The sequence below is a fragment of the Amblyraja radiata genome, chromosome 19 (genome assembly GCF_010909765.2).
Source record: "Amblyraja radiata isolate CabotCenter1 chromosome 19, sAmbRad1.1.pri, whole genome shotgun sequence".
NCBI lineage: Eukaryota > Metazoa > Chordata > Chondrichthyes > Rajiformes > Rajidae > Amblyraja > Amblyraja radiata.
This window is the reverse complement of record NC_045974.1, coordinates 47,572,221-47,644,309: the sequence shown is the minus strand read 5'-3', so window position 1 is coordinate 47,644,309 and position 72,089 is coordinate 47,572,221. Positions and strand designations below refer to the sequence as shown.

The window sequence follows — 72,089 nt, the reverse complement described above, 5'->3', positions numbered from 1 at the left end:
TAATGTTAAAATTGTACAAGGCATTGGTGAGACCAAATCTGGAGTATGGTGTACAATTTTGGTCGCCCAATTATAGGAAGGATGTCAACAAAATAGAGAGAGTACAGAGGAGATTTACTAGAATGTTGCCTGGGTTTCAACAACTAAGTTACAGAGATAGGTTGAATAAGTTAGGTCTTTATTCTCTGGAGCGCAGAAGGTTAAGGGGGGACTTGATAGAGGTCTTTAAAATGATGAGAGGGATAGACAAAGTTGATGTGATCAAGCTTTTCCCTTTGAGAATAGGGAAGATTCAAACAAGAGGACATGACTTCAGAATTAAGGGACAGAAGTTTAGGGGTAACATGAGGGGGAACTTCTTTACTCAGAGAGTGGTAGCGGTGTGGAATGAGCTTCCAGTGGAAGTGGTGGCGGCAGGTTCGTTGGTATCATTTAAGAATAAATTGGATAGGCATATGGATGAGAAGGGAATGGAGGGTTATGGTATGAGTGCAGGCAGGTGGGACTAAGGGAAAAAAATTGTTCGGCACGGACTTGTAGGGCCGAGATGGTCTGTTTCCGTGCGCTAATTGTTATATGGTTATATGGTTATATGGTTATATGGTTTATATGGTTATAGACCTGTTAGTTTGACGTCAGTGGTAGGCAAATTAATGGAAAGGATACTTAGAGATAATATATATAAGCATCTGGATAAACAGGGTCTGATTAGGAACAGTCAACATGGATTTGTGCCTGGAAGGTCATGTTTGACTAATCTTCTTGAATTTTTTGAAGAGGTTACTCGGGAAATTGATGAGGGTAAAGCAGTGGATGTTGTATATATGGACTTCAGTAAGGCGTTTGACAAGGTTCCTCATGGAAGGTTGGTAAAGAAGGTTCAATGGTTGGGTATTAATGGTGGAGTAGCAAGATGGATTCAACAGTGGCTGAATGGGAGAAGCCAGAGAGTAATGGTGGATGGTTGTTTGTCAGGTTTGAGGCCAGTGACTAGTGGGGTGCCACAGGGATCTGTGTTGGGTCCACTGTTGTTTTTCATGTACATCAATGATCTGGATGATGGTGTGGTAAATTGGATTAGTATGTATGTAGATGATACTAAGATAGGTGGGGTTGTGGATAATGAAGTAGATTTTCAAAGTCTACAGAGAGATTTTTGCCAGTTGGAAGAGTGGGCTGAAAGATGGCAGATGGAGTTTAATGCTGATAAGTGTGAGGTGCTACATCTTGGCAGGACAAATCAAAATAGGACGTACAAGGTAAATGGTAGGGAATTGAAGAATGCAGGTGAACAGAGGGATCTGGGAATAACTGTGCACAGTTCCCTGAAAGTGGAATCTCATGTAGATAGGGTGGTAAAGAAAGCTTTTGGTGTGCTGGCCTTTATAAATCAGAGCATTGAGTATAGAAGTTGGGATGTAATGTTAAAATTGTACAAGACATTAGTGAGGCCCATTCTGGAGTATGGTGTACAATTTTGGTCGCCTAATTATAGGAAGGATGTCAACAAAATAGAGAGAGTACAGAGGAGATTTACTAGAATGTTGCCTGGGTTTCAGCAACTAAGTTACAGAGAAAGGTTGAACAAGTTAGGGCTTTATTTTTTGGAGCGCAGAAGGTTAAGGGGGGACTTGATAGAGGTTTTTAAAATGATGAGAGGGATAGACAGAGTTGACGTAGATAAGCTTTTCCCACTGAGAGTAGGGAAGATTCAAACAAGGGGACATGACTTGAAAATTAAGGGGTAACATGAGGGGGAACTTCTTTACTCAGAACTCGGCTGTGTGGAATGAGCTTCCAGTGAAGGTGGTGGAGGCAGGTTCGGTTTTATCATTTAAAAATAAATTGGATAGTTATATAGACGGAAAAGGAATGGAGGGTTATGGTCTGAGCGCAGGTATATGGGACTAGGGGAGAATACGTGTTCGGCACGGACTAGAAGGGTCGAGATGGCCTGTTTCCGTGCTGTAATTGTTATATGTTATATGGTTATATGGTTATCGCACTGGCCAACGAACTAAACACCTTCTTTGCCCGCTTTGAAAATGGCAGCACCACCAGGAGGAGTGGAATAACCCCAGCCATGGCGGAGGGACAGGCCTTATCACTGAGCACTCAGGAGGTACAGTGCGCTCTGCGTAGGATCAATCCACGCAAGGCTGCAGGCCCGGATGGAGCCCAGGGAAGGGTACTAAAGGACTGTGCTGTACAGCTGGCGGAGGTATTCACGAGAATCTTTAACCTGTCTCTATCTCTGGCAACGGTCCCCAAGTGCCTGAAAACAGCTACCATAGTGCCGTGCCGAAAAAGTCTAAAGTCACCAACCTGAATGACTACCGCCCGGTTGCCCTAAATCCAATTCCCATGAAGTGATTCGAAAGGCTGGTCGACTACCACATTAAATCCAGCATCTCTGCCTCACTGGACTCTCATCAATTTGTATACAGGGCAACTAGATCAACAGAAGATGGCATCTCTCTGGCTCTTCACACTGTCCTGACTCACCTGGATAGACAGGGCACGTACGTGAGGATGCTCTTCATAGACTATAGCTCTGCATTCAATACGGTCATCCCCACCAAGCCCACCACCAAATTCCACCAGCTAGGCGTCAGCTCGCCGATATGTGATTGGATCCTGAATTTACTGACGGAGCGACCGCAGGCAGTGAGACTGGGCCCGCACTTGTCCTCCACTATCACCCTGAACACGGCACACCAGAGGGCTGTGTACTAAGCCCCGTGCTCTACTCCCTCTTCACACACAACTGTGTTCTTGCATTCAACACCAACGCCATCGTCAGGTTTGCAGACGACACAACGGTGATCCGGCTGATCATCAACGGTGATGAAACAAAATACAGAGCGGAGGTGCGGAACCTGGCGGACTGGTGTGCACGTAACAACTTGTCCCTAAACATCTCCAAGACCAAGGAGCTGATTATCGACTTCAGGAGGTTACATAATGGAGAATACACCCCAATCTCCATCAACGGGGACAGTGTGGAGAGGGTGTCCAGCTTTAGGTTTCTGGACACACTTATTTCTGAGGACCTCACGTTGTCCACCAACACCGCTGCGCTGGTCAAGAAGGCACAGCAACGACTGTTCTTCCTGAGAACATTGAAAACGACTGTTCTGCCCCAACAGCTGCTGACAACCTTCTACCGCTGCACCACAGAGAGCATCCTAACATTTGGCATCTCTGTGTGGTATCTCAGCTGCACGGAGGTGGTGAAGAGAGCTCTTCAGCGCGTCGTCCACAGAGTGCAGAAGATTATTGGGACACCGCTACCAGCCTTGGAGGGCATCTACTAGACACGGTGCCTCAGGAGGGCCATCAGCATCCACAAAGACTCCTCACACCCTTGTAATGGACAGTCGAACTCCGACCTTCCGGCAGACATTACAAGGCCTTCTACACCCGCACCTCCAGACTCAGGAACAGCTTCATCCCCAGATCTATCGCTGCTCTGAACCGGCCCTGCTGAGTGCCCCCCCCCCCCCCCCCCCCCATGAACTGTCTCCCTCGGATGGTCACATCGCACATCGACCCGGCACAGACACATTTGCACTTCAGACTGTTTTGACTGTTTCACTGTTTTATTGTTCTTGTTATAAATCATGGTTCTCGGGTTATCTAAATCTAAATCTAAAAGTTATTAGTTGTTTAATTTATGACATCGGATGGAAGCTGCATACCAAATCTCATTGCACATATGTGCAATGACAATAAAATATATTATTATTATTATTATTATTATTATTATTATTATTATTATTATTATTATTATTATTATTATTATTATTATTATTATTATTATTATTATTATTATTATTATTATAATTATTATTATTATTATTATTATTTATCCGCATTAAACTTCATCTGCCATGCATCTGTCCACTCACCCAATCTGTCCCAAGTCATACTGCATTATTCTTGAGTGTAGATCACAGTTTTATTCTTATTTCGCAGTCTCATAATGGCTTCTTTGACTTTCATTGGCACAACATTTGTCCTCATGTTGATAAACAGTAATAAAAGTCTCCAAAGGTGATAGAAAGACTGGAGGAAAGACTAGGTGCTGAGAGCTCTCGTATACCTGCATTAAGGAGACATTTAAACACCCCTGAACAATTACAAACACCTGTGAAGCCATGTGTCCCAAACATTATGGTCCCCTGAAATGGAGGGGGGACTATGTATAAACACAGCTGTAATTTCCACATGGTGAAAGCAAAATGTATTAAAAAAAAACCTTTAATAAAATCTGACAATGTGCACCTGAACCTCATGTGATGTTTTCTGTTACAAATCTCAAATTGGGGAGAACAGAGGTCAATAAATAAATGATGGGTCTTTGTCCTAAACATTATGGCAGGCACTGGTATTTAAATGCATGCGTAAACTGAGCTGTAACAATAATGACAAAGGTGTCTTCTCTGTTGCTACCTTTTGACATTTTTTAAATCTGTTGGTTGTTAAGGAAGAAAACGTTAAAATGAGGGTGCTCTTTGAAACTCTTTACCCTAGCATTCTAATTGGTTAAACCGATAATGAATGGGGACTTTCATTCATCAGGCTCCGTAATTCACTGACATATGTGACTTGCGTGGGTTCTTCAGCTTCACATTAAGTCGAGCCTTGCTAATACCACTTGTGAGCCACTAATACCACTTCCGCCACACATTAAATCCAGCATCTCTGCCTCACTGGACTCTCATCAATTTGTATACAGGGCAACTAGATCAACAGAAGATGGCATCTCTCTGGCTCTTCACACTGTCCTGACTCACCTGGATAGACAGGGCACGTACGTGAGGATGCTCTTCATAGACTATAGCTCTGCATTCAATACGGTCATCCCCACCAAGCCCACCACCAAATTCCACCAGCTAGGCCTCAGCTCGCCGATATGTGATTGGATCCTGAATTTACTGACGGAGCGACCGCAGGCAGTGAGACTGGGCCCGCACTTGTCCTCCACTATCACCCTGAACACGGCACACCAAAGGGCTGTGTACTAAGCCCCGTGCTCTACTCCCTCTTCACACACAACTGTGTTCTTGCATTCAACACCAACGCCATCGTCAGGTTTGCAGACGACACAACGGTGATCCGGCTGATCATCAACGGTGATGAAACAAAATACAGAGCGGAGGTGCGGAACCTGGCGGACTGGTGTGCACGTAACAACTTGTCCCTAAACATCTCCAAGACCAAGGAGCTGATTATCGACTTCAGGAGGTTACATAATGGAGAATACACCCCAATCTCCATCAACGGGGACAGTGTGGAGAGGGTGTCCAGCTTTAGGTTTCTGGACACACTTATTTCTGAGGACCTCACGTTGTGCACCAACACCGCTGCGCTGGTCAAGAAGGCACAGCAACGACTGTTCTTCCTGAGAACATTGAAAACGACTGTTCTGCCCCAACAGCTGCTGACAACCTTCTACCGCTGCACCACAGAGAGCATCCTAACATTTGGCATCTCTGTGTGGTATCTCAGCTGCACGGAGGTGGTGAAGAGAGCTCTTCAGCGCGTCGTCCACAGAGTGCAGAAGATTATTGGGACACCGCTACCAGCCTTGGAGGGCATCTACTAGACACGGTGCCTCAGGAGGGCCATCAGCATCCACAAAGACTCCTCACACCCTTGTAATGGACAGTCGAACTCCGACCTTCCGGCAGACATTACAAGGCCTTCTACACCCGCACCTCCAGACTCAGGAACAGCTTCATCCCCAGATCTATCGCTGCTCTGAACCGGCCCTGCTGAGTGCCCCCCCCCCCCCCCCCCCCCCCCCCATGAACTGTCTCCCTCGGATGGTCACATCGCACATCGACCCGGCACAGACACATTTGCACTTCAGACTGTTTTGACTGTTTCACTGTTTTATTGTTCTTGTTATAAATCATGGTTCTCGGGTTATCTAAATCTAAATCTAAAAGTTATTAGTTGTTTAATTTATGACATCGGATGGAAGCTGCATACCAAATCTCATTGCACATATGTGCAATGACAATAAAATATATTATTATTATTATTATTATTATTATTATTATTATTATTATTATTATTATTATTATTATTATTATTATTATTATTATTATTATTATTATTTATCCGCATTAAACTTCATCTGCCATGCATCTGTCCACTCACCCAATCTGTCCCAAGTCATACTGCATTATTCTTGAGTGTAGATCACAGTTTTATTCTTATTTCGCAGTCTCATAATGGCTTCTTTGACTTTCATTGGCACAACATTTGTCCTCATGTTGATAAACAGTAATAAAAGTCTCCAAAGGTGATAGAAAGACTGGAGGAAAGACTAGGTGCTGAGAGCTCTCGTATACCAGCATTAAGGAGACATTTAAACACCCCTGAACAATTACAAACACCTGTGAAGCCATGTGTCCCAAACATTATGGTCCCCTGAAATGGAGGGGGGACTATGTATAAACACAGCTGTAATTTCCACATGGTGAAAGCAAAATGTATTAAAAAAAAACCTTTAATAAAATCTGACAATGTGCACCTGAACCTCATGTGATGTTTTCTGTTACAAATCTCAAATTGGGGAGAACAGAGGTCAATAAATAAATGATGGGTCTTTGTCCTAAACATTATGGCAGGCACTGGTATTTAAATGCATGCGTAAACTGAGCTGTAACAATAATGACAAAGGTGTCTTCTCTGTTGCTACCTTTTGACATTTTTTAAATCTGTTGGTTGTTAAGGAAGAAAACGTTAAAATGAGGGTGCTCTTTGAAACTCTTTACCCTAGCATTCTAATTGGTTAAACCGATAATGAATGGGGACTTTCATTCATCAGGCTCCGTAATTCACTGACATATGTGACTTGCGTGGGTTCTTCAGCTTCACATTAAGTCGAGCCTTGCTAATACCACTTGTGAGCCACTAATACCACTTCCGCCACACATTAAATCCAGCATCTCTGCCTCACTGGACTCTCATCAATTTGTATACAGGGCAACTAGATCAACAGAAGATGGCATCTCTCTGGCTCTTCACACTGTCCTGACTCACCTGGATAGACAGGGCACGTACGTGAGGATGCTCTTCATAGACTATAGCTCTGCATTCAATACGGTCATCCCCACCAAGCCCACCACCAAATTCCACCAGCTAGGCCTCAGCTCGCCGATATGTGATTGGATCCTGAATTTACTGACGGAGCGACCGCAGGCAGTGAGACTGGGCCCGCACTTGTCCTCCACTATCACCCTGAACACGGCACACCAGAGGGCTGTGTACTAAGCCCCGTGCTCTACTCCCTCTTCACACACAACTGTGTTCTTGCATTCAACACCAACGCCATCGTCAGGTTTGCAGACGACACAACGGTGATCCGGCTGATCATCAACGGTGATGAAACAAAATACAGAGCGGAGGTGCGGAACCTGGCGGACTGGTGTGCACGTAACAACTTGTCCCTAAACATCTCCAAGACCAAGGAGCTGATTATCGACTTCAGGAGGTTACATAATGGAGAATACACCCCAATCTCCATCAACGGGGACAGTGTGGAGAGGGTGTCCAGCTTTAGGTTTCTGGACACACTTATTTCTGAGGACCTCACGTTGTCCACCAACACCGCTGCGCTGGTCAAGAAGGCACAGCAACGACTGTTCTTCCTGAGAACATTGAAAACGACTGTTCTGCCCCAACAGCTGCTGACAACCTTCTACCGCTGCACCACAGAGAGCATCCTAACATTTGGCATCTCTGTGTGGTATCTCAGCTGCACGGAGGTGGTGAAGAGAGCTCTTCAGCGCGTCGTCCACAGAGTGCAGAAGATTATTGGGACACCGCTACCAGCCTTGGAGGGCATCTACTAGACACGGTGCCTCAGGAGGGCCATCAGCATCCACAAAGACTCCTCACACCCTTGTAATGGACAGTCGAACTCCGACCTTCCGGCAGACATTACAAGGCCTTCTACACCCGCACCTCCAGACTCAGGAACAGCTTCATCCCCAGATCTATCGCTGCTCTGAACCGGCCCTGCTGAGTGCCCCCCCCCCCCCCCTCCATGAACTGTCTCCCTCGGATGGTCACATCGCACATCGACCCGGCACAGACACATTTGCACTTCAGACTGTTTTGACTGTTTCACTGTTTTATTGTTCTTGTTATAAATCATGGTTCTCGGGTTATCTAAATCTAAATCTAAAAGTTATTAGTTGTTTAATTTATGACATCGGATGGAAGCTGCATACCAAATCTCATTGCACATATGTGCAATGACAATAAAATATATTATTATTATTATTATTATTATTATTATTATTATTATTATTATTATTATTATTATTATTATTATTATTATTATTATTATTATTATAATTATTATTATTATTATTATTATTATTTATCCGCATTAAACTTCATCTGCCATGCATCTGTCCACTCACCCAATCTGTCCCAAGTCATACTGCATTATTCTTGAGTGTAGATCACAGTTTTATTCTTATTTCGCAGTCTCATAATGGCTTCTTTGACTTTCATTGGCACAACATTTGTCCTCATGTTGATAAACAGTAATAAAAGTCTCCAAAGGTGATAGAAAGACTGGAGGAAAGACTAGGTGCTGAGAGCTCTCGTATACCTGCATTAAGGAGACATTTAAACACCCCTGAACAATTACAAACACCTGTGAAGCCATGTGTCCCAAACATTATGGTCCCCTGAAATGGAGGGGGGACTATGTATAAACACAGCTGTAATTTCCACATGGTGAAAGCAAAATGTATTAAAAAAAAACCTTTAATAAAATCTGACAATGTGCACCTGAACCTCATGTGATGTTTTCTGTTACAAATCTCAAATTGGGGAGAACAGAGGTCAATAAATAAATGATGGGTCTTTGTCCTAAACATTATGGCAGGCACTGGTATTTAAATGCATGCGTAAACTGAGCTGTAACAATAATGACAAAGGTGTCTTCTCTGTTGCTACCTTTTGACATTTTTTAAATCTGTTGGTTGTTAAGGAAGAAAACGTTAAAATGAGGGTGCTCTTTGAAACTCTTTACCCTAGCATTCTAATTGGTTAAACCGATAATGAATGGGGACTTTCATTCATCAGGCTCCGTAATTCACTGACATATGTGACTTGCGTGGGTTCTTCAGCTTCACATTAAGTCGAGCCTTGCTAATACCACTTGTGAGCAGCAAGAAGTGGAATAGGCCATAGTCATAGTGTGATAAAGTGTGGAAACAGGCCCTTCGGCCCAACTCACCCACACAGGCCAACAATGTCACAGCTACATTATCCCATTTGCCTGCGCTTAATCCATATCCCTCCAAATCTGTCCTGTCTATGTACCTCACAAGAGATTAGTATACAAACTTAAAGCACACGGCATTGGGGGTTCAGTATTGATGTGGATAGAGAACTGGCTGGCAAACAGGAAGCAAAGAGTAGGAGTAAACGGGTCCTTTTCACAATGGCAGGCAGTGACTAGTGGGGTACCGCAAGGCTCAGTGCTGGGACCCCAGCTATTTACAATATATATTAATGATCTGGATGAGGGAATTGAAGGCAATATCTCCAAGTTTGCGGATGACACTAAGCTGGGGGGCAGTGTTAGCTGTGAGGAGGATGCTAGGAGACTGCAAGGTGACTTGGATAGGCTGGGTGAGTGGGCAAATGTTTGGCAGATGCAGTATAATGTGGATAAATGTGAGGTTATCCATTTTGGTGGCAAAAACAGGAAAGCAGACTATTATCTAAATGGTGGCCGACTAGGAAAAGGGGAGATGCAGCGAGACCTGGGTGTCATGGTACACCAGTCATTGAAAGTAGGCATGCAGGTGCAGCAGGCAGTGAAGAAAGCGAATGGTATGTTAGCTTTCATAGCAAAAGGATTTGAGTATAGGAGCAGGGAGGTTCTACTGTAGTTGTACAGGGTCTTGGTGAGACCACACCTGGACTATTGCCTACAGTTTTGGTCTACAAATCTGAGGAAGGACATTATTGCCATAGAGGGAGTGCAGAGAAGGTTCACCAGACTGATTCCTGGGATGTCAGGACTGACTTATGAAGAAAGACTGGATAGACTTGGTTTATACTCTCTAGAATTTAGGAGATTGAGAGGGGATCTTATAGAAACTTATAAAATCCTTAAGGGGTTGGACAGGCTAGATGCAGGAAGATTGCTCCCGATGTTGGGGAAGTCCAGGACAAGGGGTCACAGCTTAAGGATAAGGGGGAAATCCTTTGAAACCGAGATGAGAAGAACTTTTTTCACACAGAGAGTGGTGAATCTCTGGAACTCTCTGCCACAGAGGGTAGTCGAGGCCAGTTCATTGGCTATATTTAAGAGGGAGTTAGATGTGGCCCTTGTGGCTAAGGGGATCAGAGGGTATGGACAGAAGGCATGTACGGGATACTGAGTTGGATGATCAGCCATGATCATATTGAATGGCGGTGCAGGCTCGAAGGGCCGAATGGCCTACTCCTGCACCTAATTTCTATGTTTCTATGTTTCTATGTTTCTACCTGTCCAACTGTTTCTTAATTGATGGGATAGTTCCAGCCTCAACTACCTCCTCTGGCAGCTTGTTCCATACACCCACCGCCCTTTGTATGAAAACGTTATCCCTCGGATTCCTATTAAATATTTCCCCCTTCACCTTGAACCTATGTCCTCTGGTCCTCAATTCGCCTACTCAGGGCAAAAGACAGCGCATCTACCCGATCTATTCCTCTCATGATCGTATACGCCTCTATAAGATCACTCCTTATCCTCCTGCACTCCATGGAATACAGACCCAGCCTACTCAACCTCTCCCTATAGCTCACACCCTCTAGTCCTGGCAACATCCTCATGAATCTTTTCTGAGCTTGACAATATATTTCCAATAACATGGTGCCCAGAACTGAACACAATATTCCAAATGCGGTCTCACCAACGGATTATACAACTGCAATATGACCTTCCAACTTCTATACTCAATACTCTGATTGATGAAGGCCAAAGTGTCAAAAGCCTTGTTGACCACCTCACACCACTAGTCATAGGCATCCAGTCTGAGAGCAACCTTCCTCCATTACCCTCTGCTTTCTTCCATGGAGCCAATTGGGTATCTATTCAGCTATCTCTCCTTGGATACCATGCAATCAAACCTTCCAGAGCAGCCTACCATGCAGAAGCTTGTCGAACGCCTTACTGCAGTCCATGTACACAACATCTACGGCTTTGCCTTCATCAACATTTTTGGTCACATCTTCAAAAAAATCAATCAGATTTGTGACACATGACTTCCCATGTACAAAACCCTGCTGACTATCCCTAATCAGCCCTTGCCCATCCAAATGCCTGTATATCCTATCCCTCAGAATACGCTGCATTAACTTACCAACTACAGATGTTAAGCTCACCGGCCTATAGTTCCCAGCATTTTCCCTGCAGCCCTTCTTGAAAAGAGGTACAACATTTGCCACCCTCCAGTCCTCCGGCACCTCTCCTGTATTTAAGGACGACTCGTAAATTTCAACCAGGGCTCCCGCAATTTCCTCTCTGGTTTCCCACAATGTACTCGGATAAAGCAGATCAAGCACTGGAGATTTGTCTACCTTCAAATACAACAATACCTTCAGTACTTCTTCAACAGTAACCCTGACTGCTCTCAAGATACTTCCAGTGACTGCTCCAATTTCCTCCGTCCTACTGGCTTTCTCCTCGGTAAATACCAAGGAGAAATACTCATTGAGGACCTTGCCCATCTCCTGTGGCTCCACGCAGAGATGACCGCTTTGATTCCTGAGAGGTTCCACTCTCTCTCTAGCTACCCTTTTCCCTCTCATGTATTTGTAAAATATTTTGGGATTATCCTTAATGCTACCCGGCAGGGCTATCTCCTGGCCCCTTTTTGCCCTTCTGATTTCCTTTTTTAGTTTATTCCTTAGCTCCCAAAACTCCTCCAGGGATGCACTTGATCCCAGCTGCCTACACCTGTCCCGTGCAACCTTCTTGTTTTTGATTAACGTCTTAATTTGACTCGTCAGCCAAGCTTCCTTGCGTTTGCCTGCTTTGTCCTTCACTCTAACGGGGACGTACACATCCAGAGCTTTTTCAGTACACTTTTAAAAACATCCCACTTGGCCGATGGTCCTTTCCCATCTAATGACCTGCTCCAGTCAACTTGAGCGAAACCTTCTCTCATACCCTCAAATTGGCCTTACCCCAGTTGAGCATTTTAACACGTGGACCCTCTCAGTCCCTATCCATAACTACCTGAAACCTTTTCGAACTGTGGTCACTGGTCCCAAAGGGCTCCTACACGCACACTTCATTAACTTACCCTTCCGAATTTCCCAATGCTAGATCCAGCGTTGCCCTCACACGTGTGGGGGCCTCCACAGGCTGCTTAAGAAAACTCTCATGAACTCTTTTGAGGAACAACACTCCATCTAAACCCTTCATGCTATGATTTTCCCAGTCTATATAAGGAAAGTTACAACAACCCTAGTACAACAACCTTATTTGACCTCCAGCTGTTAACAATCTCCCAGCACATTAATTCTTCTAATTCCTGTTCACTATTCGGGGGTCCCACCTAAAAATATAACAGAGCCTTGCAAGAAGAGAGTCGTATTCCACCTATAAAGACAGGACAATTGTGTAGGAATTAACTGCAGATGCTGGTTTACACTGAAGATAGACGTAAAAAGCTGGAATAACTCAGCGAGTCAGGCAACATGTCTGTAGAAAATGTATAGGTGACCTTTTGGGTTGAGACCCTTCTTCAGACTGAGAGTCAGAGGAAAGGGAAATGGGAGATATAGAGGGTACATAGCAAAGAGAGAGGATGTTACCGAACTCTCGTCATAGAGAGGAGAACTTCTTCAATGTAGGCATACCTTGAGGAGATTTCTCAGTGAAGCAGACAAAATGTGTAGGAAAGAACAGCAGATGCTGGTTGACACTGAAGATAGACACAAAATGCTGAAATAACTGAGCAGGTCAGTCAGCATATCTGGAGAAAAGGAATAGGTGACATTTTGGATTGAGACTGTCCTTCAGAGTGAGAGTCTGGGGAAAGGGATACTAGAGATAGACGGTACATAGCAGGGAGGCAGGTGTTTTAATAGCATCATGATGGACACTATTAAGGGGCTGTCCCACTTGGGCATCCTAATCTGCGAGTTTATAACAGTGTTTTCGACCTTCACTCGCAGCATGGTCGACACGTGGTCCTAGGAGGTCCTATTTGGTCACTGGATCTCTCCTTCATGCACGATGGAAGTTCCTGAATACCCGTGGCCACAGCTAGGTCGTGGAAAAAATTTCAGCATTTTGAAAATGTTTCGGCAAGTAGAATTTGGTCGGCATGGTTCTTTTTAACTCGTAGTGCAGAGGAGTGGGGTCGCTATTTAGTTACAGGCACTCGAGGGCAGCCGTAGGTAATCTCCTTCACTGACCGGGCATTTTAATTGGCTCATTGGAGTTTTCTGGACCAAGGAAGACCTTGGTAAAATGCCCGTTACACTTTATTAAACCTCTTAAAAGTATCTCCACTCCTTCTCCACACCTTCTCTCCCCTTCTCCCTCCCTTCTCTCCCTCCCTTCTCTCCCCTTCTCTCCCCCTCTCTCCCCTTCCCCCCCCCCCCCCCTCCATGCTGTCTTAAGGACTTACCATTAATGTGCATCCGTTTTACCTTCATCTTCATCGCTGGTGTGAATTTCAGACAGCGCTCCCCCGCTTTCCCTGGCCCCCTCCATTGCGATGTGTTTGTGTGTGTGTGTGTGTGCACGTGTGTGTTGTGCGCATGTGCGCGTGTGTGTGTGTGTGTGTGTGCGGTCGGTCGATCCAGCTCGCGGATTCAACGCGGACGGTCGGTCCAGCTCGAGGCTTTCCAGGCGAGTGCCGGTGAGCTGGAAGGTCAAAGGCACTCTTTTTAACTCGCGGATTAGGTCGCCCAAATGGGACAGCCCCTTTAGGCACAGTAGAGCAGTGGTGGACGTTGCCCTACAGCACCAGAGACCCATGTTCAATTGTGACTACTGGTGGTGTGTGTACGGAGTTTGTACAGTACGTTCTCCCTGTGCCCGAGTGGGTTTTCTTCGGGTGCTCACATACACCAGTGAGGGCATTTGGAAGTTCCGTGGTTAAATGTTACATATTTAGTAGTCACCCAGGAAAAACAAAATGCGCCTCAAATAATCATTCTAAATTAAACAGCGATTCACTTGCACTTCATTCAATCAGTGCATTCAGTGTTCACAGTTTGGTGTCGTTTACACCTGAGAAATGAAACGCAGATTGAGTGGTCGTTTTGCTGGGCACTTGCACTCTGTCGGCAAGGATGACCTGAACTTCCTGTAGCCTGCCACATTTATTCCCAATTTCACTCCCATCACCACCTGTCTGTCTACAACTCCTCCACTGCAACATTGTGACCCGAAAATAAACTAGAATAACAACACCTCAGCAACGTCTTGGCACTTTGTAACCCTCAGGGATGAAGACTAAATTACCCAACTTCATTTCACATTACCATGCTTGCATCACTTTTTTAATTTGCATTCTTTAAAATATATTGCTATTGATCTATAATTATGTTCATTTCATCTGATCTGAGGGTAAAACAGTAAACATCACAGGTCCACAAAACCTGTCGGACAGGATGAATTCTCCTGGCATTCCTGTTTTTTTCAAAATAACCCCTCTGCGTCTGTGTCTGGAACATTTTCATCTGGAGCTATAATGTGAAAACTGTGCTTTACTAAACATGACAGTAATCTTGACGGGTTTGCCAATTACTTTTGCTTTGATGAATTATATTGTTATCCTGTGTCCAGCTAATGAACTTTGTCCATGTGAAAATGCTGTGTTTGTTTCTCAAAATCACAAATGTGAAAGAAAATAAACTTACTCAAAAATATTAGTCCGTAGATAGTAGTGGCTCATTGGAGCAACACAGTGCAGATGCTGAAGATCTGAAGCAAAGGAAAAAACGGTGGATTTGCTCGACAGGACAAGCAGCGTCTACTCTAGCTTCTTAAACTAATCTGCACAACCCTAATACTAAATCAGCATGGAATACAAGGACCACTCCATGCACTACTATGAATTTGCTTTGCCTAATTGTGTTTTATACTGAAATCTTGCATCATGCTTTTTCATCTAGCCCTCAACATCATCAGCAGAATGGTTAACGCCTTCAGGTTTCTTGGTATCCCAGTCACGCGCAACTTTACCAGGTCCCTTTGTACTGATCTAGTGATCAAGAAAGTGAATCAGCATGTTTAATTTCTTACAGTAGGTGCATGAGAAGATTTACCCAAGGATTCTCTCGAATTTCTACAGATGCGCTATAGAAAGTATATTGACGGGATACACCTCTTCCTGGTATGGCAACTGCTCTGCTTTTGACTGCCTGAAACTGCAGAGAGTGGTGAACGCAGCCCAGTCCACCACAGGCTCATCATTCCTTCCATCCAGTTCATATACAGTGTGTTAGAATCATAGAATCATAGAAAGTAGGTGCGAGAGTAGACCACCAGGTCCGTCGAGCCCGCACCGCCATTCACTCATGGCTGAACACTAAACAGACACACTTACCCACAAACAGTAGACACAAGACACAGAACACAAGACACTACCCTCCCCTCTATACCGCTATCTCCCCTCTCCACCCCAAGAACCGCGTGATCTCCTGGGGGAGGCAAAAAACCGGATAAAAACCCAGGTCCAATTCGGGAAAAAAATCCGGGAAATTCCTCTCCGACCCCAATCCAGGCGATCGACACTTGTCCAGGAGATCACTCAGGTCTACTATACTAACCATACCTAGGTCCATATCCCTGCCCTCTCCCCGTAGCCCCTTATCCCCTTGGCAGCTAAAAAACCACCTATTTTTGACTTAAATATATTTAACGTTTCTGCTTCCACTGCTCCCTGGGGCAGTGAATTCCACAAACTAACCACCCTCTGGGTGAAGAAGTTCTTCCTCATCTCAGTTTTAAAAGAGCCCCCCCTCACTCTGCAACTATGTCCCCTAGTTCTAGCCTCCCCGATCATTGGGAACATCCTCGGTGCATCCACCCGATCAAGGCCCCTCACGATCTTATACGTTTCAATGAGATCGCCTCTCATTCTTCTAAACTCCAAAGAGTAGAGTCCCAGCTTACTTAACCTTTCCTCATATGTCAATCCCCTCATTGCAGGAATTAATCTTGTAAACCTTCGCTGCACTGCCTCCAGGGCTAGTACATCCTTTCTTAAGTATGGACCCCAGAACTGTACACAGTATTCCAAATGTGGTCTCACTAATACCGTGTACAGCTGCAGCAAGACCTCCGTGTTTTTATACTCAATCCCCCTAGCAATAAAGGCCAAAACTCCATTGGCCTTCCTGATTGCTTGCTGCACCTGCATACTGACTTTTAGTGATTCATGTACTAATACACCTAGATCCCTTTGCGTTGCATTACAACGCAGCTCCTCCTCATTTAGAAAATAACTTGCCCTATCATTTTTTTCCCCAAAGTGAATGACTTCACATTTATTAGTATTAAATTTCATCTGCCAAGTTGTTGCCCACTCACCTAGCTTATCTATATCCTTTTGCAGACTCTTCCTATCCTCCTCATCCCCTACTTTCCCTCCCATTTTCGTATCGTCCGCAAATTTTGATATATTACACTTGGTTCCTTCCTCCAAATCATTTATATAAATTGTGAACAACTGGGGTCCCAGCACCGACCCTTGCGGAACCCCGCTAGTTACCGGTTGCCATCCCGAGTATGAACCATTTATCCCCACTCTCTGCTTCCTATTCGTCAGCCAATCCTCTACCCATGCCAATATATTACCCCCAATCCCACAATTTTTTATTCTTAGCAATAGTCTCTTATGTGGTACCTTGTCAAAAGCCTTTTGGAAGTCCAAGTATACCACATCCACCGGTTCCCCTTTATCCACCCGGGTTGTTACTTCCTCAAAGAATTCGAGCAGATTCGTTAAACACGATTTCCCCTTCACAAAACCATGCTGGTTCTGTCTGATGAAGTCATGTTTATCCAAGTGGCCCGTTAGTGATTCTTTAATAATTGTCTCCAACATTTTACCCACCACCGATGTTAGTTGCACCAGGAAGGCTGGAAGTATCCTCAAGGATGTCTACCATCCTAGCGAACTGCCACTCCTCAGACCAAGAATACCTCACAGTGAAATGCCATTCTTACTACCTGCCATAGAAATGTATGTTGACTATCCTGTTCACAGTCTACATTCCACCCCATGCTGATGCTAAGCTTGCACTTGAGGAACTGCACACCATCACCATTAGTCTTGAAGCAAAGTGCCCTGAGGCCTTGTTCATAATAGCTGAGGAATTCAATGTGGCCAAACTCAAGAGCTTGACTTCAAAATGCTATCAGCACATCTCCTGTCCAACCAGAGATCTAAACACCTTCAACCACTGCTGCAGAACCAGCAAAGACTCCACCCCCCAACCACACATTGGTGAATCTGACTTTGAAGTTGAAGGACCAAGTACAGGAAGTCATGCAATGCCGGTCTGAGGAAACATAGAAACATAGAAACATAGAAAATAGGTGCAGGAGTAGGCCATTCGGCCTTTCGAGCCTGCACCGCCATTCAATATGATCATGGCTGATCGTCCAACTCAGTATCCTGTACCTGCCTTCTCTCCATACCACCTGATCCCTTGAGCCACAAGGGCCACATCTAACTCCCTCCTAAATATAGCCAATGAACTGGCCTCAACTACCGACTGTGGCAGGGAGTTCCACAGATTCACCACTCACTGTATGAAAAATGTTTTTCTCATCTCCGTCCTAAAGGATTTCCCCATTATCCTTAAACCATGACCCCTTGTCCTGGACTTCCCCAACATCGGGAACAATCTTCCTGCATCTAGCCTGTCCAACTCTTTAAGAATTTTATACGTTTCTATAAGATCCCCCCTCAATCTTCTAAATTATAGCTAGTACAAGCCGAGTCTATCCAGGCTTTCTTCATATGAAAGTCCTGACATCCCAGGAATCAGTCTGGTGAACCTTCTCTGTACTCCCTCTATGGCAAACATGTGAGATCCTAGGCGACTGCTTTGAGTTGATGGACTAATCCTTATTCAAGGAGTTTGTCGCTAACCAAAATGACTTCATCAGCAAGTGTGCAGAGGAATGCATACCAAACACAATACGTGTGTGCCCCAACCAGAAACCATGGATGTGCCGCGAGGAACACGTTTAATTACAATTCTGTACTCAAATGGGTCAAACTATCCCAAAAGGTACAAGAAATCTATCCAGCAGCTTTGCAAAGACATTAAGGATGCCAAGAGGGAATTCCAGGCCACGCTGGAGTCCCTGTGCAATAACACACTCACACGTAGATTGAGGCTACAAAGTGGTCAGATTGTATCGCTGATAAATATGGGCCCCTCCCCAATGAGCTCAATTCTAGGCCCGCTTTGATCAGAAGGTCGGTAGAAGAACGTCACTCACCCCATCAGTCTCGGGTGCAGCTGAACCAATGGTTACTGTGGCTGACGTAAGATCGGCCTGAGAGTGATTCAGCAGAAAGCTACTGGCCTGGATGGAGTCTCCAGTCACGTTGTCAGGGCCTCCCCATGGACCAGATTTCACTACTTTCACTACTCCATTCTGAAATCCCCACCTGCTTTTACAAGAGATGCAAATAATTTATTAGCCAAGTATGTAAGAACATACAAGGAATTTGATTTGTCAGAGAGTCATACCAAAAAAGCAGCAAGACATACAACTACATAAAAATTCACTGATGGAAGGCAATAACGTATTATCTTCTTCCCTCCTTTTTCCCCGCGGTTGGGGTAGTCGAACCATCCGCAGTCGGGTCGATTGAAGCTCCCGCAGCCGGCGATCGAAGCTCCCGCATCGGAGCGATCAAAGCTTTTAGAAGACCACTATCATCGTGGGGCCAAAGCAAAGCAAAGTTGTGTGCCTCAATAACTATCATCCAGTGGCTTTGACATCCACCCTCATGAAGTGCTCAGAGATGTTGGTGGTAACACACATTAACACCAGCCACCAGCCTTGATTCACTGCAGTTTGTTTACACAGCAGCACAGTAGACACCATCTCCCTGTCTCACAACTCATCTCCAGAACACCTGGACAACATAGACACCTATGCTAAACTCCCATTTATCACCTATAGATCCACCTTCACCACCATAATCCCACCTAAACTGGTTACTGTAGCAGTTGTAAGATCGGCCTTCCTGAGAGTGATTCGGCAGAATACCACTGGTCCGTGTCCTCATCTCCAAAATCTGGACCAAAGACTCAGCATACTTCCCTGCTCATGGATCCTCGACCTTCTGATCCATAGACCACAATAAGTGAGGATAGTCAACAACACGTACTCCACAATAATCATCAACACTGGTGCCCCTCAAAGATGTCATCTCAGTCCCTTACTGTACTCTCCATACACTCACGACTACCGTGGGGAAACTCTACTCTAACTCCAACTACAAGTTTGCAGATGACACCACTGTGGTGGGTTGTATCATGCACAATGAAGAGACAGAACATGGAAAGGAGATAGAGAGCTTAGTTAGAGGATGGAGGACAATATCCATCCCCTCAATGTCAGCGAGACAAAGAAAATATTTATCAACCACAGAAGGCGTGGTGAAGTAGATGCCCCAATCAGCATCAATGATGCCAAAGTGGAAATGGTTGAGAGCTTCAAATTCCTTAATGTAAATATTATCAAAAAGCTGTTGTGGACCAACCTCATTGAAGCGACAACCAAGTAGCCACATTAACACCTCTGCTTCCTCAATAGACTGAGACAATTCAGCATTCTCCAATGGCTCTTACAAACATCCACATATGCACCAATGAAACTGTCGGAGGGTTGCATCACAGCTTGGTTTGGAACAGCTCTGCCCAAGATCACAAAAAATTGCAAAGTGTTGTGGAAGAAGCTCAGACTATCACACAGACCAGTCTCCCCACCATTGACAGTTCACTATACCTCAGGAAAGTAGTCAACATAATCAAGGACCCTGGCCCCGCACTCTGTTTAGGCAGGAGATATAGAGGCTTGAAAGCACGCACCATCAGACTCACAAATAGCTGCTTCCCCACTGTTATTAGGCTTCTGAATGGTCCATTCATTAGCTAGATTACTGTTCCAATTCTTCAACCATTCTGGACAATGCAATTTTCTTTGGAACATGTGTTAGATGAATTTGGAGAAGCCAATTTCTCTTTGCCCTACTTATTGTACTTGAGTTTAGCTCGATTGTACTGATGAGTGTACTTTCTGATTTGATTGAATAGCATCCAAAGAAAGCTTGTCACTGTACCTCTGTCCAAGTGACAATAATTATCCTGAAATATTTGTGTTTCTTTACTACCTTCTGGGACAAGAGACAGGAGCTTGAAAGCCTATCATGCAGACTTAAAAACAGCTTCAACCCCTGAACCAACCACCTATTTCACACTCCCTTCCACGGGTGCTGACATTTTTACTCAATTCAATTCAATTCAACTTTAATGTCATTGCACAAATACTAAGTATGGGTACAACGAAATGCAGTTTTGCGTCAGTCCGTAGTAGTAGTGCATATAGAAATTTAAAAAAAAGAAGATACAGAATAATCAAAAATACAGAATAATTAAACAATGGGGACGGAGGGACCGGAGGAATCTATCGGCGGGACTCCGAGTTTAGCAATGTGATGGTATAATTGTAGAAGCTGTTCCTCATCCTACTGGTACGAGACCTGAGGCTCCTGTACCGCCTCCCTGATGGGAGGAGGGCAAACAGTCCATGGTTGGGGTGGGAGGGGTCTTTAATGATCTTCCCAGCCCGTCTCAGACACCGTTTTCGCTGGAGGGCATCCATGGCAGGGAGCGGGGCACCGATGATGTGCTGCGCGGTTTTCACCACCCGTTGTAGTGCCTTCCTGTCCGCAACAGTGCAGCTGCTGTACCATACCGTGAAGCAGGTGGTCATGATGCTCTCGATGGTACAGCGGTAGAAGTTGGTCAGGATCTGGGGGGACAGGTGGGCTTTCTTGAGCCTCCTCAGGAAGTAAAGGCGCTGCTGTGCCTTTTTGATCAGCTTGGAGGTGTTGAGGGACCAGGACAAATCCTCCGAGATATGTACCCCAAGGAATTTGTAGCTGGAGACGCGCTCCACCTCAGTCCCGTTTATATGACTGCCTCCTCTGACCTTCCTGAAGTCGACAATAATTTCCTTCGTCTTCTTGGAGTTGAGGACGAGGTTATTGTTGGCACACCAGGTTGTCAGGTGCTGGACCTCCTCTCTGTAGGCTGACTCATCGTTGTCACTGATCAGTCCTACCACCGTGGTGTCGTCAGCAAACTTAATGATGGCGTTGGATCCGTACTTAGGGATGCAGTCGTGGGTGAAGAGGGAGTAGAGGAGAGGGCTGAGCACACAGTGTTATAGTGGAGGAGGTGAGGTTGTTGACCCTGACAGACTGTGGTCTGTTGGTGAGGAAATCCAGTGTCCAGTTGCAGAGGGAGGTGGAGATGCCAAGTCCGCTGAGTTTGGTGATCAAGCTGGCGGGGATGACAGTGTTAAAGGCAGAGCTGAAATCAATGAACAGCAACCTGATGTAGGAGTTGTTGTTGTCCAGGTGGGTCAGGGCAGAGTGTGGGGCCGCCGATATGGTGTCCTCTGTAGACCTGTTGGGGGTCCAGTGTGGGGGGGAGGCTGGCTTTGAGGTGAGCCAAGATCAGCCGCTCAAAGCACTTAGCAATGACAGAGGTGAGTGCCACTGGGCGGAAATCGTTGAGACTCCCTGTGGCTGACTGTTTGGGCACTGGCACGATGGTTGATGTCTTGAGGCAAGTGGGGACAACACCCTGGGCCAGTGAGAGATTGAAAATGTCGGTGAAGACTGGGGATAGTTGTCCAGCACATGCCCTAAGCACCCGGCCAGGGATGCCATCGGGGCCGGCAGCTTTGCGCTCATTCATCTTGCTCAGTGCATCTTGTACAGCAGAGGTGGAGAGACTGAGGGGTTGTTCATTCGGGGGTGGAGCAACTTTGATGGCTGGGGTTTTGTTGTCCCGGTCAAAGCGAGCATAGAAATGGTTTAGCTCGTCAGGAAGGGTGGCGTTGTCTGGGGGAGGGGTGTTAACTTTATGGTAATCGGCAAGTGATTTGATTCCTTGCCACATGCACCTGGGGTCAGAGTTGTTTTGGAAGTGCTCCTCAATCCGCCGTCTTAACACTACCTGATACAGTTATTCCATGATTGCACTTTGATTGTCTTTGCACTACTTCAAAGAGTACAACAATCTTTTCCCCAATCTGCTGTTTTGCATTTGCTGTTGTATTTATAGGTGTATCTATCATTGCCATATACTGCTTGCTGTGTAAACTTCATCTGAACAAGGAAATGAATTGCAACCTATAAATATATAACCATAAATTAATCTGAATTTGACTCATTTATTTTTTTCACATAAAATGGCATAACCTCTGCACTCTCTTACACAACTAGTTATATTTTAACTTTTAACTGTATCATTCAGTCTGGCGCTGATCCCAAATCACTTGAAAGAGTTTGTGGCCATCTTTAAGGGTGAACAATCCATTGTGCAGCCCCTTTCAAGATGTTCTTTGGGAAAGAGACTTTTATAATTGGTTTCTTCTTTTTTTTCATTCCAATGAAGAGTCCTTGACCTGAAAAGTCAATTTTGTTTCACTCCCTGATCACCTTAAACTTTCTTTGGTTTAAATAGATTCAGCATAATATATTGAGAAAGACTGATGGTGTGGCAATTCCAACACCGGAGGTTGCAGAGGGTGTTGGCCTCATCCCGATCTATCAGGGGAACAACACATCTCACCACAGAAAGCATCTATATGAATCATCTCAAGTATGTGCCATCTATCATCAAGTCCATGTCCACTTCTTACTGCTTCCGCCCGGCTGAAGACTCACACAATCAGCTTCAGACCAGCTGCTTTCCTACAACTTTCAGGTGTTTGAAGCAACCTGCATAACCCTAATCCTATTTATTTACTTATTTATCTATTTATTTATTTATTTATTTATTTATTTATTCCGAACAAGTAAAGACATTAACGACATTAATATTAACAAATCGAAATTATCAAACAATTGGACATTACAATCAATATTTACAAAGCAATGAGAAGAACAAAATCAAAGTTCCAATGTCCAACTCTGTGTCTGTACAAGCTCGAAAAGGAGTGAGAAGAAGAAAAACTTATTAAATCTCACCCCTTTTCCCCAACACTTCTACCATATTTAAAAATCAATTCATTACTAATAATAATACTACCCTAGGCAATTTCCCATAATACCTACAGACATATATATACATACAACTATTATGTACATACAAACTTCATATCTGAAGTACCCAAACATAAGTAAACAATAGTAAAGCAATAGATAAACATCAACCCCCACTTGTCAACCATCCCCTCCATCCCTGTACCCCTTGAGAATTATTTTTTTATATATCATTTTAAAATGATTCATGTTTGTGCATTGCTTCAATTCCCCGTTCAATTTATTCCACACTCCTACTCCACAAACCGAAATACAGAAGGTTTTTCTAGTCGTACGGACTTTTTGTTTCTTAAAGTTAAATATTCCTCTTAAATTGTAACCCCCCACACGCTCGTTAAATAATTTTTGAATGTTTCCAGGTAAATTTTTATTTTTGGCCCTAAACATTATCTGAGCTGTTTTGAATGTAACCAAATCTTTTAATTTTAATAATTTTGACTCTAAAAATAATGGATTCGTATGACCCAGATACTTAGCATTATGGATAATACGAATTGCTCTTTTTTGCATCATGGTTAATGAGTGTATCGAATTTTTATAGTTATTACCCCAGACCTCTGCACAATAATTTAAGTAGGGTAAAATCAATGAACAATAAAGAATACGGAGTGATTTGTAATCCAGAGCTTGCTTGGCTTTATATAATACAGAGATACTTTTTGACAATTTTAATTTTACATGTTTAATATGTGATTTCCAGCTTATTTTATCGTCAATTATAACCCCAAGAAATTTATTTTCATGCACTCTTTCAACTTCCACCCCATTTATCTTTATACTTACTAGTGTATTTATTCTACAATTACCAAATAACATTATTTTAGTTTTACTCAGATTTAATGAAATTTTATTCCTATCAAACCATATTTTCAATTTACCCATTTCTTTTATTATTTTATCCAATAGCTGTTTTAAATTTTCCCCAGAACAAAAAATATTTGTATCATCTGCAAACAAAACCAGCCTCAAGACATTGGACACATTACAAATATAATTTATGTACATGATAAATAATTTTGGGCCCAGCACTGACCCCTGTGGTACACCACACACAATGTCCAAGCATGTAGAATTATGACTACCCAGATTTACAAACTGTTGCCTGTTACTTAAGTAGCTTTTAATCCAGTCCAGTACTATTCCTCTAATTCCATACCTCTCCAATTTTTTTAATAAAATATCATGATTAATTGTATCAAATGCTTTTTTTATGTCATTAAATATCCCAGCTGCATATAATTTCTTATCAATGGCGTTTGTGATGTCTTCAATTAATTCTAGTATTGCAAGTGATGTTGATCTATTTGTTCTGAATCCATATTGACTTTCTGTGATTAATTTATTCTTTTCTACAAATTTATCTAATCTATTATTAAACATTTTTTCTAATATTTTGGAAAATTGTGGGAGTAAGGAAACAGGTCTATAGTTTGTAAAATGATGCTTGTTCCCAGTTTTGTATATTGGTATTATTTTTGCTATTTTCATTTGAATTGGAAAAGTACCGGTTTGGAAGGATAAATTACAGATGAATGTTAAAGGTTTGGAGATCCCCTCATATAACCATATAACCATAAAACATATAACAATTACAGCATGGAAACAGGCCATCTCGGCCCTACAAGTCCGTGCCGAACAATTATTTTCCCTTAGTCCCATCTATTTGTATTTCACAATCGCCCATGGCAATAGTTAGAAAAGTATTTTTCAACTTGAAAAACAAAATGAAACAAATAGAACTTTGTACATGTCTAACAAGCAGAGGATTTGTATGTGATGGTTAACCATATAACCATATATAACCATATAACAATTACAGCACGGAAACAGGCCATCTCGACCCTTCTAGTCCGTGCCGAACACGTATTCTCCCCATGTCCCATATACCTGCGCTCAGACCATAACCCTCCATTCCTTTCCCGTCCATATAACTATCCAATTTATTTTTAAATGATAAAAACGAACCTGCCTCCACCACCTTCACTGGAAGCTCATTCCACACAGCCACCACTCTCTGAGTAAAGAAGTTCCCCCTCATGTTACCCCTAAACTTCTGTCCCTTAATTCTCAAGTCATGTCCCCTTGTTTGAATCTTCCCTACTCTCAGTGGGAAAAGCTTATCCACGTCAACTCTGTCTATCCCTCTCATCATTTTAAAGACCTCTATCAAGTCCCCCCTTAACATTCTGCGCTCCAGAGAATAAAAACCTAACTTATTCAACCTTTCTCTGTAACTTAGTTGCAGAAACCCAGGCAACATTCTAATAAATCTCCTCTGTACTCTCTCTATTTTGTTGACATCCTTCCTATAATTGGGCGACCAAAATTGTACACCATACTCCAGAATTGGTCTCACCAATGCCTTGTACAATTTTAACATTACATCCCAACTTTTATACTCAATGCTCTGAGTTATAAAGGCTAGCATACCAAACGCTTTCTTTACCACCCTACCTAATCCTGACTTGGCAGTGAACATTTCGGACCACTTCTTGCAATAACAAGAATTTGTTTTGCTCATTGTGAACACTGATGTCGTGCTTTTTATATATTTATATATTAACTGTGTTCTTGCCTTTCACCTCTAGAGGGGGAAGTCAGAAATTTTCTCATAGAAGTTCAAGACACAGTTTTATTCCGTGCTGTTCATGATGTCAATGGCCAAACAGAATAACTTTTACTGAATACTTTCATTTTTATAAAAATGAGTGTAAAGTATATTTCGTTTGAAGAAGGGTCTGATTACTTGTTGCGCACGGAACAGGAGTGCGTGTCGAATGTGTAATGGGTGTGCCATTATATAAGGACAAATGTACAGAAGGACAGCGAAACTGGGAGGAGTCGACTTTTCAATCAATGTTTGAAGCATTCATTCGTGCTAAATGTGACCAGGTAATACCAACAGCAATCTGTCTCCTGCAGATAATTTGAAAGCTTCTCGACATCAATGACAAGAAAATAATTGCAAATCGCAGGTAATTCAACGCCGTCGCGAACTAGTTTATGTTATTATGTTTTAGAATCAAATAAACTGTTCGTGCCTGAGAAAACACCCTCGCGATAAAAGCTGATACAAGGAACCGCAGATGCTGGTTGACAAAGTAAAAAACACGAAGTGCTGGAGTAACTCAGCGGGTCATGCAGCATCTCTGGAGAACATGGATAGGCGATGATTCTGGTCGGTACCCTTCTTGTGACTGATTGTGGAGGGCTTTTTTTGAGGAGTAGATATTGGTGCCCCTAGAAACAGTAACAGACCAACCACCACCACCACAATCAGTCTGAAGAAGGGACTCCGACGACAAACTCCATCTTATCGATGTTCTCCAGAGATGCCGCCAGATAAAAGCTGCGGCTTTGAATTCTCGGAAGTATACTGGTCGATGGGGGGCTGATTCATAGACCTATTATTTCATGTGTTTTCGACAATATTTAAAGCACGGGGCAGATCATAGATTGGCTTTCACGATGAATGGCGTAACGCTAAATCAATATCACAGGTTGATCAATAAATAAATGACGGGCGGAAAATTGCGGATGATGCGTGCGGATGTTTTACCCGTGGTCTTCATGGGTTCAGGGACCAGAATATTAGATTATATTGACATTGGAAACAAGTGCTAAAGTTGACAGCTTCAGCAGAAGTCATGTAACGCGACGGCCGGGTGACCATTTTCTAACAGAACACTGTACTTAACGTAGTGAAGAGACAATTACATACGAAACGTAACTAACTTCATACCAAAGATATTCCTCCAGTCCTTTGCCACAGTTTTACTCCCATTGTCGTTTTGTAAAGTTAACGTGTGAAGCCACGGGCGGAAACTCTCGAGCTCTTAATTGTTTTCTTAGTTGTAGATGTACACGGGATTGCGGGGGCCTCCAACATGGACAAACACACTACAAAAAAAACCACTCGTGTCGGACGATTCCTGATTGTGGCGTTGCTGGCACTGGCATTGGTGTTTCTAAACTTGCGGCATATAAAGGTGCGTAGAAAGATAAAACTAACGCTCATGGCTCCACGCAATGGATTGATAACTGTGTGAAATAGAAAGATTAAACGAGAACTTACCGTTTGAAGTTTGATTTTGAAGTGCCAGATGGGCATCAGCTTGGGGTGGGATGTAGACCGCGGTCAGGATGATGGAGGTGAATTCCCTCAGTAGGTAGAAGGGACGGCACTTCACCGCCAGATGTTTGAGGTGTGGAGAGCAGTAGTTGGATAGGCCTGCCACGTCTGAGCTCCACGCAGAGTTGACCATAGAAACATAGAAAGTAGGTGCGAGAGCAGACCACCAGGTCCGTCGAGCCCGCACCGCCACTCGCTCATGGCTGAACACTAAACAGACACACTTACCCACAAACAGTAGACACAAGACACAGAACACAAGACACTACCCTCCCCTTTATACCGCTATCACCCCTCTCCACCCCAAGAACCTCGTGATCTCCTGGGGGAGGCAAAAAACCGGATAAAAACCCAGGTCCAATTCGGGAAAAAAATCCGGGAAATTCCTCTCCGACCCCAATCCAGGCGATCGACACTTGTCCAGGAGATCACTCAGGTCTTACTATACTAACCATACCTAGGTCCATATCCCTGCCCTCTCCCCGTAGCCCCTTATCCCCTTGGCAGCTAAAAAACCATCTATTTTAGTCTTAAATATATTTAAAGTTTCTGCTTCCACTGCTCCCTGGGGCAGTGAATTCCATAAATTAACCACCCTCTGGGTGAAGAAGTTCTTCCTCATCTCAGTTTTAAAAGAGCCCCCCCTTATTCTGCAACTATGTCCTCTAGTTCTAGTTTCCCCGATCATTGGGAACATCCTCGGTGCATCCACCCGATCAAGGCCCCTCACGATCTTATATGTTTCAATGAGATCGCCTCTCATTCTTCTAAACTCCAAAGAGTAGAGTTCCAGCCTACTTAACCTTTCCTCATATGTCAATCCCCTCATTGCAGGAATTAATCTTGTAAACCTTCGCTGCACTGCCTCCAGGGCTAGTACATCCTTTCTTAAGTATGGACCCCAGAACTGTACACAGTATTCCAAATGTGGTCTCACTAATACTGTGTACAGCTGCAGCAAGACCTCCGTGTTTTTATACTCAATCCCCCTAGCAATAAAGGCCAAAACTCCATTGGCCTTCCTGATTGCTTGCTGCACCTGCATACTAACTTTTAGTGATTCATGTACTAATACCCCTAGATCCCTTTGCGTTGCATTACAACGCAGCTCCTCCTCATTTAGAAAATAACTTGCCCTATCATTTTTTCCCCCAAAGTGAATGACTTCACATTTATTAGTATTAAATTTCATCTGCCAAGTTGTTGCCCACTCACCTAGCTTATCTATATCCTTTTGCAGACTCTTCCTATCCTCCTCATCCCCTACTTTTCCTCCCATTTTTGTATCGTCCGCAAATTTTGATATATTACACTTGGTTCCCTCCTCCAAATCATTTATATAAATTGTGAACAACTGGGGTCCCAGCACCGACCCTTGCGGAACCCCGCTAGTTACCGGTTGCCATCCCGAGTATGAACCATTTATCCCCACTCTCTGCTTCCTATTTGTTAGCCAATCCTCTACCCATGCTAATATATTACCCCCAATCCCATAATTTTTTATTTTTAGCAATAGTCTCTTATGTGGCACCTTGTCAAAAGCCTTTTGGAAGTCCAAATATACCACATCCACCGGTTCCCCTTTATCCACCCGGGTTGTTACTTCCTCAAAGAATTCGAGCAGATTCGTTAAACAGGACTTCCCCTTCACAAAACCATGCTGGTTCTGTCCGATGAAGTCATGTTTATCCAAGTGCCCCGTTAGTGTTTCTTTAATAATTGTCTCTAACATTTTACCCACCACCGATGTTAGACTAACCGGTCTATAGTTACCCGCCTTCTGTTTACTTCCTTTTTTAAATATAGGTGTTACATTGGCCATTTTCCAATCCACTGGGACCGTTCCTGCCTCCAGGGAGTTTTGGAAAATTATCACCAATGCATCCACAATCCCCACCGCTATCTCCCTCAAGACCCTTGGATGTAATCCATCAGGCCCAGGGGATTTATCCTCCTTCAGTCTCATTAATTTCCCTAATACCACCTCCTTGGTGATCTTAATAGTATTTAGCGCCTCCATTCCTACCGCCCCCTGTTTATCCAGCGTTGGAATATTTTTTGTGTCTTCTATGGTGAAGACTGATACAAAATACTCGTTTAATGCCTTTGCCATTTCCATGTTCCCCACCAACAACTCTCCAGTCTCACCCTCCAATGGACCAACGTTCACCTTAGCCACCCTTTTTCTTTTTATATAGCTATAAAAACTCTTACTATTAGTTTTTATGTTGTTCGCTAAATTCCTTTCATAGTCTATTTTCCCCGTCTTAATTAATCTCTTAGTTATTTTTTGCTGACCTTTAAATGCTTCCCAATCCTCTACCCTCCCACTATCTCTGGCTACCTTATATGCCCTTGCCTTCAGCCGAATACTATCCTTTATAGTTTTACTGAGCCATGGCTGACTGTTCTTACCCTTACCCCTTTTTTTCTTCATAGGAATAAATTTTTCTTGAAGGTTATACAGTACACCCTTAAACGTACACCACTGCTCATGTACCGTCTTATTCTTGAGTCTGCTATCCCAGTCAACTTTGAGGCAGATACCCCCTCCTCTCCCTTTCCAGATGCCAGTGTACGGTCCATACGGTGGATGGAGACCCTTCAGGCTGGACTGCTGAGTCTGGGGAGCTGGGGGTGAGCCATGTCTCTGGGAAACAGAACACAGAGCATTCCCTCAGCCCCCTTTGTTAAAGCAGCCTTGCCCTTAATGCTTCCACTTTATTTTCAAGGGACTGTACATTGGTCAGTAGGATAGTAGGGAGAGGGGATCGAAGTCCCCTACGCTTCAGTCTGATCTGAAATCCTGCCGGTCGGCCACGTTTCCAGTACACAATTTAGCAATGTTACAAAATGTTGAGATTTTAAAAATCAAGTCTGCAATGTATCCCATCAGATAAAGCATTAAAAGGAAGTTTAATTTGACACCTAATTCCCTTTCATATCTTCTGTATTAAAAAAGTTATGGCCATTTTCATACTTGGAATTAGCATCTTGTTCCCTATTGCTTTTGCATTGACAACACAAAAGTTGTGATCGAGAACAGTCAAAAGCCCATAACTTTCTTATAAATTAAGAAAACTGAATGAAATGTTCAGTTATTATAGATTGAAGCATTATGATACAAATATAAAACATCTTACTTGGATGACCTGAAATTAAAGCATATAATTAGTTAATTACCTAATTGTAGTCAATTATAAAATTGACTGGGTGTTCAAAAAGGAACTGCAGATGCTGGAATATCGAAGGTACACAAAATGGCTGGGGAAACTCAGCGGGTGCAGCAGCATCTATGGAGCGAAGGAAATAGGCGACGTTTCGGGCCGAAACCCTTCTTCAGACTGATGGGGGGTGGGGGGGGGGGGGGGGAGAAGGAAGGAAAAGGGGAGGAGGAGGAGGAGCCCGAGGGCGGGCGGATGGGAGGGTGGGAGGAGACAGCTAGAGGGTTAAGGAAGGGGAGGAGACAGCAAGGGCTAGCAAAATTGGGAGAATTCAATGTTAATGCCATCCGGACGCAAGGTCCCCAGACGGAATATGAGGTGCTGTTCCTCCAATTTCCGCTGTTGCTCACTCAGGCAATGGAGGAGACCCAGGACAGAGAGGTCGGATTGGGAATGGGAGGGGGAGTTGAAGTGCTGAGCTACCGGGAGTTCAGGTAGGTTATTGCGGACTGAGCGGAGGTGTTCGGCGAAACGATCGCCCAACCTACGCTTAGTCTCCCCGATGTAAATCAGCGGACATCTAGAGCAGCGGATGCAGTAGATGAGGTTGGAGGAGATACAGGTGAACCTTTGTCGCACCTGGAACGACTGCTTGGGTCCTTGAATGGAGTCGAGGGGGGAGGTGAAGGGACAGGCGTTGCATTTCTTGCGGTTGCAACGGAAAGTGCCCGGGGAGGGGGTGGTGCGGGAGGGATGGGAAGAATTGACGAGGGAGTTGTGGAGGGAGCGGTCTTTGTGGAAGGCAGACATGGGGGGAGATGGGAAGATGTGGCGAGTGGTGGGGTCACGTTGGAGGTGGTGGAAATGGCGGAGGATTATGTGTTGTATTTGCCGGCTGGTGGGGTGAAAGGTGAGGACCAGAGGGACTCTGCCCTTGTTGCGAGTGCGGGGATGGGGAGAGAGAGCAGTGTTACGGGGTATGGATGAGACCCTGGTGTGAGCTTCATCTATGGTGGCGGAGGGGAATCCCCGTTCCCTGAAGAACGAGGACATTTCCGATGCCCTGGTATGGAATGTCTCATCCTGGGAACAGATGCGGCGTAGGCGGAGGAATTGGGAGTAGGGGATGGAGTCTTTACAGGGGGCAGGGTGGGAAGACGTGTAGTCCAGATAGCCATGTGAGTCAGTGGGTTTGTAATGTATGTCGGTCAGGAGTCTGTCCCCTGCGATGGAGATGGTGAGGTCAAGGAAATTGACTGTTGTGACGGAAATAGTAATAAACACCCAGACTGCCTTGAAAATTCAAAAATGTGATATTCTCAAGATCAGAACATTAATATTATTGTATTATATGCTGTCAGTCAGTAACAGATAGGTAAATAAATTCCAATTTCTAGCAATAGACCAAGTCTTTATGGAGAAGATCAGTTGCTAGCTGGCACATTGGGATATCATAATCAGTAGCATCATCATACTCCTCAGACTGTAACTCTGTACACCTTGTCTTTCCTCAAATTTTCAATTTTGGCATTGTAAACTACAAGTTTTTGCTCTTCAAACGACGCGTGACATGTCTTTCTGCCCAGTAATTTCCCATTAAGAATGTCCTATAGATTCAATTTCTTAAGAAACTGATTTTTTTTTTAAATAGCCTAAGTATCCAAATAACAAACTAATCCCATTCACACAAGAATTCACAATATAACATGATTTTTAATTCTCACTGTCATGAAGTCATATGCCAGATGGAAGGAATTTGATGTTTAATTCCCATAAATTAATCTAGAAACATCCACTCAATATAATCAACATTTTTATTATTTTGCACAATACGTGACTAAAACTGATATTTAGTATAAAAATATTGATTATGGGTAGACAATAACACAAAATATCAACGATGCTCTTGTGACATGATTGTCAAAAAAAACCAATTTAAATCATATTGCGAGTGGGTTTTTCTGGAACGTTGCATTTGCGGTGAATTTGAACCCCATATCGGCAAGAAAAACATTGCCATATTGTTCGTATGGGGCCCAAATCACATTTTTGCAACTTAAAATTTGATTAATACCATCCCAAGAAGCAAGATTATATGTAAAATACACAAATTACCTGGAGTTTTGTCCCGTTCATGCGATCCGTCACGCTGTAGGTGCTGAGGGCGTTAGAAGTCACTTTTTATTTTAATCAAATCATTACATTGTCTCGCGATTAACAAAAAAAAAACCGGGAACGCAAGTCCGATCGAATTTTCTTCATCAGCTAGGAGCCCGAGGAAGTCCGCCTCTGCCTCCGACAGGCAGGAGAAAACGGCATTTTAATCCCCTCCCCCCCACATTATCTTATTGAAACACAAGATAAAGTGGGTTTGGACACATTAGAGGCAGGAAACCTGTTCCCAATGTTGGGGGAGTCCAGAACCAGGGGCCATAGTTTAAGAATAAGGAGTAAGCCATTTAGAACGGAGATGAGAAAGAACTTTTTCACACAGAGAGTTGTTAGTGTGTGGAATTCTCTGCCTCAGAGGCCGTGGAGGCTGGTTCTCCGGATGTTTTCAAGCGAGAGTTAAATATATCTCTTAGGGATTGCGAAATTAAGGAATATGGAGAGAAGGCAGGAACGGGGTACTGATTGTAGATGTTTAGCCATGGTCACATGGTATGGCGGTGCTGGCTGGAAGAGCCGAATGGCCTACTCCTGCGCCTATTATCTATTGTCTATCTTTGTTTGTCTGTTTATGATTTAATCAATTGAGTACTGTGTTGTGAACCTGTTGTGCTGCTGCTATCAGTAAGAATGTAATTGTTCCGTTCTAATACATATGACAAGAAAACACTCTCGAATCTTGAATAATAATATTCTAATCATGTTGTAAAAATTCTATGATTTAAACTGAAATTTGAAATTTTTAGTCTCGAGGTTATAAATGCTGTAAAATAATTTGAAAAAAAAATCATTGACTTTGCTGTTTTCCATAGTTTGCGCAATTTTCAATTCCCGGAGCAAAGTCAGTGTGGATCAGATACCCAGCTCCGAAGAATCATTCCACATTACTGCAGGAAGTAAAAATGCCGAAGACTGAATGGATCCACAAGCTGATGCAGTATGGCTATCAGACTCATAGTTTCACCCTTGAAGAAAGAACAGAGGGGACAGTACTGATGAAAATGATTGAATGGCCAAAGACTCCCGATACCAGTGTGCCCTTTAGGAAAAGCAGTGACCCATTGCATACTTGCTTTATCATTTTAAATCCTGAGAAGACTTTCCACGTTGGAGATCAATTGCAGGTGATGCTGCGAATGTTTGACTTTGACGGAAATCCAAAACAATATGGAGGTGACTATCTGCAAGCACGGATTCACACCCCAGAGTTAAAGGCTGGTTCAGCAGGGACAGTTATAGATAACCAAAATGGATATCATTACATTAATTTTACTTTATCCTGGCCAGGAAAAGTCCAAGTGTCAGTTTCCCTAATTCATCCCAGTGAAGGGATCAAAGTACTAAAACGGCTGCGTGAAGAACGACCAGATCGAATTTATATGAAAAGCACTTTCAAAGCTGGAGCAATTTCAAAGACTACTGTTTGCCATGTGTTTTTAACTCCAACTAAACCACTATGTAACTTTACCGATCCCAGGACAGGTGAGCCTTGGTTCTGTTACAAACCAGAAAATCTTCCGTGTTCTACCCGAATCAATCATGCTGGACGTGGATATTTGAGAGATGTTTTAATTGGAGAAGAGAGGCTGTTTATGCAAAGGTATTCCTCCTACATTTTATCTTTTATATTTTTATATTTCCATTTAGTGTTTTCTGTTTTTATTTCAGATATCTAGCATCTGCAGCTTTTTGCTTTAAAGTTACAATTCATTTTGGTTCTTTATTTATTGAGTTCTTATCGATTTATAGTATTTATTAACTTACTTAAAAAAATGTAGGTAGTCCAGATTCCTCTCGTATCCCAAGTACATGCTGGTTGGTAGGTCAGTTGCTTATTATTAATGCTGTCTTAAAACACATAAAGGTGGATAAATCCCTGGAGCTTTACAGAGTATATCCTAGAACATTGTGGGATTGGAGGAAATGAATTGCAGGGGTTCGGGCAGAGATATTTAATTCATCGTTAACCATAGGTAAGGTATCGGAAGACAAGAGGGTGGCTAAAGTTGTGCCATTATTTAAGGAGAGGATAGGCTGGGGAACTATAGGCTGGAGAGCCCAACATCAGTGGTGGGAAAGTTGCTGAAGGGAATTCTGAGAGATTAGATCCACCAGCATTCTGAAAGTTTCTCAACTATATGATTTGGCTGAACATGTAGGTGGCACGGTTACTAAGATGATGGATGAGACCAACATTTTTGATATAGTGAAGTGAAGAAGGTTATCTAAGATTACAACAGGATCTGTATTAGCTTGAACTGGGCACTGACAGATGGAATTTAAGTCGGACAAGTGCGATGTATCTCACCCTGGAAAACAGATTCTGATAATCTGGCCTATCATTATCTCTCATAAATCAACATAATTCTATCTTTTTCTTGCATATGGCGTGCACAGCCTAAAGTTGTAAGACAACTTGTTCTGTTTGATCTGTTTGTGCATGCCGGGTTGATTGCATTCGTTGAAACAGGGTGGACCACGTGAAGGTTGCAATCTCCCGCCCCGACATAATTCTCGCAGGTAGCCCATCAGCTTCTGACATTCCAGAGAAAACAATCCAAGTTTGTCCAACCTCTTCTTATAACCAATTGTCTTTATATTTAAATGATACTGTTTTTATTGATGCTACCAATGTGATGATATTATAATGAATGCTTCATGGGTTCAGGTAAAATGTATTTTTATTTTGTCTGTTTATCGTTTTTCTCTACTCTCTATTTGGAGGGTACTTTTTACATGCAGGGGTTCTGATCCATCCTGACAACATTGGTCTTATTACACATTTGTTACCTTGCACAACCATCTTGTAATTGATCTTTAATTTTCCAAATGGTTCCTCAGTTGAACCCCCACTATCTTGGTACACTCCTTGAAGTATTATAGTGGAGGTATTTTATTTTCCAGCACAAAGATAAGTAAGCCTATCCATATGGAACTGGTTCCTTCTTCCTTGGTGTTTACAGAAATTAATAGTAAGATTAACCGAGAACTTACCAGTTTGAAGTTTGATCTTTATTTTATGAGGAGTTACGTCGAGGGAATACGTGAAGACCCCGCCAGCACGCATGCGCGGCATGCTTCAAAGCAGCGGTGTGAAATCACAGTAATAGTAAGTGAAATAAACATAGTAAGATAAGAAGAACTAGGAAGCCAGTTGACCTTTATGATAGAGGGTGGGCGTGGAGGGCACATATTATCTCGACGTAACTCCTCATAAAATGAAGATCAAACTTCAAACTGGTAAGTTCTCGTTTAATCTTACTATTTTACTTCGGAGTCACGTGAGTGAATACGTTAAGATTTTAAAGATCTGTGATTTCATGCCGTGGAACAAATCCATGCTTCACTCACTGCCGAAGTCATCCAAGGGAGGAAGTATGTTATCGTATTCAGACATTAATCAAATTCAAACAATAACTATTAATATTAACAAAATTAATGCTCCCTTGGGTTAAATATATTACATAATTCAAAATTGATTCTGCAGGTTTGGTTATTGGCTTATTATAAAAGAGTTGGAAGTTCTTCTCTCTAGACTATCCTGCTGTTGCCAGGATATGGTCCATAGGCACTTCCCTGCAAATTTGGCATTTAGTGGAGGTTTTATTGTGCTCTTTCGTAAGCAATTGATTTCATACTGGGTATTGCGGAGCAATGCCAGTGTGTCCTGTTGAGTGTCCGTCTTCTCTGTACCATTGACTGAACGAGCAAACAATGTGATGCCCACCGTCAGAAGTTTTAGAAACTTCTGTAGTTTGACCACCTGGGTTCTTATGCCAGTCCCACTGTACCCCCAGATCACATTGTTTACTGCAGGCACTTTTAACGAAGTAAAGTTCACAGGAGGCATATACTTCTCCGTAGTTTCGTTAACTACTTGTTCCTGCAGAGGATGGAAGGACAGGTAGTCGATGCTGGCCGCCAGCTTGGTCTGCAATGGTGCTCCTGATTGCGGTGGTCCGCAAATTTCGTGACCACTCCCAGTAGCTCCTTAGGATCCTGCACCCCAAGCACACTGCCGTTTTCTTCAGCCACGTCCCCTTTTTCAGGACCAGCCCAGCCCTGGCCCGCAATGCTCCCCTCCGTCGAGGGAGATACATTGGACGGCCCTGGATAAGGTGCTGTTATGGGAGTGCGAAGACTACCATGGTGAGCTTGCCCCATCTCCCGGAGCAAGTCACATTGGAGCATTTGCTCCATCAACCGCTTGTGCCGGAGAGGCGGCACCTCTGCTGCACTCGGGCAGCGCGTCCTCCCGACCGGACTCATCTGAGTATATCGGCCGGACCGACTCCTGCTGGGCTTTACCTCCAGCCCGCTGCGCAGATTCGGGCTGTACAGCTCGCGGCGCTGGGCTCAGCTGTGCAGAGTTTACGTCTGACTGTGGACCGCAGAGTTGGTCGCCCCCAGCTGTCGGAACTTTCACAGTCCCCCGCAGCCATACGAGACGCGACCCATTTTTCTTCCCCTTGTCCACAGTGCTACAACACAAAGCACAACAAGGGGAAGAGATACGACGTTCGAATAAAATGTCTTACCTGTAGGTCCGTTTTTTTCAATTTTGCCGCGGGAGAGCTCTTACCCCGCCCGCCCGTCGCTGGTGCAATGCGTGAGATGATATATTTTGCATGCGTGCTGGCGGGGTCTTCACGTAGTCACTCACGTGACTCCAAAGTAAAATAGGTAGCCTGCATTTGCCCCACAGTGGCACACAAGCCATGGATCTATCAGATGTGTTCACAAACAGAAGTAATCTCCATGGAGAGCGATGTCCGAACAAGGCCACATTGTTGCTCCAAAACTTTTTATCGTCTTTCTCACCACAATGTAGCACCTTATCACCAACAGACATCCAGTTGGAACGCAGCAAATCTAGTCTTTGCAGGGATAAATTTATACTGACAAACCCTTTTGATTGTTAATCACAGCCTTACTTTATTAACTTTGTTGTCTGATCCCTCTGTCAAAGCAGTATACTGAGCACTGCTTGAGGCTGACTTGCAGAGTTTACGCTAACTCATCCAGCTTACCCTAACTAACAAGTTCTCGGCAACTCCTTTTTGTTGTTAAGACATCTGCGTTGTAATGATGAGATGATCACTTGACATGTCCATCCAAGGATGCTGACTGACTGAAACCTCTGCAAGGTGGGGGCTCAATTGATGTGGTGACAAAGAAGGCACTGACACAACTCAATCTTTATTAATATTCATATCAGTTTTAAATGAGTTAAACTGTTATAAAGACAGTTCGATCTAGCTCTTAGGGCTAAAGGAATCAAGGGATATGGGGGGAAAGCAGCACAGGGGTACTGATTTTAGATGTGTTCGAGAAGGAACTGCAGATACTGGAAAAGCGAAGGTACACAAAAATGCTGGAGAAACTCAGCGGGTGCAGCAGCATCTATGGAGCAAAGGAAATATGTAACGTTTCGGGCCGAAACCCTCCTTCTTTTGAAGAAGGGTTTCGTCCCGAAATGTTACCTATTTCCTTCGCTCCATAGATGCTGCTGCACCCGCTGAGTTTCTCCAGCATTTTTGTGTACCTACTGATTTTAGATGTTCAGCCATGATCGTATTGAATGGTGGTGCTGCCTCGAAGGACCGAATGGCCTACTCCTGCACCTATTTTCTATGTTTTCTATGTTTTCTATGTTTTATGTTTCTAAATTTGCAAGCATTTAACTAAACGATTCAACAAGAGCTTTGTAACTCTTAATCACCTAATTTACTGATATGGCTTTTCCTATCTTGCTGCCCAATAATTGAAACAGCACTTGGACTTGGATTCCAGATGTAAGATGAACTGGTTGGGATTACTTCAATGGGTTGTAATCTTCTCTGAGTTAAGATGTCAGGGTTCGCCTTCTGTGTTAGCTGTCCTCGAGTAATATCACTCCTGGTGTACAATGTTTATTTGATGTTTTCACATCAATCTTCTAGGCTGGGGGTCCTCAAATCCCAAATGAGGCAATTGGAAATTGGAGCTTGGACTTGATTGCTCCTGACAATATTCTCACATGGGTACCATAACTAAGTCTTTCTACATTGCTATTTCATCGTTTTAACCTGTACATCTGGTTATTCCTTATTGCCATAGTGATAAAGCCCCTTTTCCTAAGTTTGATGCCTTTGTTTATCGGATTTTCTTCGCTTAATACACCTAAATGGTCACTGTTGTGTTTTCACTTCATTTTGCCTCTGAGCCTGGAAAACCTGTGAGAATGATGAGAAGATAGACTGTTACTTGCTTCTGCTTTTCCTTCTATCATGAAGATCTGATTACAGTCTGTCCCACATAGTTTAATCGCCATCAATGGCCTTTTGCAACAGTTCCTGATTCTCTATTCTGTGTCAATATTCTTCCAGTTAAATTGTTGTTAATTATTTTGGTCTTCTCGGTAAACTTTATAGACCATGAGCTGAGCATGAGTGAAGTAATCAAATGGAACCTAATGTCCAGTCTATGTTTCACGTTTGAGACCCTGCATCAATTTGAATCTGAGACGACTATCGCTTTGGCTCCACAGATGCTGCTTGACCTGCTGAGTTCTTCCAGCAGTTTATTTTTTTGTTCCAAATTCCGGCATCTACCATCGCTTGTGACTACCCTCTGTTCTGAAATGATTATTTACAACAATTGTCTCACAATAACTTGCTTTGTAGAAGTTTAGTTGCTAGCCATGTGGCTACAATAGAGACATACAGCTGCTCATACAATGCTACATTAAACTCCATTAGCAAGCCCTGGGCACATTTGCTCAGCTGATCAAGACCCTGCCATAGTTCTTGATAATCATCTTCATTGTTTATGAAACTACCTATTTTAGTATCATTTGCAAACTCGCTTATCATGCCTTGTACATTCTCATCCAAATCTCAAGCAGATGACAAACAGCGATGGACCCCATACTGACCCCTGAGGCACACCACTATTCACAGACCACCAGTCCAAAAAGCAACCTTCTACCACCATCTACTTCCTACCATGAAGCCCATTTTGTTTCCAGTTAGCTATCTCTCCCTAGATCCCGAGCGGTCTACTCTTCCAGAGCAGATGACCATTGGTTAACCTGCTACATTTCCGGTGGGCGGCGCGACTCACGTCGCAGCGGCCTCTGCAGTCCGTCTGTCTTTTTGTTATTTTTTGTCCCGTTTTAATGTAATTTTTATTTTTTTGATGGGGTATGTGTGTGTGTGTGTGTGTGGGGGGGGGGGGGGGGGGAACTTTTAAAATCTTTCCCCTGCACGGAGAACCCGACCTTTTCCCTGTCGGGTCTCCGTTGTCGTTGGGGAGCAATGTGGAGCGGCCTCCAGCAGGAACGTCCTGGGGCTCCAGTCACGGAGCTGCGGAGCTACTCACCATCGTAGAGCTGGCTGAGTTCGGAGCGGGTGGAGCGGTGGTGGCGCGCTGCTGCGACCCGACCCCCGGAGATTCGGAGGCTTACCGCAGGTCTGGTGGACGGTGATATCAGGAGGCCGCGGGTCCCTGCTGGGAGACCGCTTTTCGGGGCTTCCGCAACGGCGACTTCTCCCGCCCGAGTAGCGGGGTCAAGGATGACCTGGAGCGGGGCCTTACATCATCGCCCGGCGTGGCTTCAACGGCTGCGGGACTTTGCCAGCACCCGCCGGGGGCTCCAACAACAAGACCCGGAGTGCGGCCTTGCATCACCCGGCGTGGCGTTAATGGCCGCGGCACAATTGCCATCGCCCGCCGGGGCTTTGACTTTGACTCTGACATTGGGGGGGAGAGGGGAGTGCAGGGGAGAGATAATTTTTTTTTGCCTTCCATCACAGCGAGGAGGAGATGCGCTGTGATGGATGTCTGTGTAAATTGTGTTGTGTCTTGGGTCTTTTTGTCTTGTATGTATGACTGCAGAAACAACATTTCACTTGAGCCTCTATGAGGTTCAAGTGACAAATAAATGGTATTGTGTATTGTATTGTGTACAACGGCCTTGATAAAGTCTATACAGTCTACATCTACAACCCTGGCCTCATTAACCTTCATAGTTGCTTCTTCAAAAAACTAATCAAATTCAGATGTTTCCATGGAACAGGAGACTGAGGGGTGATTTATTTGAGGTGGATTAAATTATGAAGGCACTGGAGGATGGAATAGAAAGAGACTATTTTCCTAGCAGACCATAAACATGTAAATGAGTTACTGGAACAATGACTGGATATGCGAAATTTTGTCACCTGGTGCATGAAAAGTTGTGACCTGCCAGGCTTTGGACCTTGTTCTAGAAAATGAGTTTTGCTTGAATTGTGAATAATCTCTGATTTTACTTCGGAGTCACGTGAATGATTCCGTGAAGAAGCCCGCCAGTGTGCTTGCGCGTCGTTACATCTAGCGCATGGTGCAGCGACTGACTGGCAGACGCGCTGCTCCTTCTAGCGGCAAGTTTAAACCTGCAGGTAAGTTTTAAAACTTATTTCCAGGTTCTGTGTTTTGTCTTGCTGGAAGCTCTGTTACAGAGTTTGCCTGCTGGATTCGATTTCGGGGCAAAGTCCGGACGGGCCGCGGGGAAACCGGTTATGGACCGTGGGGATATCCCGGTCCGGACCGCTGAAGCGCGGGTAGCCGGCAGCCGTCGGGTTCGCTACCGAAGTCGCTGACAATGGGGTCAGCGGCTCCCAGACCCCTATGGTGCCCCAGAAAGGGGGTAAAACCAGGAGTAAGTCGGTCAGGCCTTTGGATTCGGACGAGTCGGGCCAGGAGGGTTCCCCTCCTTCAATGGGTAGCGACTACGGACGTCTAAACCCACATGGAGCACCTGATGGAGAGGTTGCTCCACAATGATACTCCAAAGGAGGGAGTTATCAGTGCGGGTCTCCTCGGGGGCCCACGGCAGCGGCACCTGTTTCAGGGCTGCACAATGTCTCCCTCTCTGAGGAGGGGAGCATTCGGGGTCAGTTCCTGTCTGACTCAGAGCAAAACTCCTGATATAGGTCCGTAGGAGGGTCCAAGTCAGTGCAGGTATCCTCAGGGGTCTGCGGCAGCACCTGTTTTCAGTGCTGCCTACGAATCTCCCTCTCTGTGGAGGGGAGTGCGAGTGGTCAGTGTGTAACTGACTTCAAATTCGAAAGTATGTCCGTGGAAAATACTGGAGCACATGCGTATGGCTCCAAGGAAATACTCGCAAACGAAGGGGTTACTGCCGGAAGAGTTGGTTCCAGCCGTTGGCAGAAAACCCGGAAGAGGGCAGAGTTCCCCTCACGCTATAAGTGCCGGCTGTGAACAGCGCTATCAGGGGTGAAATTGGAGGCATGAAATCCAGGAAATGAAACCAGCCACCGAATCTTCTCTTCGGGTAAGATTTATCCAACAGGGATACCTGGATGAGAAAGCAAAAGCTGTCGGCCAAATCAAGGTACCAACGACGAACAAAGCTTCATCGTTTTTGGCGACAACACACCCCATGCGTCATCGGCAGTAAGCAGATCACTGAAGCTGGTGGCAGCTTGAAAGCTGGGCAGAGGTCTTTCAGGCCAAGGTCCAAGCCGGTCTCAGGAAATATGGAATCCACACACCCTACCAGTCCTACTCTCCAATCAAGGACGGGAATAGAACCCACATGAGGGGCCTTTGGGCTTACCATAAGATTATCGGTAACCATGGAGGTAGGTGGGTCTGGTTCTTCAGAAACATGGGGTATGTGGACCATTTACAAGTTGGTAATATTTACACTTGTTTTTTGTACAAATGACAATGATAACATGAGATTCAGATCCGTTTATAAACTAAATGATAACATGTGATTGGCTTATTTTGCACAGTATACAATGGTTCCAAGCATGGCTTGGAATTGGGGCCAGAGTTGTCTTTCGAGGCAAGCTCAGTATTAAGTCCAGGATTGCCTTTCGAGACAGGCTCGGGAATCTGGTCAGAGTTGTCGTTCGAGGCAGGCTGGGAATTATGGCAGTCGTGGCCTGTTTATTGTGAACGATGGAGGATGTCGGTTCATCCTTTATTTAACTCGCATGTGCAACATAGACTATTCAGAATATAGAACTTCCTTACTGTTAAACAACTGATTTCCATTCTCAGGGATCACCGGAGACATTTGAAATTTATCTGGATGGGACAATTATAACAGTTAAAGGGTTGCAAAATGTGTTCAATTCAGCTCCCAGGTTATTTACTAAATTACTAAACCGGTGCTTGGACTGCCAAAAGCTCAAAAACACTTGTTCTGGCTTATCTGGATGATATTCTAAACGCTATATTTTGCTAAAATCAACAGTTTCAGCCCCAAACTATAATTGAGAAATTGCGGTTCCTCATCCATCCAGTTAAATTTAAGTTGCTACCAACTAGCGTTATTGATTATGGGATTTACCTTTAATTATTAATTTGTCTGTGACTCCGCCCTGGGGAAGAGAGTGGAAACAATAGAAGCCTGTAACAACCTTGTTGTTATGAAGCAGCCTTCTATTCATCAAGTGTAATTGGCAATATAGCAGCAGTGTTTCAGTTGTGCAAATTGAGCCTTGCATTAACAGAACTTACAACGTGCAAAGTAGTAACCTCTCAGGTGCCATGTAGGTCATTGTTAACAGACCTATGCTATTACCAGCTGAAGCTACCTAAAGACACTCTGTGCATTCTATGGGTTAAAGGGTTATTGTGCGAATATGCATAATTGGCATGCTCAATTCCAAGTTGATACACTGTGGTGGTAGCATATGTTAGTCACATGGGTGCAATCCAGTCATATATACCTAACCTCATTTGGTGTTGGTGTATCATCACATAAAATCAATGACAACACAGAATCGATGTATTTTATGGCATTATGGCTCAATGAAACACCGAATATCGATATGTTTGTATCCAGGCTCATTCACTGGTTGCAAAAATATGTGGTTCACAGTAGTGAGAGATACATTCTCGCTACACGGGGGAGGAATGTTCTTTTATGCCTTTTCTCCATTTTGCCTCCAGTCGGGTATTGCAATAAATTCAGCAAGTTCCCGCTTCAGAGTTTTCGTACTGTCTGACTGGCCTATGCAACCATGGTTCCCGCTTATGTTGGGAATATAATATAACCTTATATGGTTATTCTAAACATAAAACTTTGCTGGTTCAGCCTGTGACTCGGGAAACCAGCCCCTGCATGATAAAATCAATTCATTGACTTGCAGACTCTGAGAAGACTGCTCCTGCGGCTCGGATTGTCAGACCGATCAATGTGTGTGCTCACTGCAGAGTGCAGGGCTAGCACCAAAACATCAGTACATTTCCTCTTCAGGAGATGGGAAGCGTTTTGTTTAAATACTATGTTACATATAATATGGCACGGATTACTGACGTCTTGGAGTTCATTTCAAATCGGTCTTTGACAATAAATTGTTATAAAGCCATTAACGTAGCCCAACGTGCCTTCTCATCATATTTGCTGCAGCGAGCGGGACCCACTCTGTCGTATCTCTCCCTTTGATATCCTGTTTATAAAGGATATCTTTAACACAAGTTCTCCCAGGCCCAAGCACACAGAAGTATGGGATATTGGCATTGTGTTAACACTACTTCACCAGGGTTGCTCCAGCTACATCCTTATCTTTGGCCCGGCTCTCTTGAGTTAGTTATCCTCAGGGCGCTGGTCTGAGCGCAACGGGTCCAGTGACTACATAAATTGCGACTGGACAGTATGGTTACACCTGCAAATAATATAATATTTTACGTTTATGATTTAGTTAAGTAGAGCAACCCAGGGGCATCAGGTCGCAAACTAGTTCTCACGGCATACCCCATGGACCTTCGGTTATGTGTGGTCACACATTTACAACAATACGTCAAGGTCACCTAGCCTTAGAGGCTCTGATACTAGCAATGTTTGTTAGTTACAAAAAACCTCATTAGAAGGTATCAGTTCCGACAATCTCCAGGTGGCTAAAACGGGGTTTTGGCTTATGCAGGAATATATACTAATATTTTCTAATCTCACTCCACCAGGGCTGCTACAACATCAGCAACAAGGGTTATGTACGTTCCGCTGGACCACATCCTAGTGACTGCAGGATGGTCTAACGAACGAGCTTTCCAAACATTTTATAATAACCCATAGCCAGACCGGGGGTATTTGCCAACTCTATTTTAGGATCTATTTTATAGTTCCTCCCAGATGAGAGGGGTTACTATTATTATTATTTGTTCATTAAATAGCATCAGCATGTTTTAAATCCATGTCATGTCTGTATGCGTTATCGATGTTTCCCTTGTCTGTGATCAACTGATGCTGTTGTGTTTGTGTGGACTTTTCCACGGCATGAAGTTACAGAGGTTTGAAATCTTCACGGAATCACTCACGTGACTCCGAAGTAAAATAGTAAGATTAAACGAGAACTTACCAGTTTGAAGTTTGATCTTCATTTTATGAGGAGTTACGATGAGCGATTACGTGCCCTCCACTCCCAACCCTTGTATCATAAAGGTCAGCTGGTAATTCTAGGTTTCTCTAATCTTACTGTGTCACTTCAACTACTGTTATCTGTGATTTCACACCGCTGCTTTGAAGATTGACGTGCATGCCAAGGGCTTCTTCACGTAATCCCTCATCGTAACTCCTCATAAAATAAAAATCAAACTTGAAACTGGTAAGTTCTCGTTTAATCTTACTATTATCCTCTAACCTGATGTTTTAGTTGTTAGTTACAATGTCTGATATTTTAAGAAAATCAATTGTTACCAGTAGAATAATGTAATTTAACGTAGATCAATTTGGATTTAGATGGATTTGTTAAATTACAGGTTCCATACTATTCAGAAGATGACATTTGAAGCTAAAATTGTGGAAGCTACGTTAATTGCGATGTGCTAGGTTGGATAAGTAGATTATTTGATGACTTTCTTGGACTGCCCTTTTTATGCATTTTCTATTGACACAGTGACTTAATGAATGGTATTAACATTTGCAGTAAAGTCAACCTCAACATGCCCATATTACCCTGTGCCATGGGTTATATAATCGTAGAGCCGTCACCTCAACCAAGTAAGATCATTTTCAATCATGTCTAAAAAAATATAGTCTAGTGTATTGGAGGAAATAATAATAGAATAGTGAAGCAGTTCCTCGCTATAAATATGCAGACCTTACAAACAAAATATAACTTTACAGCACATGTAGTTCTTTCTTGAATTTGAAGAACATTTAAGTTATAATTTAATCAGCAAAATGTATTATTTTCTAGGGCTAGTATTGATTCAATATTATGCACCTGTCACCTCTCAACCAATACAATCCATTTATTCTTATAGGAGATATGGTTGCCAATTGTATTTTTATAATTTTAATACATGGTTGAAAATATAATCTAAGATAAAACTGCATTTTCTGGGACTGAAACCTCTTTCCTGGTGTGGACCATCAGTAGTGGAGGCAGATCATCACCCAACATACATCTAGTCAGTGCAGCTCTTCCATTGAGTTCACCGAGCCAGATCTCAACAGTAACTGTACCAATAAATGAAGGTGTTAACTTTTTGAACAGAAAAGGTATGGGCTTGAAGTACTATTGGTTAACACTGGTGATATGAAATTTTAAAGTAGCAATTCTGTGACCTCCTCTGGCAGTTCATTCCAGAGTGAAAAATATGCATCTTAGATTAGATTAGATTATTTAATGACCACACAGTCAAGCTGGTGGAATTCAGGTTCAGTACAGGATGTTACAAGGTAGGCTGATTCCCGTCAAACATAACATAAAACACAACATCATACAATATATAGTACATGCATGGGGAGGATATGTGCTGTTGTCATAGTGTGTTCAGAATTCGGGTTGCGTGTGGGTAAGAACTGTTTTTAAATCGAGATGTTTTGGCGGGCAGTGAGCTGTAGCGCCTTCCTGATGGCAGCAGGTGGAAGATGTGGTGAGCTGGGTTGGAGGGATCAGGGATGATTTTCTTCACCCTTGACACGGAGCGTTTGTGATGGAGTGATTCTATTGATGGAAGGGGAGTGCTGATGATTTTGGATGCTTTGTTAACTATGCGCTGGAATTTATTACGGGAGTGAGTGTCTAAACTGCTGAACCAGACTCTCTAACTTTAGAATCTTCTAAGTTGGGATAAATACTGGGTGTTCACTTTATTGCTGCCTCTCATAATTTGATATAGTTTATTAAAGTAACTCCATCAGCACCATTTTACAAGGTTCTACTATTTACTGTGCAAGTCCTGCCCTGGTTGACATCCCAAAATGCAATGTATCACACTTATCACAGTTAAATCCCATTGGCCAGTCCTTAGCTCACCTCCCCAACTGATATATTCTGTTATGTACTTCAATATTACTGTGAGGTTTGAGAGAGCCTAGGGTAAGAAGGATCTCAGGCATCATTTTCACTCTGGAATGAGCTGCCAGATAAGGCTACAGAAGAAGATACAATTGCTACTTAATAAGATAGAAATTGATAGGAACGGTTTTGACAGTTATAGTCTAAATGTGGGCAAATGGGACTAGCTCAGAATCCCAGAATGGTCAACACAGCAAAGTAGTCCGAATAATCTGTTTCCATGCTCTATAGCTCTGTGATTCAGTAGAATATGGAGAAAATGAGCCCTGTTGTGTAAGTACTACTCACTGTCCACCATATCAGCAATTTGGGTATAAATTTACTAACAATGTCAACAAACAGCAGTGGACCCACACTGACCCCGGCCATACACAACTGGTCACAGGCCTTCAATCAGAAAAACAACCTCCACAAATACCCTTTGTCCTCCAAACCAATTTTGAATCCAATGTCTAGCCTACCTTGGAATCTATGTGATCTGATCTTGCAAACAAGCTTACCAATGTGTGATCTTGTTAAAGGCTATGCTAAAGTCCATAAAGAGAATATTCACTGCCCTTACCTCATCAGTCGTTTGTTGACATCGAAAATAACCTGACAGATTCACGAGACACAATTTTCCGCAACAAAAGCCTTGCTGACTATTCTCGCCAATTCTGTCCCCTAGAATCCCTTCCAACAACTCTCCCACCACTGGCAGCTGGCTCGCTGGCCTGTAGTTTCCTGATTTGTCCCAGAGCCTTTCCCAAATAATGGTGCAACATTAGCCATCCTCCCAGCTTTCAGAAATTCATTTCTGGCTAATGGATCTTAACAAAGGAACCATCCACCCAGCTGCCCTGCTGCCAACCTAATTGACACAACATTGTTCGCGTACTGCTCAGATTTGTTTACTTTGTACATTCTGTACATGGAAATTATACCTAACCACTCAAAAATGTATTGATAGCCAAAGGGAAAATGTTTCTCTTTATATATGTTAAGGGGAAAAAGTGTAGCAAGTCAAATGTGGGTCCCTTGAAGGCAGACACGGGTGAAATTATTAACCATATAGGGGAACAAGGAAATGGCAAAATAGTTGAATAGGTACTTCGGATCTGCCCCCTAAGGGAGACACAAACAATTTCCCAGATGTACTGGAGGACAGAGGATCTAAGGGGGTAGAGGAACTGAAATACATTTTCATTAGGCGAGAAATAGTATTGAGTAGGCTAATGGTACTGAAGGAGGATGAATCCCCTGGGCCTGATGGTCTGCATCCCAGGGTCCTCAAGGAGGTGGCTCTAGAAATAGTGGACGCATTAGTGATAATTTTCCAATGTTCAATATATTCAGGATCAGTTCCTGTAGATTGGAGGATAGATAATGTTATCCCACTTTTCAAGAAAGGAGCGAGAGAGAAAACAGGGAATTACAGACCAGTTAGCCTGACTTCGGTGGTGGGAAAGATGCTGGAGTCAATTATTAAAGAGGTAATAGTGGGACATTTGGATAGCAGTAAAAGGATAAGTCCAAGTCAACATGGATTTATGAAAGGGAAATCATGCTTGATTAATCTTCTGGAATTTTTTGAGGATGTGACAAGTAAAATGAATGAAGGGGTGCCAGTGGATGTAGCGTATCTAGACTTCCAGAAAACCTTTGATAAGGTCCCGCACGGGAGACTGGTGACTAAAATTAGAGCACATGGTATTGGGGGTAGGGTGTTGACATGGATAGAACATTGGTTGGCAGACCGGAAGCAAAGAGTAGGAGTGAACTGGTCCTTTTCAGAATGGCAGGCAGTGATGAGTGGAGTGCCGCAAGGCTCAGTGTTGGGGCCGCAACTGTTTACCATATATATTAATGATTTGGAAGAGGGAATTAGGAGCAACACTAGCAAGTTTACGGATGACACAAAGCTGGGTGGCAGTGTGAACTGTGAAGAGAACGTTAGGAGGTTGCAGTGTGACCTGGACAGGTGGAGTGAGTGGGCAGATGCGTGGCAGATCCAGCATAATATAGATAAATGTGAGGTTATCCACTTTGGCGGCAAAAACAAGAGGGCAGATTATTATCGCAATGGGGTTAGTAAAGGGTAAGGGGGAGGTGCAGCGAGACCTGGGTGTCCTTGTACACCGGTCACTGAAAGTTGGCTTACAGATACAGCAGGCAGTGAAGAAAGCTAATGGAATATTGACCTTCATAACAAGAGGATTTCAGTATAGGAGTAAAAAGGTTCTTCTGCAGTTGTATAGGGTTTTGGTGAGACCTCATCTGGAGTATTGTGTACAGTTTTGGTCTCCTAATTTGAGGAAGGCAGTGCAGCGTAGGTTCACGAGATTGATCCATGGGATGGCGGGATTGTCATATGAGGAAAGATTGAAAAGACTGGGCTTGTATTCACTGGAGTTTAGAAGGATGAGGGGGAACTTATAGAAGCATATAAAATTATAAAAGGACTGGACAAGCTAGATGCAGGAAAAATTTCCCCAATATTGGGCGAGTCCAGAACCAGGGGCCACAGTCTTAGAATAAAGGGGAGGTCATTTAAGACTGAGGTGAGAAAAAACTTTTTCTCCCAGAGAGTTGTGAATTTATGGAATTCCCTGCCACAGAGGGCAGTGGAGGCCAAATCACTGGATGGATTTAAGAGAGAGTTAGATAGAGCTCTAGGGGCTAGTGGAGTCAAGGGATATGGGGAGAAGGCAGGCACGGGTTATTGATAGGGGACGGACAGCCATGATCGCAATGAATGGTGGTGCTGGCTCGAAGGGCCGAATAGCCTTCTCCTGCATCTATTTTCTATGTTTCCATGTTCCTATGTTTCCCCTTATATTCAGCCACAGTTCTTGACGAATGCGTCCGGGGAAAACCAATGTCTACACCATCTGGCTTTTATTATAAGGACCAGTGGATGCCACTGACCTGCAATATTCGTCGCTTCAACACTCCTGCAAAAGTTACCGACTGCCTTCGAAGAAAAAAAGTTCACCTGTTTGGAGATTCCACTATGCGTCAGTGGTTTGAATACTTGACTGCATTTGTTCCAGGTTAGTGTGATTTATCACTCTATACAGATTTGTCTGGCTTATTTGCCTATCCTTTTTATATCCAAATACAAAACTGAAATAAGGAAAAGAGTTAAATGAGAAACGAAATGAGAACTTTCAGCAATTGTGTGAGTAGCCAGTCTTAAATGTGGTACTAAAAGAGTGCAAGTGGATCAGTTAAATGAACCAAAGTAATTGTAGACAATCATCTTACTGAAATAGTGTGGAACAGGGCGGATATGGGTGTAGAAGTGATTTAGAGAAGTGAAATGCCAAGGACCCTGACGCTATGGTGTAGAAAGTTATATGACCTCAGGAACATAGTCAAGGTCAGATAGACAATAGACAATAGGTGCAGGAGTAGGCCATTCGTCCCTTCGAGTCAGTACCTCCATTCAATGTGATCATGGCTGATCATCCACAATCAGTACCCGTTCCTACCTTCTCCCCATATCCCCTGACTCCACTATTTTTAAGAGCCCTATCAAGCTCTCTCTTGAAAGCATCCAGAGAACCGGCCTCCACTGCCCTCTGAGGCAGAGAATCCCACAGACTCACAAGTGTTTCCTCATCTCCGTTCTAAATGCTTTACCCCTTATTCTTAAACTGTGGCCCTTGGTTGAGGACTCCCCCAACATCTGGAACATGTCTCCTGCCTCTCGCGTGCCCAAACCCTTAATAATCTTACATGTTTCAATAAGATAACCTCTTATCCTTCTAAATTCCAGAGTAAACACGCCCAGCTGCTTCATTCCCCCAGCATATGATAGCCCTGCCATAATAACCTGGTGATAGTGTGTCCTCATCAAATTCCTAATCATGTCATTCCTAAGTCTTCAGTTCACATCCCACTTGATCCTCAACCTATAACTTCTTTTAATTTACAATGGTATAGATGGTTCCCCAGTACAAACCTCCTTTTTCTCTTATTGGACAGCTAAGAAGTGAAGGCTAGCCAAGGCTAAACAGCTGACATGGATTCACACCGCCACTTGATCTTTCATTCACTGTCACCAGTTTAAATACCATAGATGCGTGCGTTATATGTGGTATTTGCATCTAGCAAGTCAACAGGCATACAGTATGTAGTTTGCAGCCAGACAGGTAGAAATGGAAGCCAGGAGGCAGCTTACTGCAGAGGACCTTGCTGAAGCCAACAGTTGGGCAGCTTGTAGAAGTGCAGAATTAGATAGACACAAAGTGCTGGCGTAACTCAGTGAGCCAGGCAGCATCTCTGGTGAAAAAGGGTGAGTGACATACTGAGTGGGGACCCTTCTTCAGACTGAGAGGGGTAGGTGTTATGAAGACCTGGAGCCAAGAAAAGACCAGGACCGATCAGGGCTGGCCACAAAGGCCCTCAGACAGGGCGGTACCCTGGTAGGCCCATTGTTGGCTAGGGAAGGTGTGATCTCAAGAGGGAAGCAATGTGGAGACTGGGGAACTGGTTAAATGACTAGGTTGAGGAAGCAGAGGGGAGTGGAGTGAAGTATAAGTATAAGTTACTTAAAATTATCGAATCATCATTCATACCACTGGGATGTAAGCTACCCAAGTGAAATATGAGGTGCCGTACCTCCAATTTGCGAGTGGCCTCACTCTGGCAATGGAGGAGGCCCAGGACGGAAAGGTCAGTGTGGGAATGGGAGGGGTGTTGAAATGGTTGGCAATCAGGATATCCTGTCGTCTCAGTGGATCAAGCGTAAGTATTCAGCAAAATAAGTCTACGTTTCGTCAAGTATAAGTATGTTAAGTCACCAAGTCTACATTTGTTTTCACTGATGTACATTGGAGCACACATTGGGAACACCAGATGTAGTAGGTGGGGTTAGAAGAAGTACATGTGAACCTCCGTCTCAGATGAAAGGGCTGTCGGGGTCCCTGGACAAAGCCAAGTTTGGAGATGCAAGGACATTTGAGGAGATATATATCGGCTATAGGCAGTCGGGATCAAGCAAATCCCTCACTGAGTATAAGAAGCGCAGGAGTATACTGAAATCAATCAGAAAGGCATAAAGAGGACATGATCTGGCAGTCAAGATAAAGGCAAATCAAATAAATTCTACAGGTGTATTAAGAGGAAAATGGAGGCTAGAGAGAGAATAGGTCCCCTTAGGTATTAGCACAGCCATCTTTGTTTAGTGCCACAAGAGTTGAGGTAGGTATTAAATGAAAATGTCTAATCAGTTTTTTTACTGAGGAAAAGGTCGTGGAAGCTAAGGAATTGGAACATAGATGTTGATGTCTTGGACAATATATGATTTATCAAAGAGAAGGTATTGATGGTTTTAAAGCACTTAAAGGTGGATAATTCCCAATAGCCTGACCAAGTACATCCTCTATGGAGTCTAGGTGGAATATAGATGCCTCTGGTGCAATGGCAGTGTTAGATGGGGAACATAAAGATGGTTGCATCACTTTTTAGTTTGGTACTTCAAACGCTCAAGAACGAAGGAGGATGCAGTAAGTGGTGGACATTGTTTAGCCCATTACAGATACTGTTCTCCCCACCATCCCCACTGTGAAAATTCTATCCCTTTGTTCAACCTTTACCTTGGGTGGCAGGTAAATTGACAGCTCCCTTTGTTGTGATGTTGTTTGGATTGAAGTGCCCATCCCAGTTTCTTCAATATTAACATTGCCAATATTGTGACTTAACAATTTAAGTGTTCAGGTATTTTTCTGTTTAGGTATTAGAAGGTTTGACCTTGGAAATACAGGAATGACTGGCCCTCTGTGTGCCTTCGACATGCAAAACAACATCATGCTGAAATATTTTATTCATGGCCCGCCAATCCAATTCGGCACCATTTCAAGCCAGCATCTGTACTACATTTCAAATAAACTGAATGAAATTGAAGGAGGGAAAGACACAGTTATTAGCATTGCTATATGTGCCCATTTCAGCACTTTCCCAGCAGAATGGTACATCAGAAGGCTGCAGCATATTCGAAGATCGGTTCTACAGCTGCTCAGCAGGAATCCAGATACGATGGTCGTTATAAAGACTGTGAATGTACGGGCCCTGACACAAGATGTAATTCTTAACTACAGTGACTGGTTCACTTTTCAACTTGATTCACTGATGAGAAGGATGTTTGCTGGCATCAATGTAGCATTTGTGGATGCATGGGAAATGACCATAGCCCACTACCTGCCCCATAACCTACACCCTCTGCAAATCATAATAAAGAATGAAATAGATGTGTTTCTTTCACACGTGTGCCCTTCCAAAAAGAGGTAACGACATCTCCTTACCATGCATCACCACAATTACATTGCAAATCATAGATCTATCTAAAACTGAATGTAATTTTAAATATTTTCAAAATTTTGATTTCTAATTTTTGAATTCATCTTTGTCACTATATCGTTTGATTTAATTATATTATTTTAATTAGTTATAATTCTTAACTATTACCTGACATTAATAATGTTAGTTTTGATATTAAATCTTTGTTTGTGTGGAATAAATTAATTTGGAGGGAAATTAAAGGAAAAGCAGACTATGTATGACCCGTTGGGTCCCAGTCACACGGGGGCCTGGTCCCCCAATGCAAACCATTCCCCAATGGGGGGCGGGGGTGTGTGGTGGTGCAGGGGACGGGAGGAGTGGGGGGAGGGATGTGTGTGGGAGAGGGGGGGTATGGGGGAGGGGATGGGGTTGTGGGGCGTGTGGGGGAAGGGGCGTGTGGGGGAAGGGGCGTGTGGGGGAAGGGGTGTGGGGGAGAGAGGTGTGGGGGAGTGGGGTGGGTGGGGTGGGGGGAGAGGGGTGTGGGGGAGCCGGGGTGTGCGGAGGGGGTGTGGGTGAGGGGGCTGTTGTAGGTGCTGTGGGGGAGGGGGGATGTGGGGCAGGGGCATGTGGGGTAGCGGGTGTGTGTGTGGGGGAGAGGGTGTGGGGGAGAGGGTGTGGGGAGGGGCGGTGTGGGAGTAGGGAGTGTGTGTGGGGGTGAGGGGTGTGTATGGGAGTGTAGGGGACGGGAGGTGTAGGGGAGGGGATGTGTGTGGGAGAGAGGGGGAGGGGAGGGAGTTGTAGGGGAGGGAGTTGTAGGGGAGGGGTGCGTGTGGGGGATTGGGGCGTGTGGGGGAGAAGGGTGTGGGGGAGAGGGGTGTGGGGGTGGGGCATGTGGAGGAGGGGGCGTGTGGGGGAGAGTGATGTGGGGAAGGCGGGCTGTGCGGACGGGGTGAGGGGGAGGGGGCTATTGGAGGTGCTGTGGGGGAGGGGGGATTTGGGTTAGGGGCATGTAGGGTAGGGGGTGTGTGCGGGGGAGAGGATGTGGGGGAGGGGCAGTATGGGGGTAGGGAGTGTGTGTGGGGGGAGAGGGGGGTGTATGGGTGTGTGTGTGGGGTAGGTGGGGTGTGTGGGGGAAGGGGGTGTGTGGGAGAAGAGGGGGAAGCAGTCAACATGATCTAAGACCTTTCCCACCCAAGCCATTCATTCTTGTCCTCACTCGGGCAGAAGATACAGAAGGTTGAAAGCGCTCACCACCATTCTCAGGAACAGCTTCTTCTCCTTTGGTATCAGGAAAATCGTTCCATAGGCTAGGGTACTGTCTAATTCCCCTCTACCTCATTGCAAACATTGGACCTTGTCTCTGGAACGGGTGCACTACAATGCTGAAAACTATATTCTACACTCTGGATTTTTCCCCTTCACTTTACCTATTGTACATGAGTTTGGCTTGATGGTATTGACATGTAATATTATCTGATTTAATTGGACAGCATGCAAAATAAAGCTTTGCACTGTACCTTGGTACATGTGACAATAATGAACCTAACCTGATGGCATACTTTGCAATTCTGTAATGGTACAGTATGTGAAGGAACATGGATGATGGCCATTTAGTAGCAGTCAAGGTCTTGGTCACTGGGTAGTGTTGAATGTTGTTCCTACTGTGTGTACGGCTTAATGACTGCACTCTATCCCAGTGCCATAAAGATTTTCTCCAGGCCTCTGAGCATTTCTTCTGTTGTTCCTCAGAATGACATACGTCTCATTGAAATCACCTTTTATTGTGTAATCTCCAGTCATACCCAGATGTAACCCTGATGAGTCTTTCATCCCATTTATTTCAGATGTAGAATTAAATTGTAGCTCATAAGGAGCGTGACAGCACGATGCCAACCAATGAATATATAACAGGGTGGTTCTCAAAGTGGCAGCTGCTTCCCTGGCAGGCAGGATACAAGTGGGAGTAAAAGAGGAGAGGGAGTTGTTTTATTGATTGAGAAGAACATCAAGGCAGTTGTCCAAAGCGACATTACCGTGATGCTTTCTGGGTGGAGCCGAGAAATAAGAAGGGAATGATCACCTTGCTGGGAGTTGTACTTTTGACACCCAAATAGTCAATAGGAATTAGAGGGAAAAATGTGCAGGAGAGATGGCATGGTTAGTACGTTTGCAGATGACACTAAAGCAGGTTGTCTTAGAGTACTTGAAAGAAATGCATATGGTCGTGTGGAGTATATTCAAACTATAACCAGAGATGAGGTCTGGATTGCTGGAACAGTGACAACTGCATTATCTTGGTCGTTGGCAGCTATTCCACCAGCTGGCTAGCTTGGTGAGCTGGAGATACATGGGAGGTCACAAACTTTTGGTTTGTACGCGCAACATGTGCAGATGTTCTTGGAAACAAAAATGTCACTGGGATTCTGGGAGGAGACGCAAGCTAGAGTTATATGGCCAAATGTGATCAGTGAAAAATAAGACTATCACAATCAGTAAGACTGGAGATGTGTATCGTGCTGGTGAGTCTATCAATACCACAGACTAAGGGCAAGGTATTTTTATAAGAATCTTGCAAAACCTTTGAAGTGAGATTTAATTCAATACCCTCAGAGATTTTCATGAGTTTTACATCTGACATTCACTAGCAGAACTTAAAGAAATGGTTAGTGACTGGAAGGTCATGCTGAAAACTCTAGTTAAAGGGAGCTACTTCATGTTGTTTTCTTTTCATTGGGCGCTGAGGAATCAGTTAGTTTTTTAGAGTTTAGAGATACAGTGTGGAAACAGGCCCTTCAGCCCACTTAGTCCTAGCTCCAATACAATAATGTTTTAAAAGCAATTATGCTGAGAACAGAAGATCATTCTTAACAGAATAGATTCATAGATTCATAGCATGGTCTTGACAACCTCTTTACCGAATATTTACGCCTCCAAGGCTTAATGGATCTCCAGGTTGCTCTACATTTCAACTCTCCCATTCCCACACTGACCTTTCTTTCCAGGCCTCTTCCACGGCTAAAGTGGGGTCACATGCAAATTGGAGAAACGACACCTCATATTCCACCTGGGCAGGTCGAAAACCAATGGTATGAATATTAAATTCACCAATTTGAGGTAACTAACCCACAAAGCCCCCTTCCCCATTTCCCCCCTCCCCACACTACCCACAATCCTTCCCCTGAACCCCGGCTATCCTTGTTTCTCCCCTCTCCCTGTCCATTTCTTTGTATCCCTTCTGGCTACACAATTCAAAATGTTTCTATCCCCAAGCTTCACAATCCACAACCATTCATCCCTCTAGAGCTCACATTTGTCTTCATTCTGGCCTTTGTCCAACAATCTGCCTATCAAAGAAAACCATCATCTGTGATAGACAAATCCCCTGAGCCTGAAGATATATATCCAAGGACACTGTGGGAAGCTAGTGCGGAAATTACAGGAGCCCTCTCGGAGATTTCTGAGTCATTGATAAATACAGGCGAAGTGACAGAAGTCTTGAGGGTGACAAATGTTGTGCCTCTGTTCAAGAAGGGTTGCAGGGAAAATGCCGGAAACTATAGTGAGCTTAACATCTGTGGTTGGAAAGTTACTAGAGAGCATTCTGAGGGACAGGATATACAGGCATTTCGATGGACAAGGGCTGATTAGGGATAGTCAGCATGGTTTTGTACGTGGGAGGACGTGTCTCACGAATCTGATTGAGTGTAGAAACATAAAAAATAGGTGCAGGAGTAGGCCATTCGGCTCTTCAAGCCAGCACCGCCATTCAATATGATCATGGCTGATCATCTAGAATCAGTATCCCGTTCCTGCTTTCTCCACATATCCCTTGATTCAATTTTTTGAAGACGTGACCAAAAAGGTTAATGAGGGCAGAGCTGTGGATGTTGTATACATGGACTTCAGCAAAGCATTTGACACGGTTCCGCATGGTAGGCTGCTCTGGAAGATTAGATCCCATGGGATTCAAGGAGAGATGGCAGAATGGATAGAAAATTGGTTTCATGGAAGGAAGCAGAGGATGATAGCGGAAAGTTGCTTCATGGACAGTAGGCCTGTGACTAGTGGTGTAGCTCAGGGTTTGGTGCTGGGCCCATTACTGTTTGTCATCTATAGCAGTGATTTGGATGAGAACATACATGGTTAGCAAGTTTCCGGATGACACAAAAGTGTGTGGTATTGTGGATAATGAAGAAGGATGGCAAAAAATTGCCACAGGATCTTGATCAGTTCAGCTGGTGGGCTGAGGAATGGTTGATGGAATTTAATACAGATAAATGTGAGGTGTTACACTTTGTTCAGAAACTGCCTGTAGTTATTATCAGACTCATATCATCCATTCTGGAACATTATAGTATTAATGTTTAGTTTAGAGATATCCAGTTTATCTTCTGTGTGGAAACTGGGATTGGATCGGCTTGCACCATTTTATATTAATTCATAGTTCTAACAGCAAAGCAAATTGAAAATCCCAGAAACAAAGTGGAAGGAAACTCCTAGCTCATATTTCCAGTAATTGATCCAAAATTAATGTCAGTGTTTCAGCGATTCCAACAGTTCTGAACAAGTGTCCCGAATTGAAACGTCGACTATCCGTTCCCGCCAGAGATGCTGTCTGACCCACTAAGTTATTCTAGCAATTTGTGTTTTGCTTATGATTCCAGCATCTGCAGTTCCTTGTTTCTCCATTCCAGCAGTTTGGCATTACCTTTGAAAATGCCTGAATAAACATTTAGAATGGGATATAGGTATCTGGACTATTGTTTGTGTTTATTTATGTGGAGTGTTAGCTTTGGAGGGTCATGTTATTTGTAGGATTATGTTATTTATATGTTATTAATGAAACAGATTAGTGTAAAAACATTTATTTTACACAGTGTTTTTTTTTGTGATGGTATGTGGTGATATAATGTTCCCCTAAAACATTGAAAACTACATTTTCAATTAAAACAAAACATTAGAAAAAGATTACTAAAGTTAAATATATATATATATATATATATATATATATATATATATATATATATTAAATTAAATTAGGCAATCAGGCCCTTAAACAGCTTTAACAGCAAGTAATGCCACCTGTATCTGTATCTTTTTTTCTTTAAAAAAAGCACTGATTTCATCCCGTTTCTTCTCATAGTGATAAAATGAATGCTATCCAAGACTGTTCGAGGAACTATTTGGCTATTGGGAATTTCTGTGTTTTTCTTGGAAATATCTAAACATTTCTTAATGTTCCAGTCAACGTACTGTTCAATTGCCAAAGGATTCTTCAGTGTAAATTTTCCATCTTCATTAAACTGGCATTAACAAAGTTCTGTGGTGAAATCACTCCCAGTTGCTATGAAAACACCATTTTTTTCAGTGAAATCTTCCCGTCATCCTAAAACTGTTATTAATAATGGTCTGTGGTTGCAGTTGCGGTGGTGGGTTTCCAGCTCACAGGGAAACATTGTGATGTATTTTCCAGATTTGCAAAGTCATCTAACTGGGAATCACTTTTGTACCATTCTTGTTCGTCCTCCTCTCATGTAAAATGTACCAGATAGCTGGAAGGTTGTGAATGAGGAACACAGTCATTCTTAATGGTCTACCCAAACTACCTATAGAGTCATGATGAACACAGGTGTGCCTGGATTGACTTCAAATTGATGGAGAAAACAAAGAGGTAATGACAGTGAAATACTGTCAGAAGGACCTGCAGATGCTGGTGTAGATTGAGGATAGACTCAAAATGCTGGAGTAACTCAACAGGACAGGTAGCATCTCCAGATAGAAGGGATAAATGGTAGGGAATTGAAGAATACAGTTGAACAGAGGGATCTGGGAATAACCGTGCATAGTTCCTTGAAGGTGGAATCTCATATAGATAGGGTGGTAAAGAAAGCTTTTGGTATGCTAGCCTTTATAAATCAGAGCATTGAGTATAGAAGCTGGGATGTAATGTTAAAATTGTACAAGGCATTGGTGAGACCAAATCTGGAGTATGGTGTACAATTTTGGTCGCCCAATTATAGGAAGGATGTCAACAAAATAGAGAGAGTACAGAGGAGATTTACTAGAATGTTGCCTGGGTTTCAACAACTAAGTTACAGAGATAGGTTGAATAAGTTAGGTCTTTATTCTCTGGAGCGCAGAAGGTTAAGGGGGGACTTGATAGAGGTCTTTAAAATGATGAGAGGGATAGACAGAGTTGATGTGATCAAGCTTTTCCCTTTGAGAATAGGGAAGATTCAAACAAGAGGACATGACTTCAGAATTAAGGGACAGAAGTTTAGGGGTAACATGAGGGGGAACTTCTTTACTCAGAGAGTGGTAGCGGTGTGGAATGAGCTTCCAGTGGAAGTGGTGGCGGCAGGTTCGTTGGTATCATTTAAGAATAAATTGGATAGGCATATGGATGAGAAGGGAATGGAGGGTTATGGTATGAGTGCAGGCAGGTGGGACTAAGGGAAAAAAATTGTTCGGCGCGGACTTGTAGGGCCGAGATGGCCTGTTTCCGTGCTGTAATTGTTATATGGTTATATGGTTATATGGATGGGTAACGTTTCAGGTCGAGACCCTTCTTCAGACTCGAAGAATGGTCTGAAGAAGGGTCTCGACCAGAAACGTCACCCATTTCTTAGTCACCCACTGAGTTACTACTGCATTTTGTCTTTTCCACCAGTTTCCTTAGTTGATTCTCATCATTTTGATCTAGAAATGCACTTTGTGTACATTCCATTAATTCATCTTCCACCATGTTGCAGCAAATTTGTTCTGTCCAGTCCATGTAAAGGTTAAAGTCTCCCATAATTACCATATTTCACACATCATATTTGCCAAATCGACTATATATATGTCATATATTTGCCATATCATCTATATCTCTTGTTTCCCTTTTCCTTAACTAGTCTGAAGAAGGGTCGCGGCCCGAATCATTACCCATTGCTTCTCTCCAGATATGCTGCCTGTCCCGCTGAGTTACTCCAGCTCTTTGTGTCTATCCAGTTTAAACCACCGTCTGCAGTTGCTTCCTGCACAGAGCAACTTGGTTATGGTGTACCTTTTAACAGAAACCAAGTTTAATTGCTGGGTTTTATTGACTTTTTAAAATTGGACTGGTTGGTCTGCTCTGTGATGCTTTTGGCAGGTTCAGGCTGAACTAGATGAACATCTAAAAGAAAACAGTGGATGGGTGTTCTACCTCTCTGCTGCACTGGCAATGATTTGGTCAACAAAAGTGGTGGCATTGATTAATTTGCAGAAGGTATTGGAGATGTTGACTCATCGAGTCCAATGAGCTAACACTTTCCCTACACAGATGCCAAGTGTCTGTTCTCATTTATCAGTTTACAGAGACATCAATTTTACATTGCAGAGACAATCGGTATATTCACAAATTCACAGCTGGTGTGGATAGTCTATTCTGCATTGTCTTAAAGGCTACAGTGTTTTGGTTCAGATTCTTCTTTTAAGCTTCAAGATCTGCCACCGAGAATGGAATTACATTTGCTGCAGAAAGCTGCACAGTGGCTCCCTCTATGGGTTGGCTGCAGATGCAGTTAAAGTCTTTACAGGGGCTGCAGGAGTGTTGGAAGGTCAGCAATCGAAAGTCAATTGCAACACTGCGATGTGTTAAGGCATTGCAGTACCTTGCCAAAGTCAAAGCAGATGTGACTTTTCTACAAGAGTATGGGCTCCTACTCCTCTGCAGGTGTTGAAGGTGATCGCGATTGTCTCCACATGGATCGGCGGTATGGTCGGGAGCCAATGACAGTCTTGCTTCCGCCCTGGGGATCCTGCAATTTCACAATCACAAAATCGGGGAGGTGGTTGGGCGGATGTCTACTTATGATGGATGTAGTGTACTGTGACTCTCTGCTGTGGCTGATCAATGTGCACACCTTACCTGTGCGGGGCGAGCGGCTGGCCATCCTCCAGCAGCTCTCACTGCTGTTGGCAACGTCCCAGTCGCTTCAGCCAGTGACTTCACCTGCACCGTCAATGCAATGGATGATCCGGCGGTGCCCACAACAGATTGGACAGCACCTCCAGGCTCCTGATGGAGATGATCAAAGACACAAAACTGTGTGATGCTTTCAGCAATCCCTGCAGGCAGAGCATGGCTGCAATTCACCTGGTTGAGACCGGACAGACTTCCACTTCACGTCGAAGGCCGTCATGGTCAGACATACCAATTGGTCATCTCTTACCACCGCATCCATTGGGCTTCCCGTCACCTACAGTAGAACCACAGGGTTAGGAGGGAGAGATAGATCAGCCATAATTGAATGACGGAGTAGGCTTTATGGGCCGAATGGCCTAATTCTGCTCACATAAGGCCTTATAACCCGAGGGCAGGCAGGGTGACGTGGAAGTTAATTGTCAAACCGCTGACCCTACAGAATGTCGAGGAACAAAAGAGGGACTACACAGGTTGGAGAACTCTGAAGCCCTTTTTGACTGCCCGATAAACTAATGGGAAGCACTAAGGTGAACATCAAGGTGTTCACCTTTCTCTAGGAAAGTATGATGGCGTCAGATGGAATTGTACCAACTCCAGACAAACTTGCAGCAACTCCACCTTCTGCATTCGAGGGGAGGGTAAATGTGAGGAACAGAGAGTCGATAAACCACAGATTTTGCCTCAGAATTCTCCAAAATCATCTTACGACCCAACGTTAACTCCATGGAGCAGGGAGGGATGTGTCACCGAGTTCACCAAAGGTTGACTGGTGTGGACTGATTAGCTATATCCATTCCTTTGCCTCAAAGTTCCCAGAAGTGATGGCTGGCCAATAGGGCCTGCACCTGCTAGAAGTGTACAATTGTGTCAGGGCTAAGGGTGGTGCAGTGGTAAAGTTGCTGCCTTGCAGCACCAGAGGCCTGGGTTCGATCCTGACTATGGGTGCATGTCTGTACGTTCTCCCTGTGACCTGCATGGGTTTTCTTCGGCATCTCCAGTTTTCTCCCACAATCCAAAGACGTACAGGTTTGTAGGCTAATTGGCTTGGTATAAATGTAAATTGTCCCTAATGTGTGTAGGATAATGTTAGTGTGCGGGAATCGTTGGTCGGTGCGGACTCGGTGGGCCGAAGGGTCTGTTTCCGCGCTGTATCTCTAAACTAAATTAAACTAAAAATGTATTTATTACAAAGAAAAATGTCAGACTCCATGGGAAAGGGCATTATCGCCCTCATCAACAAACCAAATGGGGAGAAGGATGACATAAGAAACTGGTGATTGACAAAGGTGTTTTGTTTAAAGATAAGTGCAAACACTATTCTGTATGACACTGGTAAATGTATAATACTGAGAATGTATGAAGAGTTTTTGGACAGTTTTAGTTTTGGATTTAGTTTTTATTCTGCTACAATCAGTCTGAAGCAAAGTCCCAACCCAAAATGTCACAAGTCTATTCCCTCCACAGATGCTGCCCGACCTGCTGAGTTATTCCAATACTCTGTGTTTTGCAGGACTTTGTTAAATCATGTTAAAATTGCGTTTTGCAGGATATTGTTAAATCACAGATTATTCTCAACTTTAAAACAATTGTTTGGTCTGTAGAATTGTCCATGGAAACGGCCTGTATGTTGTTAGAACAAATGGAAAGGCCATGTGGAGTTGCTGTTCAAATTAACAGGTGATTTATTAAAACAGGTGCTTACCAGGAGACTAGTCAAAGCTGGTCTCCTGAGCACAACTTTTGTACAGCTTTTATATTTGCTTTTACAGCTTCTGACAAGAATGCATAGACAATTTGATTAACAGTGAAACTCGGTCCTGATTCCAGAATGGAGCTTACAGAAAGACTTAATTATGTGACAAACTAGGTCTTGATATCAGAATAAAATGATTATCCACAGATCTAACTTAGTTGACAGTAGATCCAATTTTCTGTTACAATGATGGGTGCACGCCATAATATAATCAATGAATGTCTTGAAACTTGGGTGTTATCACTGCTGCATTCCATGTCACTATTTTTAGGCTTTGTCTGTGGTTCCCTGTCACATATTAGTACAGTCCACATCGTTATTTACTAGTTATTAGCCCTCACTATTCTTTCCCTTGCAACATATGCATTTGCACATCCCATCAATCATGTTTAACCAACTTTAGTTTTAGTTTAGAGATACATCGCAGAAACAAGTCCTTCAGCCCACTGAGTCCATGCCGACCAGCGATCCCAGAACACTAACACCATTCTACACACACTAGGGACAATTTACAATTTTACCAAGCCAATTACCCAACAAACCTTTGGAGTGTGGAAGGAAACCGAGGCACCCAGAGAAAATCCATGCTGGTCACAGGGATAATGTACAAACAAAACGTACATAATTACCCACAGTCAGGATTGAACCCGGGTCTTTGGCACTGTAAGGCTACAACTCTACCACTGCGCCACCGTGCTGCAAAACGTCTTCTTTAGATACCGCGGAAACAGTCCTTCAGCCCACTGAGTCCATGCCGACCAGCGATCCCAGAACACTAACACCATTCTACACACACTAGGGACAATTTACAATTTTACCAAGCCAATTACCCAACAAACCTTTGGAGTGTGGAAGGAAACCGAGGCACCCAGAGAAAATCCATGCAGGTCACAGGGATAATGTACAAACAAAACGTACATAATTACCCACAGTCAGGATTGAACCCGGGTCTTTGGCACTGTAAGGCTACAACTCTACCACTGCGCCACCGTGCTGCAAAAGTCTTTCAATTTTCTGTTGTCCTGGGTTGGACATTCAGCCTGCAATGTTTTCACCCTATCTAGATATCCAATCCATAACTAGACTGAAATATTCAAGGAATATTAAGTTTCAATCATGTGTACTTTGATTTTCTGTGACAAAATTACTAATGGAAGCACAATAAACTAAATAATGAAAATCAATTTACTCTTAGTAAACTCTGCAGATCCATACTCCTTAATCTCATCATCAATTCATAAGTCAGTGAAGCAGAATTCTGCCCTTCGGCCCATCAAATCTACTCTGTCATTCAATCATGGTTGATCTATCTTTCTGAACTTTCTGAAACATTCTGAATTTTGTAGTCGGCAGGGCGGTACTCTGCATATCGCCAACTTAGACAATTTTACATTTTTATCAAGCCAATTAATCAAGCCAATTAACCTACAAACCTGCACGTCTTTCGAGTGTTGGGGGAAACCGAAGAACTCGGAGAAAACCCACGCATATCACGGGGAGAATGTACAAACTCCATACAGACAGCACACGTATTCGGGATCGAACCCGGGTCTCTGCCGCTGCATTTTGCTGTAAGGCAACAATACCGCTGTGCCACCGTGACCGCCTCTTTTTCTCTCAACTTCTCCTACCTTCTCCATATAACCTTTTGCACACATACTAATCATGAATTTCTCAATCTCCACATTAAAAATAAATAGACCTTGGTCCGAGGTGCTTTTTCGATTAATTATGTGACCCGAATCACGTATCTAACTGTATTTATCACATATTGTGTAAAAATATTATAGAAATCATACCTATAACTCGTCAAGTACAAAACCTGCTCACATTTTCAAAATATGAGAAAAACCTCCAATTTTCCAAGTAGTCATGGCCGTCCGAAGGGGGGGTGCATTGGGTGCGCTCGCACCCCAACCCTCCCCCACTTTTTCCCCCACAGTAAGAAAAAATCCTGAGGAAAAAAAATTTGGAGCGCAATCTGAGTTTACCCGAAATTCTGGTTCCCGCCCGCTGGATGATTTAGGGGGAAAAAATTGCGACCATCCGTGCCTGCGCAGTTGTGGGAACCCGGTGACACGCTAGCGACGCAAAATAACGCTGACTCTCTGCGCGTACGCAGTGGGTCCGGGCGGGATCAGATCGCATTTTGCAGTCTACACAATCAGCGATCGCCTGGATGCCTCGTGTCGACTCTGGTAAGTAGTGGAATATTGCGTTGCGGGAGGGGGAGTCTGGTTTTTATCCTGGGTAGCAAACTACCCACGTGGGTCTAACAGGAGAACGTTCTCCCGTCGCCGGGTGGGTGCGGGATCGGCCGGCAGTGGCCGTAACCAGACCTCGACATCAGGCGCCGCTCTGCTCCGGCCTTGCCTTCGCCTCTCCCACCACCAGGCTCATGACACCACCCACACCCCACCCCACTGCCGCCGGGCCCATGCCTTTCTTTCCCCCCAGCCACGGACCCTCGCGGCGGAGGTGGGGGCGGGGGGGCGGGAGAGAGAGAGGGGAATAGAGAGAGGGGAAGGAGGGGAGGGGAGGGGAGAGAGAGATGGGGGAAGGAGAGAGAGGTGGAGGGGAGAGGGAAAGAGGGATTATCTTTAGTGAGATTGCAAAATTAAGGTTGGTTTTAGATCTATTATATTTTCTCCTCCATATGAATAATATTAAACAATATCAAGTAATATCGAACAATCGGAACTGCTTTCTTTTCCTTGATAACAATACTGAAAAATATGAATTCCATAGTTTGTGACATAATTATACATTTTAATGGGATCATTATATACAGATGTAACATTTCCATTTCGAGTTCAGGGGGGAGGGGGTGGGGGCAAATATGCGTCAAACCGATAGCCTAATCGTTAAAGAGTTAAAAGATAGCCTAATCGATAAAGAGCTGAGAAGAGGAATCAGAGCTGCCAAGGAAAGATACTCTGAGAGGTTGAGGAGCAAGTTCTAAGCTAGTGACTCTTCTTCAGTTTGGAAGGGCATGCAAGAAATTACTAGCTACAAGAGGAAAGCCCCCAGCTCTTTGGACAATCGTCAGCTAACCAACGACCTGAATGAGTTTTACTGCAGGTTTGAAAATCAGAAACGTAACCCTGGTACCCCAACAAACACAGCCAGATCCCAGTCTGCAAAGAAAGGACCCTGCACCCTCTCCTTCCCATTCACCACTTCACACCTACTTAGGGCAGTATGAAAAGAGTGGACCCTTTCCCACCCCAACCAACACTTCACAGCCTGACCACATTCTGCAAAGACTGGGCCCTTCTACTCCAACCATAATCCAATCACCACTTCACACCCAATTACCCAATCCCTCCTTGCAGATCAACATCACTTCATCATATCGATATACTGTGTGTGTGTGTGTGTGTGTGTGTGTGTGTGTGTGTGTGTGTGTGTGTGTGTGTGTGGATGTGTGTGTTATTTTGCATGTGAAACGTATCTCCTCGAAAACCAGATGCAAAAACGCGGAGATGTTTACAATTTCAGTAGGGATTTAACATGAGTTCTGAAATCCACTCCTTGGTCAATTATTTCCCCAGATTTTGAATAGAATTGGTCAAAAAACTCAATGTTTAAAATATAAACGCCGTTTGCCAGCTGCTGATGTCACAATGCCCACATGCGCCACCAATCCAGGCCCACCTGCCTCCATTCCCCCCACCCCCCCCTCCCCGCTGTGGATTAAAGGCGCAAAAGATCGAGAAAATTCCGCAGAACAAAGAGTCTACAGCTCTGTTCCGATAGATCACAAGCTAAACCTTCTCATCACTGTTGGTGCAGCTCGTGAAGCCCTGCTCGACAATTCCAGCTGTGGGTTTCCAGAGTCAGAAGCCGCTTCTCTCTCTCTCTTCATTTTGCAGCCCGGCTCCCCTCCATCCCCCCCCACCCCACTCATCTTCTGACTTCCTCCACTCACCTTCCTCCCTCTCTCCCTTCTCCTCTCCACCAAAGATCCTATACACGATTGTCTGTCTCCCCCCCCCCCCGGCCCGGCCCAGCTCTGTCACGCATGCAGAAGCTACAATAGGCTGGTCCCCCCGCTCCCCCGGTCTCCTGCCCATCTGTCTCTGCTCCTCTCTGTCTCTCCCCATTCTCTCACAGATGTCCAATCACAATGGATCTCATTTACATATGCCATCAAAATGGGACAGGTGTGGGAGATTGCAACCTTCACGTGATCCCACTAAAATCAAACTGCTGCATGAGTCACAGTGCCACCTCACAGAGGTCCCATTACAATGGTTCTCATTTACATATGATATCACAATGGGACAGGGGTGGGAAATCTCTTTCCCTGACATTTTAAAATATATTAAGGTTGCCCAGCTGCTGACTTCACAATGCCTTTGCACCTAGCCCAACTGCCCCCAGACAGTTAAAAAAAAAATTGCAGTCTTCATTGACAGCTTAGATCATACCCGCTGTGTGTGTGTGTGGGGGGGAGGAGGTTCTCCCCTGAATTCCATAGAGCTGCCGACAGCTTTCGTGCATGAGACGCGGACGCTTCTTTTCCAGAACATTCTGAATGCGTGACGCACGTTTGCATTTCGCTCTGTCTCTCCCCCTCTCCCCATCTCTCTCTCCCCATCTCTCTCTCCCCCCCTCTCTCTCCCCCCCTCTCTCTCTCGCTCTCTCCCCCCCCCTCTCTCTCCCCCTCTCTCTCCCTCTCTCTCCCCCTCCCTCTCTCTCACCCCTTCCTCTCTCTCACCTTCCTCTCCACCATCCCACCTGCCCTCCTCCACCCTCCCTCCCCAAACCTCCTTCCCCCCTTCCCTCCCCTCCACCCCTCCCCTACACCCTTCCCTCCACCCCATCCCCACCCCACCCTCCCTCCACCTTCTTTCCCCCAACTCTCCCCCTCCCTTCCCCCTCTCTCCTTCTCCCTCTCTCTCTCCCTCTCTCCTCCTTTTCTTCTTTCTTCCCATCTCTCTCACCCCCAGCCTCCCCCCCCCTCCCCCGCAACCACACGTTGGGGGAACAGACCCAATGGGTCTGCACTTGGTCTAGTATTTCTATAAAATCCTCTCAAATCCTACACACCAAGGACAATTGACATTAGCAATTAACTTACCAGCTTGCATGTCTTTGGGATGTGGAAGGAACCCAAGGACCCAGGGGAAACTTATGCAGTCATAGAGAGACTATGTGAACTCCAGAGAAAAAGCCCTGGAGGTCACCATTGACTCTATGGCAGTGGCAGCATCTTGTAAGCCAAGCTTGTGGGGTTAGACCAGTGTTTGATTCTGTACTATAAAATATTTCCCCAAATATCTGTGATGTGCAAAGGAATATTCCATCTCCCTTTGAGCAGAAGTTAGTAAAGCTTGAAAGCAGGAACTACCAGGTTCAAAAGCAGCTTCTTCCCTGCTCTTATTGAACTCTTGAATAAATCTCTCATAGGCTACAGATGAATTCCCATTCTTCCAATCTACCCCGTTGTGGCCCTCGCAGTTTTCTTTATATCTGCCCTTTCTCTGTAGCTGTGCCACTTATATGTTGCACTGTTTATTTTCTCCTTTACACCACTTGATGTACTTGTGTATGGAATGGTTTGTCTGGCTAGTTTGCAGAACAAGTTTTTTCATGTTATCTCAGTGCACGTGATAATAATAAACCAATACCAATATCAAATCAAATTCTGTCAACCCTCTCTGTTGCATTGTGACTTGGAGCTTTTCGCTGTGCTGTGCATTAGATAAAAATCAGACTCAAGAATTTTCACCTGCAACTACTGAGAACTGCACACAAGGTAGAGCTGCTGGCTCGCTGACCCGATGACCCATGTTCTACCCTGACATTTGCTGCTGTGTGGAGTTTGCACGTTTTCCCTGTGAGCGCATGGATTTCCATCAAGTGCTTCAATTACTTCCCGCATCCAAAAGATTGAAAGGTTAACTTATTACTGCAAGGTACCATTTACATAGTAGGGTGTTGTAGAAAATGGGAGGAGTCAAGGATTATGTGAGGGTGAATGGATTATGGGGGTAGCACGAGGGAATGGGATTAGTGGGATTGCTCTGAGAGCTGGCATGGACACATGTCACTGTTTGTGTGTGAAGAAATGTGAAATATACTAAATCACATTTGAGATTACCAAACAGTACTGAGTGTCTGGCAGCTTGAACAGGGGCTTTTGCAGCATTCCCACAAACCAAAAACCACTGGGCAAAAGGTAGTGCCATTTTGTGTCAAAGTGTCCACAACCCCTCCCAGCCTGCTGTCGATGTCTATGTTAATCATTGATGTATTATGGTTAGGGTCTTTTTGAATACAAGCCATCTCTGGGTAAAACACAGGGTCCAGTTATGCCAAAAGGGCACAAAACTGCCAATGCTGCCTGACCCGCTGAATTACTCCAGCACTTTGTGTCCTTTTGTGTATTAACCAGCATCCACAGTGCCTTGTTTCTACATTCTTCCGCTTCTTTCACATTGAAAAATACATAAATATCACTAGTTATGGGAACTATCCTCCCCAGTATTGTAAGGAATGGCATCAAAAGCAAATACGACAGATGAGAAGGAATGCTTACTAAAAGCAGAGAGGGATAAAGAAAATGGTTTTGCTAGTATGTACAGAGGTCAGACATTTGAATTTAGTAATTTTAATGGAGGTGGGACGAGTGTGCAAGTATCCATAAATTGGGCATTAATAGCTCAGGGAAGGCCTGTATACGCCCAATGCACACTCAAGATGGAGTCAAGTGCCTTTGCCCAATGGTTGAGCTAGCTGGCAGTGCCCATTGAGTACGAGAAGCTTGACAATCACATCTAAGGAGATAAAGGAGTGAGAATAATTTGGGCCATGATTTGACTTCATTAAGTGGAGCAAGCTGAAGTGGCGAAATGGCCTCCTTCTTCTAGTTCTGATCATCTAATGTTATTCGGCACAAGTAAGGATCAGGTACGTCTTTCCGGTCTTGTGCCTATTGCTTTAATTTAAAAAGAAAGATATATCATTGATTTCAAGCCATATTGTTGCCACTTGAAAGTGATTGATTAAGTGAAATAAACTGAAGGCAGAATCTAAGTCACAATCCTCAACCAGTACATCATCTCTTACCCTACCTTACCCTTCCCCACCATATTGCTTTCAGTACATAATCTCTGAAGGAATGACTGAACAATAGTGCCCTGACACCTGTGAGCTGAATTCACAAAAGACAAGATACCTCAGTAAGACATTGCACGGGATTCAAAAGGTAACCTGCCTGGTTTCAACGGAATAATAATCACTACACACCATGCACGGTCTCGAGTAGGGAGGCGGCCGTTCCGGGGTTCCCATGCCGCTGAGAGGACTCTCCCGACGCCGGAACATCATCACCCGGCGAGGACGGCCTGGAACATCGGGCCTCCGTAGAGGCAACTGTGGAGGCCTCAATAGGCCAGACTATGGGTGGACATTGTGGATGGGACTGGACTTTGTGCCTTCCCCCATAATGGGAACCATTGTGGGGGGATGTTTTTATGTTAAAGCTATTTATTATTGTTATGTTTGTATTCTTTCTTATGTGCTGCATTGGCAAAAGGAATTTCACTACATCTAGGTGTATGTGACAATAAATCAACCTTTGAACCTTTGAACCTTTGAACGTGTGTTCCCAAGCCATCGGCAATTGGTTCAAAAGCCAGTCAATTTATTTCAGGGTGTCCTGTTTGTATCCATGCTGTGATATGAATGCTAAATTCAAATCTTTGTTAAAAGAGAGAGACCCTTCAACTCTAATGAGAATTAACCCTAATGAAGGTATGTTGACGATGCACCCAATTGAAACCTGCCCTCCCACACCAAATCGAAAGTGAACAATCCCCCAGCAATATGTGTACAATGATATGTAAAATATAGATGCTTGATTAATGTAGGCATATGTTAATGATATAAAATGAACATGTTAGATTTTCCACAGCAGAACATTGCTTTGTTTTTTGTGGTTTTGTCGAGTGTCTCTGAAGATTCTGCTTTGCAGTATTAGAGGCAACAGCTGCAGGCCTACTTGCACTGCTGGAGACAATATAGGAATAGTAAGATTAAACGAGAACTTACCAGTTTGAAGTGTGATCTTTATTTTATGAGGAGTTACGATGAGGGATTACGTGAAGAAGGCCGTCAACCCACATGCTTTTAAAGGCCGTCAACCTTTCAAGCAGCGGTGTGAATGCACAGATTACAATTGTTAAACTGAAAAATAGTAAGATACAAGAGACTAGAAATACCAGCTGATTTTATGAGGGGTTGGGGGCGGAGGGCACGTAATCCCTCATCGTAACTCCTCATAAAATAAAGATCAAACTTCAAACTGGTAAGTTCTCGTTTAATCTTACTATTTCACTTCGGAATCACGTGAGTGACTACGTGAAGACTTTGAAGCTCTGTGCTTTCATGCCGTGGACTCAAGTCCAAGCCACACACTGTATAGGTTGACCAAGGATAAGAGGTTCAGGCATTCAGACACAACAATTTTTTAGAAAATATTGATGCTTTAATGGACAAATCATAATAAATATCAGATCCTCTTATCCAGGGAAACTACTAAACAGAACTTAAAACGGTCTCGACAAAGGCCTTTGATCTGGGGACTGGTTTATGATAGAACGCCTGAAAAGTACGTTCTCCTGCCCATCCTGCGGTTGCTAGGATCTGGTCGAGCAGGACGTCCATTGACCTTGCTGCTGTAGTAGATGCCTCCCCAGTGGAGTGAGATTTAAAATAGTCAGTATCAACTCCTGCGTATGTCAGCACCTGTTTCAGCCAACTGGAAATGGTCTGAACGGAAACCTTGTTATGAGGTTTCTTAAAACTAATACACAATGCTTGTTCCGAACCCCTGAGGCTCTTAGTGACCTTAATATATAGTCGTAGGTGTGTTACCACACAGAGCCGGATGTCCAAGGGGTAAGCTGTAAAAAGAAGCTTGAGGCCGGAAGTACCTGGTCTGCTTTGCTTAACCAGATCATATACATAAAATG

General features: G+C 43.9%; 1 protein-coding gene across 1 annotated transcript; it reads left to right on the top strand.

Annotated features, from left to right (window-relative positions):
* The first annotated feature begins 26,208 nt into the window (after window positions 1-26,208).
* Window positions 26,209-53,410, top strand: LOC116984204 (NXPE family member 3-like). Its single transcript, XM_033038346.1, has 6 exons — window positions 26,209-26,344; window positions 27,228-27,358; window positions 33,647-34,434; window positions 45,758-45,831; window positions 49,960-50,169; window positions 52,857-53,410. Exons 2-6 carry the CDS (start codon window positions 27,257-27,259, stop codon window positions 53,408-53,410), a joined length of 1,728 nt encoding a protein of 575 aa, XP_032894237.1. The 5' UTR covers window positions 26,209-26,344; window positions 27,228-27,256.
* The last annotated feature ends 18,679 nt before the right edge of the window (window positions 53,411-72,089 follow it).

What these genes read in the sequence shown, in the direction of transcription:
- LOC116984204 (XM_033038346.1), top strand. Translation starts at nt 27,257, where the DNA reads ATGGACAAACACACTACAAAAAAAACCACTCGTGTCGGACGATTCCTG. An exon ending in AGAGCCGTCACCTCAACCAA is followed by an intron (nt 45,832 to 49,959) that starts GTAAGATCATTT and finishes CCTTATATTCAG; the next exon opens with CCACAGTTCTTGACGAATGC. An exon ending in CTTGACTGCATTTGTTCCAG is followed by an intron (nt 50,170 to 52,856) that starts GTTAGTGTGATT and finishes TTTTCTGTTTAG; the next exon opens with GTATTAGAAGGTTTGACCTT.